Genomic DNA, 72,089 nt, shown 5'->3' with positions numbered 1-72,089 from the left:
AACTTTATTGCTGTCATCACCTAGGAAATCCCAAGGATTTTATAAGCTCCGTACCAGAAATGGGTATGAAGACCAAATATATATTTCTTGTTATAAACCACTATATCCCAATTGATGAAGAAGGTAGGGAAGAGTCTGGGCCTCACTTTCCTCATCTAGAAAAATTACAAGTTGTTGGAAGTTTTTCAAATCTTCAAAAACCGCTGAAAAGTCAATGTTAATCTTGTGTATATCTTTTAATTCAACAAAGATTTCCAACATTTCAGGATGGGGCCACAGAAAGCCACAAAAGATGTATGAGCTCCTTTAGGCAACATACCAAAGATGGTGAAAATGTTGCTATTTCCTGATTATGTTCACCCTGGTAAATCTGTGTCATCCAGCTGTACACAAATATTTGGAAGATGTTCCACTGATGTGGTGAGGACCTTGGGTTTATCCATCACAATCATTTGGTCATTTGGTATAACTCAAGTAATCAAACAAACAGGAGGTTCGTATTCATTGGCCTCTTTAACTCTCCTTCAAGTGCCATCACACCTTCACTGACACCCTCTATGTATATACATACAGCCACTTTTGGCCAGTGTAACAGAAGGACAATTCTTCTCTATCGTCTTTGGTCTCTGACTGGGCCTAAGATTAAACTGACATAAAAGTGATCAACAGGAGAAAAGCATATAAATTTTATTGAATTTTTACTGTATATGTGAGTCTTCACAAGAGAATGAAGACCCAAAAAAGTGACCAAAGCAGGAAGCTTTTATGCCCTTTAGATAAAGAAATAAATTTGTGAAGAATTGACAAGACAAAGGAGTTTGGGTTATGCATAAGAAATGGTAAGAAAGTAACTAGGTTTGTCTATACAGCTTTTTCAGCCCTAAATTCCCTGTCTTTGATGATAAGGATGTCTTCTGTCCTCCTTAATCAGTGAGGGTACTTCTTGCATGAGAGAGGACAAAGGAAGGCCAGTGTGTCTCTTCTACCTGCTGTTTCTTAAGTACCTTTAATTAAAAATAATCAATATTTTTGCCAAAATGGCATATTTGGGGATGATATATTTTTCTAGCCTTTACCAAAATGGGGAATGTCTTCCAGTCACTTGTGATGGAGCATGTTTTTGCAAAAGAGTGAGGAAAAAAATAGTTTTGGTTGGGCGAGCAGAACTGAGGGAGATAGAGTGAAGGCCCAAGGGGATGGAATGAGCTCCATCTACACTAAATCTCTGGACTGGCTTGGGTGCATCTATATAAAGAATAGATTAGAGGGAGAAACTGAGAAACAAAACACAATCCTGCTACCCAGAAACAACATCTTTGACATAGACAATGGTCTTACCACTTTAGGGGAGTTAAAATAATTTTCCCTCTACCCCCTTGGTTTTTGATTGAGACCCCTCTCCCCCACAATAAAAGACAAAGTAACAAGAGAAAAACAAACGAGCTTCTTAACATGTTTTCCTCATTTGTACATGGGAGATACCAGGAAAATTGAGTAAACTTCTGGAGATGGCCTAAGCCACCACCTTAAATACAACCTTTAGCTAAGGACAAAAGAAACATGTTGGGGGTTGGGGAGGTCAGTTATGGGAGTTACCATGGAAAAGCACAATAAACAAGGGTAAAGTTTGTTATGCAAATTTAAGTTGGTGCCTTCCCCATTGATAAAATCCTCTTGTGATTTAAATTCAACCTTCTTTTCGGGGTACAAAGAGGGAGACACAGATTTCCTTTATAATTGTTAATTCCCTGTACAAAAAAAGTAACTTCTACTGTTTTCAGAGATTTTTGTGTATCTGCTGTTTCTCAAAAATAATCAGCTCTGAAAAATTCTCATGCCAAAAGGCATATTTTGGGGTGGTATATTTTGCTACTCTTCACTGTTATGATCTATAAGAGCACAGAGATCTTGCCAGGATATTTTAAAGGCAGTGGATACAAACAAATGTGAGTTGGAGAGGAAGAATACAGAAAACCCCACTCATGAAAGTAACTGAGAGGCTGGTTTGTATGCTCATGTAAAGCACTCCTCTGGAGACTCTCAGAGATAACAGGGGAACATGTGCAAGCTATAAGTTTGTGGCCCTGCTTCTATACAGTTGGAATTTAGCAAGTCAATGAACATTTGGGATGCAGTTGGTAACCCTTTGCCTTGTTCTAGCATACAAAACACAAAGGTACAGAGAGCTACAGCTCAACACTGTGATGCTCTGGACTCAAAAAGAATTTAGGCTACCAACTAACCACATCCCCAAAAATGGGAAACTCTCTACCCACTTGGTAATGAACCCAGACCCCATCCCCATGCTCACCTCAACACATATTCACACGCATCTAATCTTGTTTAATTTAAAAGCAGTTCCCAAGCCTGCATGGACAGTCTGTATCATCCCCCTCCTACAGACACACACACACACACACACACACACACACACACACACACACACACACAAGTTAGACCTTTTCTTCATAGTGTTTCACTACCTGCAGGAAGAAAAATCTTTCTCTGTCCAATTTCAGAGTTTTTTTTAGCACCCTACATAGCCCTCATTTCATCCCTTATAATTACCAATTCCTCCTTCCTTTGTGTCTTTCCATCTTCCTTTTATACTCCAGCCATCGTTTTGCTAGGAAGTGCCTCATAACCTAATTTCTCTAGGAACAAAAGGCTTGAGTTTAATCCCCCAGGGGAATTACATTTGAATAAGGGACAATCCTCCAACCAAAAGAAATGAATTACACCTGAGGAAACATGGCATTTCAGCAAAAGGTTCAGAAAAATTTGTATGGAGAATGGCAACTTGCTGCAAAACCGACCACTTCACAGTTGCATACTAAGAAGTGGAGTAGGTGCCTTCATTTTGGTAAAACCTTGGGACTTCAAATCCACCCCCCCCATTCTTGCTCTACATATTTTCTTGAATTCAATTTTCTTACACATCTCTTCCAAGTTCATCAGGGAGATAAGCATTTTCCAATGGTCACAATAAAATCTAGATTTTGCTGATCTTATTTGTTTTCTAGGCAAAGGGAGTAAAAACATACCTCATATAAGATAAGAAACAACTGACCTGTTTGGTTAGGGAATTTTCCTTGTCACCTTCATGTACTACTAATTCATACCTTCAGTAGCTATACATTCTAGGGTTCCTTTCCTCTAAAGAGTTTGATACACTCTTTTTGGTCTAAAATTTGAAATAATAATAAAGGTTCTTTTGGTAATTAGTGAAAAATTTTCTTAATAATCTCTTGAAACAATACCAAAATGGCCAGGAAAAGGCCATCATTGGGAAAGGAATTGTTCTTGCTCTAGTTTGCAATAATGAGGACAGGACCTTATTGGGTGCACCTAAATTATACTGTTTTGTTATTCAGAAGCAGTGGGGTTGAGAGCGATCCACAGGAATTGTACATTTGTAAATAGAAGTAGGTTAAAGTAATTAATCCTGTGTCTTGTAGCTCTGACGTTCTCTCCCTTAAGAGAAATTACCCACGGTCCAAGGCAGCTAACAGCAAGGTGCAGTGATAAAGTGGTTGAGTTCTCTCTGATTTGGGACCTGCTATTTGTTTCTATGTATGTCTGCTGTGTGCAAAGCACATGCTTTAAGCAAAAAGCAAGTATAAATTTGGTATAACCTTACATCCTTCACAGTCACAGATATGGAAAATTTCTTTGGAAAGATAAAGTCACATTTTTAAAAGCAATTCACTGGAGCTATTCAAGAAACAATTAGAGGCCATCCTGGATGGGGGGATGTTTCAATAAAATGAGTGGGTGATTTCTCTTAGCATTTCCTATATTTCTAGTTTCATGCTTAATGAAACAAAAGCATGAGAAAGAAGCTCTGACCATTACTGTTTTTTTCCCCTTAGGGTAACTTTGAAGTCATTTTTGAAAATTACATTGTTTAGGCTCCTGGAATAATAACTGCATTTAGGAATTTTACTCCTCCCATGTTAATCCTGGAATTAAGTTCCTCATCAATTCATATGATAGAAAACACTAAAACAACCTTCATAAATTGATCACAGAACAAAAAAAAAGATGGATCTGCACTCTAAAGCATTGTCAGCACAGTAGTATGCATATTACTTTAGAGCAAACACAAAGGGCTTGTTATGTGTCGGGCATGGTGCTAAGTGTCATAAAGAAGTTAACTTATTAAATACTACAAAATAGTCAGACATTGGAACTTAGACATCCTCATTTTAAATATGAGGCAACTAAGGCTCAAAGAGGTTAAGTGATTTACCCCATTAAGTGGTATAGCTATTCCAGTGTGGTTCCAAAGCCCATGGAGTCCCATATATTCATCCCAGTATACAGCTTCCCTGTATGTAACATGCTTCTGGGTCACATAAGTAAAAACATATGCCAGTCTGTGGGAGTTAGCGTTAAAACTCCCAGTCTGACACTGAGTAGAAAAAGCCCCAGGCAGGTGTGGAAGAACAGAGTTAAAATATAATGTGTCTGGGAAAAGACAGAGTTATTCATTGTCTCAGCAACAGTTTGGGAACTCAGGAGCTGTGAGTTGTCCTCAAAGCTTTGTTTGACCACAGATGTGAACTTGATCTCACTTGATGAACCATGTTGGCCTCAGTTTTCTTATCTGTGACTTAGAAATGGAGACTTGTTATACTGCAAAACATACCCAGGTGTCAGGAAATTTTAAGAATCTAGATTCTCATACTTGATGTACAACACATAGTTCTATATGGAGTTAAATATATACTCTATGCAGAAACATGGACAAAAACCTAGAAATGCTATTCCCCTTCAGAAAAAAGAAAAGCCATGAACCAGATTTTTCTTCTGCTAATCAATGTCACCTTGATGGATAGAGCAAAATAAAGAATTGGAGGAATGAAAAGGTCTGTCATTTCCAGGAGTAAACTTTTTGAATTTTCTCTTTTCATGCTTAGTTATATAGTTTTAATAAATATAGAGCTAATAAAATAGTATTATTTTGAGCTTATGAATTGTTAAGCCTATTTTTAGTAATGATTAATGATAAATCATTTTATAAAGCTTTGGTGATTCATCATCAGAGTAGCATGCCTTTAAAACAGGTGTTCTGGGAATTCAGAATCTCTGTAATACAAAGTTTTTATTCTCTAATTTGGAGAGTTCTAAGTCACCTGCAAATAAGAATAAAGACAAGGAAAGTAGGAGATATCTATTGTTAGCTCCCCACGTTACTCCCATCTTCATGAGATCTTAATTAATTCAGCTATAACAAAATGTAAACCACAAGTGGAGTCCAATTTCAAAAGAGATCTAGAGCATAATCTAAAAAAGATTGTGTAGCTTTTATACCAGTATTTTTATTTCAAGTGTTTTGTCCCTGCTGTGTTATCTTAAAGGATTTAAAAAAAAGAAAGGGAGAGAGTAGCAAAACCATCTTCTCCTGAGATCAGATGTTGTAAAAAATGTTGACTGCTTCCCTGGAATTTTTTTTTAAAAGAAAGGGCATAAGCTTTATATTAGATAGAAGATAAAAGGTAATGTGACAAAGATCAAGAAGTAAAAATAGGGGCACCTGGGTGGCTCAGTTGTTAAGTGTCTGCCTTCAGCTCAGGTCATGATCCCAGAGTTCCGGCACAGAGCCCCTCATCAGGCTCCCTGCTCAGTGGGTATTCTGCTTCTTTCTCCCTCTCCTGCTCCCCCTGCTTGTGTTCCCTCTCTCGTTGTCTCTCTCTGTCAAATAAATAATAAAATAAAATAAAATAAAATAAAATAAAATAAAATAAAATAAAATAAAATAAAATAAAATAAAATAAAATAAATAAAAAAGGAGTAAAAATAAAGCTGATAACTGACCACCAAATTCTATTCCTCTGAATGAAATTTGATAGAAAGATGAAGATTATAACTGTACTTATTTTTATTGGTATATAACATTATGTAAGTTTCAGATGTATGACTTTATAATTTGACATCTGCATGCACTACAAAGTAATCACCCATCACCATAGAATTGATTTCCTTCACCCATTTTGCCTACTCGCCAGTCCCAATCCCCTCTGGTAACCACCAATCTGTTCTTTGTATCTATGAGTTTGTTTGTTTTTGTTGCTTATTTATTTGTTTTGTTTTGGGTGTCTTTATTTGTTCTTCTTTTCCTAGTTCCCTTATAGTTCAAGTTAGATTGTGTATTTGAGATTTTTTTCTTATTTGTTGAAGTAGGCCTGTATTGCTAGATCATCCTTCTTAGAACCACTTTTGCTACATCCCAAAGATTTTAGCATGTCATAGTTCTGTTTTCATTTGTCTCTGGGTATTTTTTTATTTTGTCTTTGATTAATGACCCACTGATTGTTCAGTGTTATGAACATGTCATGTTATTTAATCTTCACATTTTTGTGTTTTTTCCAGTTTTCTTCTTGTAATTGATTTCTAGTTCATACCATTTTGGTCAGAAAAGATGTTTTATGTGATTTCAACTTTATGGAATTCATCAAGACTTGTTTTGTGACCCAACATGTGATCTATTTTATAGAATTTTCCATGTGCCCTTAAGAAGAAAGTATATTCTGTTGCTTTTGGATCAAATGTTCTATATAATGTATTAAGTCCATCTGGTCTAATGTGTCATTTATATCAGGCTGTTTCCTTATTAATTTTCTGTTTGGATGATCTATTCACTGATATGATTGGTGTCTTAATATCCCCTACTATTGTATTGCTTTCAATTTCTCCCTTTAGGTCTATTGATATTAGCTTTATATATCTAGGTGATCCTATGTTGGCTGTATATATATTTATAAATTTTATGTCTTCTTGTTGGATTAACTCCTTTATCATTATGTAATGCCCCTCTTTGTCTATTATTACAGTCTTTGTTTTAACGTTTATTTTTTTCTGTTAATAGTATAGCTACATCAGCTTTTTTTCATTCCCATTTGCATGGAATACCTTTCTTCTGTCTTTCACTTTCAGTTTGTGTTTGTCCTTACTTCTAAAGTGAATCTCTTGTAGGCAGCGTATAGATGGATTTTGAAATTCATTCAGCCATTTTATGTCTTTTAATTGAAAAGTTTAGTCCTTTTACATTTAAAGTAATTATTGATAGGTATGTACTTATAGCCATCTTGTTCATTGTTTTCTGGCTGTGTTTGTAGTTCCTCTGTGTTCCTTTCTTCTTCTCTTGCTCTCTTCCCTTGTGGTTTGATGGCTTTCTTTATTGTGTTTAGATTTCTTTCTCACTTTCTTTTGCGTATTAACAATAAGTTTTTTGCTTTGTAGTTACTGTGAAGTTCACATATAACTTCCCTGTATATAATGGTCTGTTTTGAGTTGATAGTTTAAATTTGAACACATTCCAAAAATTTACATTTTTCTCCACCCCAACATTTATATTTTTGATGTTATATTTTACATCTTTTTATGTTATGCACCCCTTAAATAATTATTGTAAGTTTAGTGAATTTTACTATTTTTGCCTTTTAACCTTTATACTTGCTTTATAAGTAATTGACCCGCTACTTTTACTATATATTTACCTTTTCAGTGAGATTTTTCTATTGTATGTTTTCTTGTTATTAATTAGTGCTATTTCTTTTGAGTTTATAGAATTCCCTTTAATATTTCCAGTAAGGCCAGTTTAGTGGAGATGAACTCCTTTAGCTTTTGCTTATCTGGAACATTCTTATTTTCCTCTTCAATTCTGAATAATAACCTGGTGGGGTAGAGAATTCTTGCTTGGAAGTTTTTTTGTTGTTTTCTTTTTTTTTTCCTTTCATCACTTGAATATATCATGCCTCTCTCTTCTGGCTTGCAAAGTTTTTGCTATAAAATCTGGTGATAGCCTTATGGGGTTTCCCTTATATGTAATAATTTGTTTTTCTCTTGCTTTTTAAAAAATTCTCTCTTCATAACTTTTCCCATTTTAATTATAATGTGTCTTGGTTTGGTTCCTTGGGTTCATCTTATTTTGAACTCTCTGGGCTTCCTGGATTTGTATGTCTGTTTCCTTCCTCAAATTAGGGAAATTTTCAGTCATTATCTCTTCAAGTAACTTTTCTGGCCCTTCTACTCTTCCTCTCCTTCTGGGACCTCTATAATGTAAATGAATATTCTGTTTGATGTCCTAAAGTTCTCTTAAGTTGTCTTCTTTTTTTTTTAATTGTTTTTTTTTTCTTTTTGCTGCTCTGTCTGGGTGAGTTCTATTGCTTTGTTTTCCAAATCAGTGACCTGATCTTCAGCTTTATTCAGTCTGCCATTGAGCCCCTATGGTATACTTCTTTCAGTTTAGTTATTGTATTCTTCAGCTCTGTAACTTCTGTTTGGAACTTTCCCATATTTTCTATCTCTTTGTTGAGGATCTCTCTGTATTTATCCATTTCTTCTCCCAAGTTTGATAAGCATCTTTATGACCATTACTTTGACCATTTTGACCGTTACTCTTTATTAAGTAGATTGCTTATCTCCATTTCATTAATGTCTTTTTTTCTGATATTTTGTCTTGTTCTTTAATTTGAAATATATTCCTCTGTCTCCTCATATTCCCTGACTCTCTGTATTTGTTTCTATGTATTAAGCAAATTAATGACCTCCCCAGTCTTCAAGGTATGGTCTTGTGTAGGAGATGTCATTTGGAGCCCAGAAGTGCAATCCCTTCTGACCACCAGAGTTAGGGGCACAAAGAACATCCCTTGTGTGGATTGTGGCAGAGCTGCATCTGTAACATTTAGTTGGGTAGGACTGGCACCTGACTCAGCTACATAGTGTAGCTACAATATGTGGGTGGATGGGGTTGGAATCCAGCCTGGATGCAACATGTAGCTGTGATGGGGCATGGGGATTGGTGGGGCTGTTGCCTGGACAACTGCAACATTTGGCTCCACTGGGCTATAACCTGGCCTGGCTGTGATGCATGGTTGTGCTGTGGGGGCAGATGACATTTTTGGGTGTGTGTGCCCACCCCAGCTCTAGTAGGTTGGAGGGATAGTTCTAAATGGTACCCACCAGTGTCAATATTAGCAAGGTAGAATGAGGTTGCAAATATTTTGCCCTCCTTGGAGAAAAGCCCAATGGTTTCCTGCCTCTCTAATAGGCACTTTAATATTAGTAAGTGGGTCTCCTTCACATATGGTTTAGGTGCTTCTCAAGGTGGTGTTTTTGCAGTGGGTCCTAGGGTAGGTGAGTCGGTGTTCAAGCCCTTTAAGAGGAGGTTCTCTATTCCTTACTCTCCTTTGGGTTTTCTACATAATTTTGTTGGTTTTCAAAGCCTGGCATTTAGGGGGTTGGCTCATTCCTCTCATGCAGGATCCATGAGTTGGGTGCCTGATGTGGAGCACAAACTCCTCACTCCTCAGGGAAAAGTTCCATATTTTGGGGATCCTTCTTAATTATGGCTTGCTATACCTGGAGTGGGTTTGTTTGTTTGTTTGGCAAGATGATGTCTCTGCCTATCCTACCCATCTTGATGCTGCCCCTTTTGTCCTTTGTTATAGAGGTTATGTTCATCTGGTTTTCTAGTCTTTTTCAGGAGGAATTATTCCATATGTAGTTGTATAGTTGTTATATTTATGGGAAGGAGTGAGTTCAGGATCTTCCTATGACACAATTTTGAACACATCTCATGAATGCATTTTTGTCTCATGATATTTTTAGCTTATCCAAAAAGAAAGATTTAGTAGGGGTGCCTGGGTGGCTCATTTGGTTAAGTGTTTGCCTTTGGCTCAGGTCATGATCTCAAGGTCTTGGGATCAAGCCCCACATTGGGCTCCCTGCTCAGTGGGGAGTCTGCTTCTCCCTCTCCCTCTGCCCGTTCCCCCACTCATGCACTCTCTCTCCCTCAAATAAATAAATAAAATCTTTTAAAAAAAGATTTAACATAAATGACCAACATTAAAGAAATGCTTAAATTATGATATACCCATATGATAGAACATGATGTGGCCGTTATAACAAGTGCTTTTAAATAATATTTAATAACAGAGAAACTGTTTATAAAATAACCAAATAAAAAATGGCAATATAAAAGTATGAAGAATATTAATTCAAATTAAAATACATAACTAAAAATGATAAACATTAATGTTAACAAGTATCTCTGGTGGTGGTTTTATTTTATCCTTTATACATTTCTGTATTTCTCAAGTATTCTACAATAAACATATATTTGTTTTGCTATTAGAAAATAAATAACAAGGGTGCCTGGGTGACTCAGTTGGTTAAGCATCCATCTCTTGATCTCAGCTCAGGTCTTGATCTCAGGGTCCTGAGTTCAAGCCCCATGTCAAGCCCAGCATGGAGCATACTTAAATTAAGTAAAATTGAAAAAAAAAACAACAAATAAACTTTTTTTAACATCTTAAAGTTAAAAACTTCTGCTTATTTTCAGATGAGGAACATATGCTGACTTATTTTTAAAAATTATTTTTATTTTTTTAAAGACCAACAAAAATTACATTGTAATAAGGCCAAGAGTGACAAAATTTTACTTTTTATACTCTTTTTATCTCTCTCTCAAGGTATATGACCCTTATTCTTGAGAGTTCTGTAAACCCAAGCTTGAGATTTCCCATTTCACATTGTTTGCCTTTTCTCTGTAAAGAAATCCATTGTGTGTATAATTGTCAAATGATAATGTTTGTTAACTATTTATTTATTCTTTCAACATTAGCTTATTGAGGAACATAAGCATAATAATATCTCATTATGGGAGATAATTATTTGGAGGAGGGAAAACTAAAGATTGGAGAATAGTTAGGCAAGGAAAGATGCATGCCTAAAACAGGGTAGTTCACATGAGAATGGGAAGAAAGGAACAGAGTCAAGAGAGAGCCTAAGAGTACAAAGAACAGAATTTGATGACTTCTTATGTGTAGTTATGGCTAATAAGTACCAGATAGTGTACTAATGTAGATTGTAAAACCTTTAAAAAATACAACTTCTCCTCATTCTTCAAACCTCCAACACCTCACTCTTCTTAACTGATGGTCTGGGAAAACAGAAACAATCCAAAGAGAACTTAATCACAATTCCACTTCCAAATTTACCAGTCTCTCTACACACTATACTATATATTCTGTTTTTCCTCCTGTTAAGATGGAAGACCTGTCCACCTCTTCATGTGTGTCCTGAATCTTATCCTCTTTCACCTCAAGGACACCACTCTAATAATTGTCCAGCTATTCCAGATCATCAAAATTTACCCCTCTAATGGATCATTCTAATTATTCTCTCATCTTAAACATTTCCTTGAGCTCAACATAGTCTCCAGCGACCATCCCATTTCTCTACTAAAATTTCAAAAAGAAAGAAAAGAAAAAGACAGAAAAAAATCCAGAGAGTTATCTACCTTGATATGTAGATTCTCTCTTCTTCAGTTCTCTATAGAAACCAATCCAGTTAAGCTTTTGTTCCGACAACTTTATCAAAACTGCTCTAGCAACTGTCATCAATAACCCCCAGCTATAAGGTCCTAAGGTAGGGCTGGTTTTATGGCATGCAACCTGCATAGTCACACAGTCACACTAAGCCCACATACTTAGAGGAACCAAAGGCTTGGCTTAATGCTCTGTTGTTGCCATCCCAAAATTCTTTTAACTTTTGAACAAAAGACCTCACATTTTTTTTTCACTAGACTCAGAAAATTATATAGCTGGTTCTATCCAAGGATCATGTTAAGTTCTCATTTTTCTACTTATCAATAACATTTGGTTCAATTGATCACATACTTCCTGAAACCCCTTCTTCACATGGCTTCATAAACACCATGCTGCTGGTTCTCCTCCTATATCTCTGGCTCTCCTTACCTGGTTTGTCCTTGTCTTCTTCACTTCTAAAATGTTGAGTATCACAGAGCTCAGATCTCAGTTTTCTTCTCCATCTACATTCCTTCTTTGAGTGGCTTTATTTAGTTCCATAGTATTAAGTATCATTTAAATACTAATGCCCTTCATTCAAATTTATATCTGCAGGTTAGAACCTTCTCCTGAACTTTAACTTATAAGCATATTGTCCACTCACTATCTCTACTTGAATGTTCAATAGGTAATGTGACTGTTTGGGACAATCTTGATTTATATCTATTTTTATAAATAGGTCTCTCTTTCACACTCAGACTATAATGGTTTGGATATAAAATTTTGTGGCTGCCTTACCTTTAGACATCTCAAATTTAGCATGTCCAAAAAATGAAATCCTGAAACTCTTCTCCATGCCTCCCACACTACTCTTCATCTCAGTAAAGGACATCACTGTGCATAGTTTCTCAGCAGCAGAGGTGGACTAACTGTGTAGTTGATAAAGACTTCATGGTTCCTTCCTTTTATGGGTCCTCCTAAGACCTTAACAGCAGGTCTTAGCAATGTATTCACACAATCATATGGTTTTGTGAAATATATTAAGACACAGATTATTCTGATGTTGAGAAGCAAATTTGAAAAGATGCCTTGGAACATTTCTGTAAAACAAGTAAAAATTTACAGACTTCTGGTTTGGCCAAATATGAAAGGTACTCCTTTTGTCATCTTTAAATTTATTTATTAAAGCACAGAGAGAAAATTCAGATAAAACATTAATAAAATATGAAGCAAAATTGATAAAGATGAGTGATAAAATCAATAAAAACTATTCTGACATTGAGAAGTGAATCAAAACATTTTTTCCAGATTATTTCCAAACCAGTACTTAATTAAGGGGAAGAGATACATGTTGAATAGAAGTAATGAATAGGCTATTGGATTGTTTAAGAATCCAAATAGGGAAGATAAGTACTCATATGAGTAGATCAGGAAAAGATTTAAATTTCTTGCTGATTTGATACAAAATACTGACATTGGTAAAGATAACATAAGATCATCATAATAATGCCATTACAATGAGTACATCAATGCAAAACTGGTTAATGAGTATCATCAATTCAAACAGTATTTAATATTAGTCACCGTACAAGAAAATTTGAAATACTCTGAAATCTTACAGCTCAATACATTAAATAAACTTGATAGATGTTTCCAATTTTACAAAAATCTTAAAACTGTACATGACATTACCAATAACATGTTGGGAAGATGAAAGAAATGTGTAAAAATTATCAGTCATTTAAAAATTGATCAATCATGCTAAAGAAGATTGACTCCTCAAAGAATTTACAGACAAAAACTCTAGAAAAAACATAGTATAGCAGTGTGCCATGCAGTTAATTGAGTGTTGTGTTATTTTCCTGGTTTTTTGTCATGTTTGTGATATTTGTTAGCTTTTTGTAAAATAATAAGTGATTTATTGTATCTTTTCTTATTCTGCAACAGTTCTCTATTGTTGCATAACTAATTACCCTCAAATTTAGTGGCTTAAATAATAAAACGTGTATTTTACAATATCTGTGGTTTAAAAATTCAGAAGTGCCTTAGCTTATAATTTTTGTTTGGGTCTTTTATGAGGCTGAAAGTAAGATGTCAGCTAGGGCTATCGTCGTGTGAAGGCTTGACTGAGGCTGGAAGATCCACTTCCAAGATGGTATGCTCACATGGCTGGCAAATTATGCTGGCTGTGGGTGGAAGCCTCAGTTTCTCCCCATGTGGACCTCTCAATAGGATTTCTCATAAAATGACAGCTGATTTCCTCTAGAATGAGTTATCCAAGAAAGAACAAGGTAAAGCCACAATGACTTTTATAATTTAACCTCAGAAATCACATACCACCATTTCTGCACTCTTTTACTGGTTACATAGGTCAGCCCTGTCTAATATGTAAAGGGACTATACAAAAGCATAAATATTAAGAAGCAAGAATCATTAAAGATCTTCTTGGAAGCTTGCTAACACAGTCTTCCCTCCAGCCACCGAAGATTCATGCCCTTCCTTTACAAAAAATATACTCCCTCTTTCCCAGGTCCTCAAAAGTTTGATAGCATTCCAGCATTAGTTCAGAGTTTAGAATTGCCTCCTCTGTCATGTTCTACCATGGATAAGCCTCCTTTATTATAGTTTCAGGAGCAGACCTCTCAAGAACAGTTCCTCTTGGTCCAAAGACTTGTTAACTAAAGACATTCTACTTGCTCTCCAGACACCTAATATACAACAGTAGGAGACACATAGCTATGATAACCACTACAGACCCTCTCATTCAAGAGGGGAGAAAATGGGAGGCAAAAGTTGTCCAATAAATCTTGAAATTCAACTAGGCAAATGTTGGAAGTTTCCTGATTAGGCCTAAGTCCTACTCCTGCCCAGCAATTATTTTGCATGGCTTTAACTCTGTATCCTGTCTTCTTAGTGCTACCCTGTGAGTCCATGTGTGGAGCTGCATAGTATACTCAATGTGCTTCTTGCTTGTAAATGTTTTGGGGTCCAAAGTATTCATTTTCTACTTTTCTGTCCTTTTCAATACGAGCTAGCAGTATTTCTTCCAATATAATTCTTGTTAAAATTTTGTGTATATACTGTGAATCTTATTGGGGGTTCACACCATTAAAATCTTGACATAAGCTTTTTTCAAACTTAGACTTCTGCTAAGACTGCTGAGAGACAACACTCATGCTTCTTACAAGCCTTACTGTTTAACTAAATGGATCTGTGAAACACTTTTATATTTTCCTGAGGTGTTAACAAAGAATTTCAGTTACACTCTGGTCTTCATCTTTATATCCTGTTTTTCTAACAATGACCTGGATTTGATCCTTGCTCCTGAGGATTCCTTAATTTTAGCAATATCTGCCATCTGGAGAGGGAAAATTTTCAGAACCTGCAAGACTGGCTCCTTTATTTCACCAGTTTTATTGAGATGTAATTGACATGTATTAATCCAGTGTATACAACATAATGGTTTGATATATGTATATATTGTGAAATGATTACCACAATAAGTTTAGTTAACATCAATCACCTCACATAGTTACAAATGTTTTTCTTATGGTGAGAACTTTTAAAATTTACTCTTAGCAACGTTTAAGCTGCAAAACTGTTTCCTTTTTCTCTTTTTTTTTTAACCTTTAGGTATGCAAAGATTTCTTTTTTTTTAAGATTTTATTTATTTATTTGAGAGAGAGAATGAGATAGAGAGAGAGAGCATGAGAGGGGGGAGGGTCAGAGGGAGAAGCAGACTCCCCGCTGAGCAGGGAGCCTGATGCGGGACTCGATCCTGGGACTCCAGGATCATGACCTGACCAAAGGCAGTCGCTTAACCAACTGAGCCACCCAGGCGCCCCAAAACTGTTTCCTTTTTAACAGTCCTTCCTTAAGCTCACCAATGTCTTGTTGCATTTTATTATCAACAGTAAGAAGAAACCAGGAGGCACTCTCAACATTCTGCCTAGAAATCTCCATAGCTAGATAACATGGTTTATCTGGTATATTTCCTACTTTCCCCATTAACACAGGTGACAGTGTGGCTAAACATTCAGCCCCTATACAATAAGGATCCCTTTCCTCCGGTTTTCAATAACATTTTCCCACGTTCCTTTAAGCCTTCATCTGCAGCTTCTTTAAAGTCCAGCAGGATTCTACTAACAGTTTTGCCAATGTTCTTTAAGGTTTTTCTAACATCTCCTCAAAATCCTTCTAGTTTCTGCTAACTACCAGGTTTCTGAGCTCCTCCACATTTCAGAGTTTTATTATGGTAGCACTACATCCTTAACACCAAAATCTGTATTACATACCTTTTCCTAGAAAACAAATTAGTCCAAAATTTAGCATCATAAAATAATAAACATTTATTACCTCACACAGTTTCTGTGGGTTAGAAATTCAGGAATGGCTTAGCTGGGTGGTCTAGCTTAAGATCTCTCATGACATTGCAGTTAAGAAATTGACAGATGCAGTCAAGACTCATGGGGATCATCTTGGAAGCAGGCTACAACATATTCAAATAAATATTTACTTTCATACTTTACTTTCATTTATGATTTTATATTCATTATATGTATAATTTTCTGTTTCCACAACACCTGTATCTCCAGTAACTCAGACCAAAACTCTTGATTCATTTCCTTGTCTCATACCCATAGTTGGTCTGTTAGTATATTGTGTCAGGTTTACCTTAAAAATGTATCCCCACTTCAGTCATAATCAAAACTTCCACTGTTACCACACTTCCTAAAATCAATAGTCACTGAGATTATTGCAATAATCTTTTAATTGGTCTTCCTGCTTCTATGTTTGTCCTCCTATAGTCTATTGGCAACATAGAAAATGATTATTTAAAATAAAAGCCATATTATGTTACTCTTTTGCTCAAATTCTTCAATGACTTCCTATCTTACCCCAAGCACAAGCCAATGTCCTTACATGTTCTATAAGGCCCTATATGACTTGTCCCCAAGCTCTCTGACAGCATATCTATCTCTCTCCTCCTGCTCCCTGTGCTCCAGGTATAATGGTTTCCATGCTATTTCTACTTCAAAACCTTTCTTTTTGCCATTTCTCTGCTTAAATGCTCTTCCCCTCAGGTATACCTCTTTTTTTTTAATAACATGTTCTATATATTACTCTTTTAAAAACTTTTATTGCCTCTTATTGGGTTATTCACCAAAATGTTAAGCTCTCTGAAGGCAGCAGCTTTGTTTTTTTTTTTCAGATGATATTCTCAGCACATAGAATGAGGCATAACACATAATAGATATTCAACAAATATTTCTTGAATGAATCAGTAGATAAAGGAATAAAATAACAAATTTTTGGAGAGATCACATTTAGGACTAGGATTGTGCAGTGTTACTGTGTCAAGAGGAAAAGGGTTACAAAAAACCATGTTATGATTATCTGTGTTAAATACTGTAGAAAGGTAAAGGATGAGACTGGAAAAATTACAGAGAAAAGGAAAGGTCAAGTTTAGTGACAAGACATTTTTTTGATAGAGTAGTTATAATGCAGTTGTGAGAGCAAAAATCATTGCTAAAAGGTAATGAGTGAGGTAGGGAAGAATAGAGGCTGTGAATATCCTTTTGAGAAAGAGAATAATGAAAGAAAGGGAGGGAGAGGAAGAAGAAAGGAAGGACAGAGGAAGGGAATAAAGAGGGGTTGGAGAGAGAAAGAGAGAGAGAGAGAGAAGGAGAGAGAAATAGGAGAGAAAACCCAGTGTCAGTGTAGTGGTTAAAATCTTAGGCTTTGGCGTCAGATCATTATGCATTCAAGTCCCAGCTCCACCACTAAGTACTTACATGTTTTGGGGAAAGTTGCTTAAATTCTGGAGCCTCAGTTTTCTCTGTCTATTGGAGATAATAATATTACCTACTTCATAGGGTAGATGTGAGGATTAAATTAAATAACTCATGCAGAGTTGAGTTTGGTAAATTTTCTGGAATACAGTAAGAGCATAGCAAGTGTCAGTTTAAGAATAAGTGTCTTTAAAAATGTCACAGGGTTGAGAAGGGAAGTTTTGATATGTCAGTGTTTTTTGAGATATGGGAAAACTTGACCATGCTTAAAAGCTAAGGGAAATAAGCTGGTGGAGGGAAGAGATTAAAGATGTAAGAAGTGTGCAGGTGAAACAGAAGTGGACAATTATTGAAAGTCCTAAAAAGAGTGGAATTTAATGAAAAGGGCTTCCTTCTAACATTGAAGTATAGAAGGACGAATGGGTGACAGGGAAAAATTTGAGAAGAAGTAGAGCTGTCTTGTATTTCATAAAATAGAAGGGATCAGGGCATCTGCTGAGAAAATGAAGATAAGGGGTTCAAAGTTGCACCTTCCAAATTTGTCTTTGCTTTAAAGACTCAGACATTATTTCTGCTAAAATGTACTCACTTATTCAGTGCTTCTCAAAGTCTCCAACACAACTGGATACTGTCTTATACCTGTCTTTGCAGGAGAGAAAACATTGTAATTTCCTTTTTAAAAGATGATGCTTATAATCTGGTAGGTATATATGTACAAAGTGTGAATTGCTCAGAATGCATCTTAAAAATAATTTTAAGAAGTTTTTGTATCTTTCATATTGGGATGTTGATAAATATATCACAAATGGTTAGGTAGATTATTGGGCGTTGTACTGCATCAATCAATGTGGTGATTGTATGGCAAACATTTTCTATTTTGGTTTGCTAAAGCAAGTTTATCTACCACTTTTTTGTTGTTTGTTTGCTGTTAGGGAAAGGGGTTTCTCCTGAATTGAGATTGAAAAAGAATTAAGAACAGAGAGTACTGGGTAGGCTGCTCAAATCTACAGTAGAGTAGTCACAATGAAATAAAGACATTGAATACAGCTCCCACTCTACCATGTGGCAATGAAGGTTGGTAAAAAAAAATAATAATAATAACATTTAGAGCTTCCTGGTGATAATATTTCACTCCAAAATTAAGTAGCTCTATTTGTAGCTTTGAATAAACTCAGGGAGGTAGGAGAGTGTGAAGAGGAGAAATGGTGGGTCAGTCTTTAGATTTGAAAATATTTTTTGGCCTAAAAATATCATCACATCAACAATAACAAACATTTGCTGAGTACTTAGTACTTTGAGAGTAGTTCTAGGATCAGCAGAAGGATTTTGAATGTCACTGCTTATCGTTGGGAGATTTATCAAGAGAAAAAGAAGACACCACTTGAATATTATTTGAATGGCTTTTTAAAGACAACTGGTTTGTCTAAGTCATTCCCTCATGTCTCTTCTAAATTCTAAGAAGCCAAGAAAATATCATTAATTTAATGTGTAATATGTATTGTATGTTTTCACACCTTTGATTTCGATAGGCTAGTGGTACCTGCATTTTTTACATGTTAAATACATGTTTCCAAAAACATTTAGAAGACATAAATATTAATTATGTATTATTGCTTAAAGTAATCACTTTCTTGCTATTGAACCATTAGTGAAGTTACTGAACCCTAATAATAATTGTTCCTGTAGAAAATTTAATTAATTTTATGATAGTTTTAAGGAACACAATGCAACAAATGATAAGGATAGCATATATTGTGTTTCTATTTCAAAATTTATCTGTCCTAAAATCCACACCTTAAAGTTATTTACCATACCAAATGTCTTGATTGGAATCAGGTGAAGAATGGTACCGTCCATGCAGGCAGAGAAGAGTCAAATCCTAGACAAGTATAGGCTTGTTATAAGCTCAGGTACTTAAGAGATTTGCTTTGGAAACATGCTGCAAAAAGAATCTCAAAATGAAGCACAATCCTGGGGGGAAAAAAGGCTAGAAAGGAGGTCATATTAAAAAAATGGCTTCTTAAAGGACAGGCACTTCAGAATGTTCCAGGAATGATTATCTGAAACCTTGAGGAAGCTGCTGACCCTTCTGAATGAATCTCAACAGAGTGGTGAGCAAGTAAGTAGTATTAAACTTGAGTCATAAGAGAAATTTGAGTGGCTAAACCACCCAAAGCATACTGTGTATGGTGAAGTGGTCCCAAGTATGTATAATACATAGTATTTGACTTATATTTCAGTTTTTTTTCCTGTTTCTTGGCTCTGTATTTTAGTGTTGTTTAGATTATTTACTCAGGGTTCATAAAGCAAGTGGAAGAGAATTAGTATAACTAATTTACTAAAAATTTCAGCAAGGAGAAATATTGGGTTGGAGTAGAAATTGATAACCCTTTCTGCAGGGAATTTGCACTGATTTTCAATGACTTTAAAAACATTTGGGGGCACCTGGGTGGCTCAGTCATTAAGCATCTGCCTTCGGCTCAGCTCATGATCCCAGGGTCCTGGGATTGAGCCCCATATCGGGCTCCCTGCTCAGTGGGAAGCCTGCCTCTCCCTCTCCCACTCCCCTTGCTTGTGTTCCTTCTCTCACTGTGTCTCTCTCTGTCAAATAAATAAATAAAATCTTAAAAAAAATTTGTAGGCTTTGATTCAATAATTCCAGTTCAAGGAATCTTAAAGAAGAACACCCTAGAAGTGGATAAATTCCTAGAAACATGTAACCTACCAAAACTGAAGCAAAAAGAAATAGAAAATTTGAACAGACTGATTACAGCAATGATACTGAATCAGTAATCAAAAGACTCCCAAAACACAAAAGTCCAGGACCACATGGCTTCAAAGATGAATTCTGCCAAATACTTAAAGAAGATTTAATACCTATTTTTCTCAAACTATTCCAAAAAATAGGAGGGAGGAAAACCCAAATTCATTCTATGAGGCCAGTATTACTCTGATACCAAAGCCAGATAAAGATGCCACACACACAAAAAAGAGAAATAAAGGTCAATATCCCTGATGAACATAAATGCAAAAATCCTCAAAAAATACCAGCAAACCAAATCCAACAATACATTAAAAAAATCATTCACCACAATCAAGTGGAATTTACTGCCAAGATACAAAGGTGATTCAATATTTGCAAAGCAATGAATGTGATATATCACATCAATAAGAGAAAGGACAAAAACCATATGATTATTTCAATAGATGTAGAAAAAGTATTTGACAAAGTACAACATCCATTCATGATAAAAATAACAGCAAAGTAGATCTAGAGGGAACATACCTCAACATGATAAAGGCCTCATATGAAAAACCCACGGCAAACATCATCCTCAATGGGGAAAACTGTGAGTTTTACCCCTAAGGTTAGGAACAAGACAAAGATGTCCACTTCTGCCGCTTTTATTCAATATCAATCAAACAAAAAGAAATTAAAGCAATCACTATTTTTGATGACATGATACTCTATATAAAAAACCCTAAAGACTCCACCAAAAAACTGCTAGAACTGATAAATAAATTCAGCAAAGTCTCAGGATATAAAATCAATATATAGAAATCTGTTGCATTTCTAAACAGTAATAATGAAGCAACAGAAAGAGAAATTAAGAAAACAATCTGATTTAAAATTGCACCAAAAATAATAAAATACCTAGGAATACATCTAACCAAAGAGGTGAAAGACTTGTACTCTGAAAACTATAAAATACTGACAAAAGAAATTCAAGACAACATAAAGAAATGGAAAGACATTCTATGCTTGTAGGTTGATAGAACTAATATAGTTAAAATGTCTATATTACCCAAAGCAATCTACAGATTTAAGGCAATCCCTATCAAAATACCAATAGCATTTTTCACAGAAACAGAACACACAATCTTTTTTTCTCCAATATTTTTATTTATTTATTTATAATTTATCAGTTGCATATAACACCCAGTGCTCATCACATCATGTGCCCTCCTTAATGCCCATCCCCCAATTATCCTATCCCCCCACCCACCTCCCCTCCAGCAATTCTGTTTGTTTCCCATAGTTGAGTCTCTCATGGTTTTTCTCCCTCTCTGATTTCTTTCCATTCTGTTTTCCCTCCCTTCCCCTATGGTCCTCTGTCCTGTTTCTTATATTCCACATATGAGTGAAACCAAATGATAATAGTCTTTCTCTGACTGATTATTTCACTCAGCATAATACCCACCAGTTCCATCCATGTCAATGTAAATGGTAAGTATTCATCTTTTCTGATGGCTGAGTAATATTCCATTGTATTTATATACCACATCCTCTTTATCCATTCATCTGCTGATGGATGTCTCAGCTTTTTCCACAGTTTGGTTATTATGGACATTGCTGCTATGAACATTGGGGTGCAGGTGCTCCTTTAGATCAATCTGTATCTTTGGGGTAGATACCTTGTAGTGCAATTGCTGGGTTGTAGGGTAGCTTTATTTTTAACTTCTTGAGGAACCTCCATATCATTTTCCAGAGTGGCTGTACCAGCTTGCAATAAGAGGGTTCCCCTTTCTTCACATCCTCACCAACATTTGTTTCCTGTCTTGTTAATTTTAGCCATTCTGACTGGTGGTATCTCATTGTGGTTTTGATTTTTATTTCCCTAATGCCAAATGATGTGGAGCACTTTATCATGTGTCTGTTGGCCATTTGTATGTCTTCTCTGGAGAAATGTCTCAGAACATACAATCTTAAAATTTGTATGGAACCACAAAAGACTCTGAGTAGCCAAAGCAATCTTGAAAAAGAAAAGCAATCACAATTCCAACTTCAAGTTATATTACAAACCTGTAGTAATCAAAACAGTGTGGTACTGGCACAAAAATAGACACATAGATCAATGGAACAGAATAGAAAACCCAGAACAAACCCACAATTATATGTCAACCCACAAATATATGTCTTCGGATAATATAGATATTTTAACTATATAGTTTGACAAACTAGGAAGGAATATCCAATGGGAAAAAGAGTCTCTTCTACAAATGGTGTTGGGAAAACTGGACAGCAACTTGCAAAAGAAAGTAAATGGACCATTTTCTTAAACCCACAATTATATGGTCAATTAATCTTTGACAAATTAGGAAGGAATTTCCAATGGGAAAAAGACGGTCTCTTCAACAAATGGTATTGGGAAAACTGAACAGCTACATGCAAAAGAATGAAACTGGACCACTTTCTTATACCATACACAAAATAAATTTAAAATGTATTAAAGATCTAGATGTGAGACCTGAAACCATAAAAATCCTAGAAGAGAGCACAGGCAACAATTTCTCTGACATTAGCCATAGCAAAATGTTTCTAGATATGTCTCCTGATCCAGGGAAATAAAAGCAAAAATAAACTATTGTGACTACATCAGAATGAAAAGCTTCTGCACAGTCAAGGAAATAATCAACAAAACTAAAAGGCAGCCTACTGAAATGGGAGAAAATATTTGCAAATGATAAATCTGATAAAGAGTTAGTATCCAAAATAGATAAAGAACTCATGCAAGTCAACACCCCAAAACCAAATAATCCAATTAAAAATGGGCAGAAGACCTGAACAGACATTTCTCCAGAGAAGACATCCAGATGGCCAAAAGACACATGAAAAGATGCTCGACATCACTCATCATCAGGGCAATTCAAATCAAAACCACAGTAAGATATCACCTCACATTGTCAGAATAGTTACAGTTAAAAACACAAGAAACAAGTGTTGGATGAGGATATGGACAAAAAGAGTCCCTAATGCACTGTTGGTGGGAATGCAAACTCATAGCCACTGGAAAAGAATATGGAGGCTCCTCAAAAAGTTAAATTAGAACTACCCTAATATCTAGTAATCTCACTACTGGTATTTTCCCAATAATACAAAAACACTAATTCAAACGGATACACGCACCCCTATATTTATAGCAGCATTATTTACAGTAGCCAAATTAGGGAAGCCACCCAAGTATCCATCAATAGGTGAATAAAGAAGAAGTGGTATATATATATGCAATGGAATATTATTCCACCATAGAAAGGAATTAAATCTTGTCATTAGCAATAACATGAATGGAGCTAGGGTGTAAAATGCTAAGTGACTTAAGTCAGTCAGAGAAAGATCAATACCATATGATTTCACTCATGTATGGAATTTAAGAAACAAAACAAATGAACAAAGGAAAGAGTGAGAGAGAGAAACCAAGAAATAGACTTAACTATAGAAAACAAACTGAGGGTTACCAGAGGGGAGGTGGGTGGGAGGATGGATGAAATAGGTGATGGGGGTTAGAGTGCACTTACCATGATGAGCACTGAGTAACATACAGAATTATTTAATCACTGTATTGCATACCTGAAACTAATAGAACACTGTATGTTAAGTATATTGGAATTAAAATTTTAAAAAACTTAATAAAAAATCATCCATACAAATTTAGAGAAAGTGAAAATTATAGTCAAACTGATAGATTAATTTTGAATGTTTTTTCATTATGCAAATAAATTATACAGAATGTATGCATTTGTATCTGGTTTCTCTCATGCAACATTATAAGATTCATATAGCTGTAGATTTTTCTTTTTCCCACTATATGGTATTCAATTGTGTGACTATACCACAATTTATACATTCTACAGTGGGTATTTAGGAACTTTTCATCTGGGGGCAGACAAAATACAGTTTGTTTGTTATAAAACTCAGAGGGGAATTTCTATGTCATAGAGCATGCATATAATTTGCTTAAGTTGATACTGCCAAACCATTTTCTGAGATGATTGTAACTATTTCAGTCCCACAAGCAATAAGTTAGAGTTTCACTTGCTCTATATCTTTGTTGCTCTATATCTTTATCAACAGTTATTTTCTATCTTTCTCATTTTAAAAATTTTGGCGGGTGGACTAATAATATTTTATATTTTTTTAATTGAAGTATAGTTGACATACAATATATTAGTTTCAAGTATATGACATAGTGATTCAACAATTATATACATTACAAAATGCTCACTGTGAGAAGTGTAGATATCATCTGTCACTATACAAATTTATTATAATATTATTGATTATATTCCATATGCTGTACCTTCATATCTATGACTTATCTGTTTTACAACTTGAAGTTTGTACCTGTTAATTCATTCACATATTTCTCCTATCTCCCCACCCTTCTCCCCTCTGGCAATCACTAGTTTGTTCTCTGTATTTATGAATTTGCTTTTATTTTTTTGTTTCATTTTGTTTAGATCCCACATATAAGTGAAATTACATGGTATTTGTCTTTCTCTGACTTATTTCACTTAGCATAATACCCACTAGGTCCATCCATGTTGTTGTGAATGGTAAGATTTCATTCTTTTTTATGGCTGAGTAATATTCCATTATATATATATATATATATATATATATATATATATATATGTGTGTATATATATATACACACACACCACTTCTTTATCCATTCATCTATCCATGGACATGTGCTGCTTCCATATCTTAGTTATTGTAAATTATGCTGCAACAAACATAAGGATGCCTATAACTTTTCAAATTAGTGTTTTCATTTTGGGGTAAATATTCAGAAGTAGAATAACTGGATCATACAATATTTCCACTTTTAATTCTTTGAGAAACCTCCACACTGTTTTCCACAGTGGTTGCACCAATTTACATTCCCACCAACAGCACACAAGGGTTCCCCTTTTTCATGTGTCTGTTTGCCATCTGTGTGTCTTCTTTGGAAAAATGGCTATTTAAGTCCCCCACACATATATAAATCAGATTGTTTTTCTGGTGTTGAGTTGTATGAGTTCTTTATATATTTTGCATATTAACCTCTTATCAGATTTATCATTTGCAAATATCTTCTCTCATTCTGTATGTTGCCTTTTTGTTTTATTGATGGTTTCTTTAATTATGCAAAAGCTTTTTAGTTTAATGTAGTCCCAATTGTTTATTTTTGCTTTTGTGTCCCTTGCCTATGGAGACAGATAAAGAAAAATATTGCTAAAGCTGATGAGGAAGAGCTTAGTGGCTGTTTTCTTTTAGGAGTTTTATGATTTTGCATATCACATTTAGGTCTTTAATCACTTTTGAGTTTATTTTTGTGTATGGTTTAAGAAAATGGTCCAGTTTCATTCTTCTGCATGTAGCTGCCAGTATTTCCCAACTTTATTAAAAAGACTTTCTTTTCCTCAGTGTATATTCCTGTTTCCTTTCTCATACACTAATTGGCCATATAAGCATAGTTTATTTCTGGGCTCTCTATCCTGTTCCATTGATCTAATGTGTCTATTTTTGTGCCAATAGCATACCCTTTTGATTGGTGTAACTTTGTAGTATAGTTTTAAAACTGGGATTCTGATTCCTCCAGCTTTGGTTTTCTTTCTCAAAATTGCTTTGGCTATTTGGGGTCTTATGGGATTCCACAGAAATTTTACAATTACTTGTTCTAGTTCTGTGAAAAACATTATTGGTGTTTGATAGGGATTGCATTAAATCTGTATATTGCTATGGGTTGATTGACATTTTAACAATATTAATTCTTCCAATCCATGAGCATGATATATCTTCCTATTTATTTGTGTCATCTTCAACTTCTTTCATCAATGTCATAGTTTTCAAAATATAGGCCTTTTACTTCTTTGATTAAATTTATTCCTAGATATTTTATTCTTTTTGATGCAATTGTAAATGAGATTGTTTTCTTAATTTCTGTTTCTGCTACTTTTTAAATTAGTGTGTAGCAATGTTACAGATTTCTGTATATTGATTTTGTATCCTGCAATTTTATTTATTAGTATTTATTAGAACTTATTTATTAGTTCTAATAGATTTTCTTCGTGGAATTTTTAGAGTTTTCTACATAGAGTATTGTGTCATCTGAAAATAACAGTTTTACTTCTTCCTTACCAGTGTGGATGCTTTTTATTTCTTTTTCTTGTCTAATCGCTATGGCTAGGACTTCCAGGACTATGTTGAATAATTGTGGGAAGAGCTGGTATATTTTTCTTATCCCTGATCTTGGAGGAAAAGCTTTCAGCTTTTCACCATTAAGTATGTTAGTTGTGGGTTTGTCACATATGGTCTTTATTAAGTTGAGGTATCTTCCCTCTATACCCACTTTGTTGAGATCTTTTATCATGAATAGATGTTGAATTTTTTCAAATGTTTTTTCTGCATCCATTGAGGTGATTATATTATTTTTATCCTTCATTTTGTTAATGTGATTAATTGATTTGTGACTATTGAAACATCCTTAAAACATCCTCATATCCCTGGAATAAATCCCACTTGATAGGTGTAAATGATCCTTTTGGGGTATTGTTAAATTCATTTGGCTAAAATTTTGTTGAAAATTTTATGTTTATGAAGGATATTTTTCTGTAATTTTCTTTTCTTGTGGCATCCTTTTCTGGTTTTGGTATCAGGGTAATGTTGGCTGCATATTTAAAGGCATTTCTTCCTCTTTCAATTTTTTTAATCATTTGAGGATATGTATTAACTCTTCTTCAAATGTTTGGTTGAATTCACCTTTAAGCCATCTGGTCCTGGAGTTTTGTTTGTTGGGACTTTTTTGATTACTGATTCAACTTCATTACAAGTAATTGATCAGTTCAGGAATTCAGTTTGTTCCTGATTCAGTCCTGGAAAACTGTATGTTTCTAGGAATTTATCTAGTTCTTCTGGGTTGTTCAATTTGCTGGCTTATATTTTTTTGTAGTAGTCTCCTATAATGTTTTGTATTTCTGTAGTGTCAGCTGTAACTTCTCTTTTTTCTTGGTAAGTCTGGCCAAAGGTTTATCAATTTTTTTTTTATCTTTCCAAAGCTTTTAGTTTCATTGATTTTTTTTAGTCACTATTTCTTATACTTCTACTCTGATCTTTATAATAATAGCTATAATAATAGTTACTTAAGAATGGTTTTAAAAATTATTCCTAGCTGTGTCTTTCTCCTTAAATTTTTATTAAATCCTAGTTTTAGCACATTGTGATTAATTAATATGGTCTTTATTACCTTTGCTTTTTGGAATTAGTTTTCTTTTAGAATCTAATGCATGATCAATTTTGTAAAAGTAAAAGGATGGTTGAAAATAATATATATTTTCTGTAGTGTTTTGTTTGTTATAATAGTCTGTTTAATATTAAATTATATATTATTTTTTCCTACTTAATCTAGCTACAATAGAAAGGGTGGATTAACACTTCCACTTCAATTATGTTTCTTGGAGGTAGTACATGTAACGCAGTGGTCCTCAAATGTTAGCATGTATAAGAGTCAAGTGGAATACTTATTAAAATGCAAACTTCAGAGCTCTAGACTATTTCAGAGATGATGTCAGGAGCTTATATTTTTAATAAGCATTCTGATGCAGGTAATGCTAGGACTAACCTTTCAGATACACTAATGTATCTTTGAGGTTCTCAAGTTATGATGACCTGCGCCCAAATCTCAGTTATGCCTTTACCAGTGGGAATCTTGAACAAGTTATTAAACCTCTCTATGTTCAGTTGTTTCATATCTAAAATAAGAATAATCATGTCTGCCACATAGTGTTATTCTGAACATTAAATTAGCTAACACATGTGAAAATGGTAGTGCAGTACCTGGTCACATTGTTCATTATTATAAAGGCCCATGCCTTTTATTTTCATTGACCACATACTACTTCATCAATGTAAAATAAACTCTGCCTCACTTATTGAATTCTATTTTGATTATTATTAACGACCATCTATACTTTCTTATTTGCATTTTTCTGTTATGAAATGTTTTTACTTTTTTAAGATTTTATTTATTTATTTGTAAGAGAGAGAGAGAGACAGAGCACAAGCAGAGGGAGTGGCAGGCAGAGGGAGAAGCAGACTCCCCACTGAGAAAGGAGTGTGATGCCGGACTTAATCCCAGGACCCTGGGATCACGACCTGAGCTGAAAGCAGATGCTTAACTGACTGAGCCACCCAGGCTCCTGAAATATTTTTACTTTTTAAGGGACTTTATTTTAGATATCCCTTATAAGTTGCAGATAGTTGTATTTTTCTTTTGTCACTTGAGTTTGAAACTTTGTTGTTGTCTAGTTTTTATTTCATAATCACAAATTTAACTGTAATCCATCTAGACTTGGAGAGGAGTAAGGAAAATATGGATCCCATAGAGCTGCAATGAGAGCCCAAAGATTGTTGGATATTTTGAGCAGATGGGGTGAAGGGTGCTCTCCTGAGCTACAGAATGAATGATCTGGTAGTTAAGATAAAACACAAGTCAGATTTATTAGATTTGTCCACAGTCAGCAATGGGTACTTCTTGCTGGTCTTGCCATTTCTGGATCCAAAGTATTCCATGGCTTACATAATATTCATGCCCTCTTTCATCTTGCCAAAGACCACATGCTTACCATCCAACCACAAAGTCTTGGCTGTGCAGATGAAAAACTACCATTTGTATTGGGCCCAGCATTTGACACGGACAAGATGCCAGGAACCATATGCTTCAGGAAGAAATTCTCATCATCAAATTTCTCCCCATAGATAGACTTGCTGCCAGGGTTATTATGGCATGTGAAATCACCATCCTGGCACATAAATCCCAGAATAATCCTGTGAAAGCAGGAAACTTTATAACCAAATCCTTTCTCCTGAGTGCTCAGAGTATCCAAGTTTTCTGCTTATCTTTGGAAATTTATCTGCAAAAAGCTTGAAGGAAACATGGCCCAAGGGCTCACGTCCATGGCGATGTCACAGAACACAGTGGGGTTGACCATGGCTGGGTGCTGGTGTCTGTAAGGCCAAGTCTGAAACTTTTATTAGAGGACTTAACTCATTTACATTGGCTTTATCTTCTATAAATTCTTTTGCTTTAATATTTTCATGCTGTTTACTTTGTTTTATTTCATATACAATATTTTTCTTTACTTTTTTGTTTAGATATTTGGAAGAAATTAACCACCTTTTAAATTTACCTTTGTGTTTTAAAAGTTGTACCTACATTTTTCTTATTAATGTTAAGTAAAAAATGGTATTTCTTGATTTCGCCCATTCTTCTGAAACTATCTCTACTATAAATAATGTTTTACATAGCTAGATATTCATAAGACCTATTTTTCAACTTTGAATTTTTAAGTTTCAACCAGGATATATCGTGTCCTGCTTACCTCATTTATTTTATATTATATTGACCCTTTCCAGCTCAATGTTTTCTACTAAATTTGGGGATTTTTTTTATTTTACTTGGGTCTGTTCTTCATGTGATTGGAAAGCTTGGATTTCCTAGATCCATTTTCCATATTGTATTACATTTTTTCCATTTTGTAATAATTTTTTTTAGTTTTAATGTAGTGTTCAGTGATTCATTAGTTGCTTATAACACCCAGTGCTCATCACATTGTGTGCCCTCCTTAATGCCCATCACCCAGTTACCCCATCCCCCAACTCACCTCCCTCTCCATAAGCCTCAGTTTGTTTCTGCAAGTCAAGAATCTTTCATGGTTTGTTTCCCTCTCTGATTTCTTCCCATTCAGTTTTCCCTCCCTTCCCCTATGATCATCTGTGCTATATGAATGAAACCATATGATACTTGTCTTTCTCTGATTGACTTATTTTGCTTAGCATAATACCCTCCAGTTCCATCCATGTCAATGTAAATGGTAAATATTCATCCTTTCTGTTGGTGGAATAATATTCTATTGTAAATATGAACCATATTTTCTTCATCCATTCATCTGTTGAAGGACATCTTGGCTCCTTCCACAGTTTGGCTATTGTGGACATTGTTGCTATGAACATTGGGCTGCATGTGCCCCCTTCTTTTCACTACATCAGTATCTTTGGGGTAAATACCTGGTAGTGCAATTGCTGGGTCATAGGGTAGCTCTATTTCTAATGTCTTGAGTAATCGCCATACTATTTTCCAGAGTGGCTGTACCAGCTTGCATTCCCACCAACAGTGTAAGAAGGTTGCCCTTTATCTACATCTTCACCAACATTTGCTGTTCCCTGTCTTGTTAATTTTAGCCACTCTAACTGGTGTAAGGTGATATCTCATTGTGGTTTTGATTTGTATTTCCCTGATGGCAAGTGATATGGAACATTCTTTCATGTGTCTGATGGCTATTTGTATGTCTTCTTTGGAGAAGTGTCTGTTCATGTCTTCTGTCCATTTCTTGACCAGATTATTTATTTTTTGGGTTTTGAGTTTGATAACTTCTTTATGGATCCTAGATACCAGCCCTTTCTTTATCTGTTATGTCATTTGTAAATATCTTCTCCCGTTCTGTAGGTTGCCTTTTAATTTTGTTGACTGTTTCCTTTGCTGTGCAGAAGCTTTTTATCTTGATTAAGTCCCAATAGTTCATTTTTGCATTTGTTTCCTTTGCCTTTAGGGACATGTTGTGCAAGAAGTTTCTGCAGCTGAGGTCAAAGAGGTTACTACCTGTGTTCTCCTCTCAGATTTTGATGGATTATTGTGTCACATTTAGGTCATACATTAATTTTGAGTTTATCTTTGTGTATGTTGTAAGAGAATGATCCAGTTTCATTCTTCTGCAGGTGGCTGTCCAATTTTCCAAGCACCATTTATTGAAGAGACTGTCTTTTTTCCATTGGATAGTCTTTCCTGCTTTGTTGAAAATTAGTTGACCATAGAGTTGAGGGTCCATTTCTGTGGTTTCTATTCTGTTCCATTGACTGATGTGTCTGTTTTTGTGCAAGTACCTTGCTCTTGATGATCACAGCTTTATTATATACTTGAAGTGAGGCATTGTGATGCCCCCAGCTTTGGTTTGGTCCTTTTTCAACACTCCTTTGGCAATTCAGGGTCTTTTCTGGTTCCATACGAATTTTAGGATTGTTTGCTCCAGCTCTGTGAAAAATGTTGATGGTATTTTGACAGGGATTGCACTGAAAGTGTAGACTGCTCTGGGCAGTATAGATATTTTCACAATGTTTATTCTTCTAATCCATGAGCATGGAATGTTTTTCTATTTCTTTGTGTCTTCCTCCATTTCTTTCATAAGTGTTCTGTAGTTTCTAGAGTACAGATCCTTTATCTCTTTGGTTAGGTTTATTCCTAGGCATCTTATGGTTTTTGGTGCAATTGTAAATGGGATTGATTCCTTAATTTCTCTTTCTTCAGTTACATTGTTTGTATATAGAAATAAAACTGATTTTTGTGCATTGATTTTGTATCCTGTCACATTACTGAATTGCTGTATGAGTTCTAGCAGTTTGAAGGTGGAGTATTTTGGGTTTTCCACATAAAGTATCATATCATCTATGAAGAGAGAGTCTGAGTTCTTCTTTGCCAATTTGAATGCCTTTTATTTCTTTTTGTTTTTTGATTGTTGAGGTGAGGACTTCTAGTACTATGTTGAACAAAAGTGGTGAAAGTGGGTATCCTTGTCATGTTCCTGACCTTAAGGGAGAAGGTCTCAGTTTTCTCCCATTGAGAATGATATTTGCAGTGGGCTTTTTATAGATAGTTTTTATGATATTGAGGTATGTTCCCTCTATCCCTACACTTTGAAGAGTTTTAATCAAGAAAGGTTGCTTTATTTTGTCAAATGCTTATTCTGCATCAATTAAGAGGCTCATATGGTTCTTGTCTCTTCTTTTGTTAATGAGACCTATCTTGTTGATTGATTTCTGAATGTTGAACCACACTTGCATCCCAGGAACACACCCCACCTAGTCATGGGGAATAATCCTTTTAATGTACTGTTGTATCCTATTGGCTAGTATCTTGGTGAGTATTTTGGCATCCTTGTTCATCAGGGATATTGGTCTCTAATTTTCCTTTTTGATGAGGTCTTTGTGTGGTTTTGGAATCAAGGTAATGCTGGCCTCAAAGAACGAGTTTGGAAGCTTTCCTTCCATTTCTATTTTTTGAAACAACTTCAGTAGAATAGATACTATTTTTTCTTTCAGTGTTTGGTAGAATTCCCCTGGGAAGCCAACTGGACCTGGACTCTTGTTTTTTTGTTTGTTTGTTTGTTTTGTTTTTTTGGTAGGTTTTTGAATACTGCCTCAATTTCCTTGGTGGTTATTGGTCTGTTCAGATTTTCTACCTCTTCCTGTTTCAGTTTTGGTAGTTTATAAGTGTCCAGGAATGCATCCATTTCTTCCAGATCACTTTATTTGTTGGCATATAGTTGCTCATAACATGTTCTTAAAATTGTATTTCCTTGGTGTTGGTCGTGATGTCTCCCCTTTCATTCATGATTTTATTAATTTGGGTCCTTTTTCTTTTCTTTTGTATAAATCTGGCCAAAGGTTTATCAATTTTATTAATTCTTTCAAAGAACCAGCTTCTAGTTTCGTTGATTTGTTCTACTGTTCTTCTGGTTTCCTTTTCATTGATTTCTGCTCTAATCTTTATTATTTCTCTTCTCCTACTTGGCTTAGGCTTTATGTGCTGTTCTTTCTCCAGGTCCTTTAGGTGTAAGGTTATCTTCTGTATTTAGGATTTTTTAAATTTTTTGAGGGTTGTGTTGCTATGTACTTCCCCCTTAGGACGACCTTTGCTGTATTCCAGAGGTTTTGAACTGATGTGTTTTCGGTCTCATTAGTTTCCATGAATTTTTTAAGTTCTTCTTTAATTTCCTGGTTGACTCATTCATTCTTTAGCAGGACGCTCTTTAATCTCCAAGAGTTTTAAGTTCTTTCAAATTTCTTCTTGTGATTGAGTTCAAGTTTCAAAGCATGTGGTCTGAAAATATGCAGGGCATAATCTCAATCTTTTCATATCAGTTGAGGCCTGATTTGTGACCCAGTATGATCTCTTCTGGGAAAAGTTCCATGTACACTCGAGATGAGTATTCTGTTGTTTTAGGATGGAATGTTCTGTATATATCTGTAAAATCCATCTGTTCCAGTGTGTTATTCAAAGGTCTTGTTTCTTCATTGGTCTTCACTTAGATGATCTGTCCATTTTTGTGAGTGGGGTGTTGAAATCCATTACTATTAATGTATTATTATCAATATGTTTCTTTACTTTGGTCATTAATTGCTTTATATCATTGGCTGCTCCCATGTTGAGTGCATAAATTTTTACAGTTGTTAGATCTTCTTGTTGGATTAACCCTTTAAGTATGATATAGTGTCCCTCTACATCTTTTACTACAGTCTTCAGTTTAACATCTAAATTGTCTGATATGAGGATTACTACCCAGCTTCCTTTTGAGGTCCATTAGCATGGTAAATGTTTCTCCACCCCCTCATTTTCAGTCTGGAGGTGTCTTTAGGACTAAAATGAGTCTCTTGTCAACAGCATATGGATGGATCATGCTTTTTTATCCAATTTGATACCTTGTGTCTTTTGGTTGGAGCATTTAGGCCATTTACATTCAGAGTAATTATTGAAAGATATGAATTTAGTGCCATTGTATGGTCCATAAAGTCCCTGTTTCTGTAGATTGTCTCTGTTTCTTTCTGGTTTCTGTCTGTCCTGGAAGCTCTTTAGCTCTCCTTCCATTCTGAATGACATCCTTGATGGATAAAGTGTTCTTGGCTGCATGTTCTTCTCATTTATTACCCTGAATATGTCTTGCCAGCCCATTCTGGCTTGCCAGGTTTCTGTGAATAGGTCTGATGTTATTGTGATGTTCCTCCCTCTGTACATAAGGAATCTCCTCTCCCTAGCTGCTCTCAGGATAGCTTCATTTTCTCTACAATTTGCAAGCTTCACTATTATATGTCGGGGTGTTGATCTATTTTTGTTGATTTGGGGAGGGGTCCTCTCTGCCTCTTGGACATGAATGCTTGTTTCCTTCCCCAGAGTAGGGACGTTCTCAGCTATGATTTGCTCAAATATACCTTCTGGCCCTCTCTCTCTCCCCACCTCCTTGGGGACCCCAATAATTCTGACATTTATTCATTTCAGGGCATCATTAATCTCTTGAAGCCTTTCTTCATGGGATATTAGTTGTCTTTCTCTCTTTTCCTCAACTTCTTTTCCATCAGCCTGTCTTCTAGATCACTTATTCTCTCTTCTGCCTCATTTATCCTGGGTGTTAGAGTATCCAAATTTAGACTGCATCTCATTCATATCATTTTTAAGTTCGGCCTGATTAGATCTCGTTTCCACCCTTAGAGAGTCTGTACTGTCATTTACATTTTTGTTCAAGCCTACCTATTAATTTTATAATTGCTATCCTGAATTCCATCTCTGACACCTTACTTATATCCATATCAGTGCCTCTGGTTCTTTCTTTCTTTGTTGTTGTTTTTTTTAAGATTTTATTTATTTATTTGACAGAGAGACAGAGAGAAAGGTAACACAAGCAGGGGGAGTGGGAGAGGGAGAAGCAGGCTTCCTGCTGAGCAGGGAGCCCAATGCAGGGCTTAATCCCAGGATGCTGGGATCATGAGCTGAGCTAAAGGCAGCCACCTAATGACTGAGCCACCCAGGCGCCCCTGATTCTTTCTTTTGTTGTGATTTCCTCCTGCTTGTCATTTTGTCCAGGAAAGGATGGGTGAACAAATGAGCAGAGTCCAAAATATCAACCCTAATCAAAGCAAAATACACCCTAGACAAATCCAAAGCTGTTTGAAGCCACAACAGAAAAGTAAATGAAACAATACAAAAAAAGGGTGGGGAGAGACCATAAACTCACAGAGTGGACAAAGCAGGGTGATCTACTTGTTCCTGATTGGATTTTGGTGTCTGTGTTGTAAGATACTACATCCCAAAATTGCAAAGAAAGCAATTTATATTTCATATTATATATTTATATATATGTGCTTATAAATATATAATATAAAATATATAATATAAATATTATATATTAATATAGTTTATATACAATATAAATAAGATATATAATATAAATATTATATATTTATTTAAAAATATATATATAAGCAAAATACATATAAGCAAAACAAATATATATATTTAAATAGAGTGAAAAAAGGACTAAAATGAAGCCTATATCTATAAAATGTAGATGTAAAAAATAAAAGTTAAGAAGCAACTTAAGATCATAAGTTGGTAAAATAAGAATCTAGTTGAAATGGGGAAAAGGCAAAAAAAGAAATGAAAAATTTTTGACTGAAAGATAGACTAGTCATGAGAAAACACTTGGAGCTCAATAGACTATTTTCTCTGGTGCTGGAGTTTTACAGTCTTATGGTTGTAGTCCACCTGTTCTTCCAGTCTGTCTTCTGGGCGAGGTGCCTGCTGTGTGCTACTTCTCAGGTGTCTTGCCCTGGGTGAAGTTGCCCCACCCCTTATCAGGGGGCTGGGCTCAGTGTTGCTTTTTTTCCCTGGAGGCTGTCTGTGTCTCTTCAGAGGATCAGAGCAAAAATGGCCATGCCCAGATCTCCTGCCCAGAGCCAAAAGATCATGGTTCCCCTTCTTTAAAAAATCCTTTGGGACAAACAGTTTTCACTTTTTTGTGTGCCAAACTCTGCAGACTCTTGCAGTGCGTGTCCACTGCAATCCTTTCGGGGATGGTAAAAGGCCCACATGTTCCAGTCATTTTCAGGGTGCTCAGGCAAAGAGCAGTCACCCCACCAGCCCACCTCATGGTTTATGGCAACTGCAGCTGAGAGTCCTTCCTGGCCTTACTGACCATAACCAGTTTCCCCACTCTACTGCTTGGGTACTCTACCAGTTCAGGCACCCCCATTCATTGTGTTTCCTAGGATCCTGAGACCACAATGACCCACCTAGAATTCTGCCCTTTTCATCCCCTGAGCTACTTTCAGGAATGAATGTCTCTCACTGGAGCAGATTTCTAAAGGTTCTGACTTTGTGCTCTGGTGTTACATCACTTTCCAGTAGCCAGCTCATGGAGGCTCCCTCCCCCCTCTGTTTATCGTCTGGTATTTCCCCGCAGATTCATGACTCCACACCTCCTACCTTGCAAAAAGCAGTGACTTTTCTACTTGTAGAGTTCCAGATATATTTTCATACATCTCAGGCTGAATTCATGGGTGTTCCGAATGGTTTGCTAGATATCCAGCTAAATTCAAAGGACTCTACTCTTCCACCATCTTGCCTCTTCAACCCTTTTTGTAATAATTTTTTAAAAAGTCTTCTTGGACATGACTCTGACCTCTAAACAGCATCAACCCCTCCAAAATTATTTTCTACATCCCTTACTGTAGTCAGAAGGCATTTTCTCAACCTTCACAAAATATATAACTTATCTCTGGTGTGGGATGTATGTGTATAAAATGGAGCTAATTAAACCACAATAAACACTGACCAATATGTAGTTCATAAAGGACTGAGCTATGGTGTTTATAAGAATGAAGTTTTAGATGTCATAAGCATGCCTTGTCTTTCTATCCTTTAGTATCTGCCTCCTTGGTGGAAGAATTTCTGTATGGATGCCCTGAACTTGGTGTGTTGCTAGCAAAAATAAGGTCCACAAGATTTTGCCTACTTCAGCTTCATCCTGTTCCACTCCATAATTTTGTTATACTGGATTTCTTTCACTTTATCAAATACTCTATCAGTTACAATAATTTTGATTTTAGGTAACAGAAAACACTGACTCGAACTAGTTCAAGTAATGAGGAAACTTATTAACTCGAAACTGGAAGGCTAAAAGTATGGCGATCTGTAGCTATGATAGAAATCAATAGCTATTCAATTATTGTTAGGAAACCCTTCAATTCATTTCAGTTCTGTGTTAAGCTCTCTGCAGTTTGGCTTCATTCTAAGGCTGGTTATCTTCTGTGTAGCAAGATTACTGCCAATGGAAATAAGGATTACAAGCTTTTTTTTTTTTTTATCACCATCAGCAGGAAAGAAGAGGAAAATCTCTCCTTGAAGTGTGGGGTAGGTCTTTTTCTTTAAGTTTTAATGGGCTAATTTAGGCCAGGTGTCAACTGCTGGAAAAATAACAGTTACCAAGGGAATGCTACACACTGATTAGCTTAAATTAATCAGATTCTTCTGAACATACAGAGATAGGATTGAATATCTGACAAAATTGAAATTATATTCAGAGTAAGAAAGGGGGAAGTGGATGTAGAGGAGGCAATGAACAGTTATCTACTATGAATGCTACCTTCTTTCTCACATCCTGATCTTTGCACACACTGTTCCTTTTGCCTGACATACTCTTTGCCCCCTCTTTACCTAACTTTTGCTTTCCTTTCAGCTCTCATCTTTTTAACCCAGCTTTATTGAGATATAATTGATATTCAGCACTGTATAAGTTTAATGTATACAACATAATGATTTGACTTACATATATTGTGAATTTATTGCCACAAGTTAACATTCATCATCTCATAGAGATATAAAATTTTGAAAAAGAAAAAAAATGAGTTTTTTCCTTGTGATGAGGACCCTTAGGATTTACTCTTAACAATTTTCATATACAACATAGAGCAGTGTTAATGAGTCATTACAGTGCATATTAAAATGCCAGGGCTTTTATTTATGTTACAACTGGAAGTTTGTACCTTTAGAACACCTTCATTGATTCCTCTAACTTCCACTTCTGATAATCACAAGTCTGATCTCTTTTTCTATAAGTTTATTTTTTCTTCTTTTTTTTCACATTCCACATATAAGTGAGATCATACAGTATTTGTCTTTTGCTGTCTGACTTATTTCACTTAGCATAGTGTCCTCAAGGTCCATCCACATTGTCACATATAATAGAATTTCCTTCTTTTTAAAGGATGAATAATATAGGGGAAGAGAGGAAAAAATGAAACAAGATGAAACCAGAGAGGGAGACAAACCATAAGAGACTCTTAATCAAGGGGCGGAGCAAGATGGCGGAGGAGTAGGAGACCTGGATTTCTTCTGGTCTAAGGAATTCAGCTGAATAGGGATCAAACCATTCTGAACACCTACGAACTCAACAGGAGATCCAAGAGGAGAGTAGCAACAACTCTCTGAACAGAAAAGCGACCACTCTCTGGAAGGTAGGACGTGCGGAGAAGTGAATCCAAGGCGATATTCGGGAGGATAGACGGCGGGGGAGGGGGCCTCTGGCAAGTCATAGAGCCACGGAGCACAAAATCGGAACTTTTAGAAGTCGGCTCCACGGAGGGACATCGCTCCAGTGGCTAAGCAGGAGGTGGAACCCTCGCGGGACAGTGTGGTCTCAGGACCCTCGGGGTCACAGAAAGATCGGGGGTGCCTGAGTGCGGCAGAGCTCCCAGGTGTCAGAGCGGGGAAGCCGGCTGCCAAGACGGAGCTGAGGCGCGGGCTCTCAGCTCGGGGTGGCCATAAACTGTGATCCGCGGCCCAGTCCGGCCACTGCTCCTCCAGTAGGGACCCAACAAGCGGCAGATCCGGGGAGACTCCCCTTCCTCCCCTGGGAGGAGCGATGCGGGAGCGCACCGCAGGGATCTGCTGGGTTTGGAGACTCCAAACGGGGTCGGGTGCCAGAGATAGAAATGCTCGATCACAGGCTGGGTGAGCACGGAGTGCGGCCAGAGACCGGGGACACGGAAGTGACTGGGTGCTTTTCTCTGGGGCACACTGAGGAGCGGAGCCCCAAGTTCTTGCCTCCTCTGGGGCAGAGATTGGGAGGCCACCATTTTCACTGTCATCCTCCAAAGCCGTACGGAAAGCTTGCCGGGAACAAAAGCTCCTGAGAACAAACCTGAGCAGCTTGCTTAGCTGGGACCGACAAGGGTGGGACAATTCCACTTCCGGCAAAGACATTTGGGAGCCACGGCAACAGGCCCCTCCCCCAGAAGATCAGCACGAACAGCCAGCAAGCCAAGACCAAGTTTACCGATCAGGGAGAACGGGAAAACTCCAGCACTAGGGGAATACTGCACATCGAATTCATGGCTTCTTTTACCATGATTCATTAGTTATTCAAAGTTAATTTTCTTAACTGTTTTTTTAATTTCTCTTTTTCCCTTTTTCAACCAACATCTTATCAATCCCTTTTTTTCAAAAAAAAATATTTTTCATTTTTAGAGTCATATTTTATCCCTTCATAGTAGTTAACCTTATTTTTGGCATATATATATAAGTTGTTCTCTCTAAAATTTTGAGATAAAGTTTCTTCTAACAGATCAAAATATGCCTTAAATCAGTAGTGTATGGCTTTGTTCTAGTCTCCTGCCTGATCACATTCTCTCCCTTTTTTTTTTAATCTTCTTTCTTTTTTCAAACAACTTCTTATCGTATCAATTCCTTTTATAAAATCTTTTATAATTTTCATCTTTACAGTCATCTTCCATCCCTTCATTGTATCAACCCTTATTTTGTACATATATAAGTCTTTCTTCCTTTAAAATTTTAGGAGGCACTTTTTTCTAACAGACCAAAATATGCCCAAAATCTAGTCTGTGGCACTGATCGATGCACTAGCATGATCATATTTGATCATATTCGGGTTTTTTTTGTATTGTTCTGTTTTTGTTTTTAATCTTTTTCTTTTTGTTTTTTTTTTCTTTCTTTCTTTTCTCTTTCTTTTTTCTTTCCCTTTCTTTTCCCCTGGTTTCAGGTCTTTTCTGATTTGTATAGAGTAAAGTTGCTGGGGACGTTGTTAACCTGTTGGCATTTTGTTCTCTCATACATCTATTCTCCTCTGGACAAAATGACAAGACGAAAGAAATCACCTCAGCAAAAAGAACAAGAGATAGTACCGTCAGCCAGGGACCTACTCAATAGGGACATTAGTATGATGTCGGACCTAGAGTTCAGAATCATGACTTTAAAGATACTAGCTGGGCTTGAAAAAAGCGTGGAAGTTATTAGAGAAACCCTTTCTGGAGAAATAAAAGAACTAAAATCTAACCAAGTCAAAATCAAAAAGGCTATTAATGAGGTACAATAAAAAATGGGGGCACTAACTGCTAGGATAAATGAGGCAGAAGAGAGAATCAGCGATATAGAAGACCAAATGATGGAAAATAAAGAGGCTGAGAAAAAGAGAGAGAAACAACTACAGGATCACGAGGGCAGAATTCCAGAGATAAAACATACAATAAGATGAAACAACATTAGAATAATTGGGATCCTAGAAGAAGAAGAAAGAGAGAGAGGGGCAGAAGGTATATTGGAGCAAATAATAGCAGAGAACTTCCCTAATGTGAGGAAGGATACAGGCATCAAAATCCAGGAGGCACAGAGAACCCCTCTCAAAATCAATAAAAATAGGTCAACACCCCGACATCTAATAGTAAAACTTACGAGTCTCAGAGACAAAGAGAAAATCCTGAAAGCAGCTTAGGAGAAGAGATATGTAACCTACAATGGTAGAAACATTAGATGGGCAACAGACCTAGCCACAGAGACCTGGCAGGCCAGAAAAGACTGGCATGATATCTTCAGAGCACTAAACGAGAAAAATATGCAGCCAAGAATACTATATCCAGCTAGGCTGTCACTGAAAATAGAAGGAGAGATAAAAAGCTTCCAGGACAAACAAAAACTAAAGGAATTTGCAAACACGAAACCAGCCCTCCAAGAAATATTGAAAGGGGTCCTCTAAGCAAAGAGAGAGCCTAAAAGAAGCAGAGATCAGAAAGGAACAGAGACAATTTACAGTAACAGTCACCTTACAGACAATACAATGGCACTAAATTCATACCTTTCAATAGTTACCCTGAATGTAAATGGGCTCAATGCCCCTATCAAAAGACACAGGCTATCAGATTGGATTAAAAAACAAGATCCATCAATATGCTGTCTACAAGAGACTCATTTTAGATGCAAAGACGCCCCCAGATTGAAAGTGAGGGAGTGGAAAACCATTTACCATGCTAATGGACACCAAAAGAAAGCTGGGGTGGCAATCCTTATATCAGACAAATTAGATTTTAAACCAAAGACTGTAACAAGAGATGAGGAAGGACACTATATCCTACTTAAAGGGTCTATCCAACAAGAAGATCTAACAATTGTAAATATCTATGCCCTGAACATGGGAGCAGCCAATTATATAAAGCAATTAATAACAAAAGCGAAAAAACACATTGACAGCAATACAATAATAGTGGGGGATTTTAACACCCCCCTGACTGAAATGGACAGATCATCTAAGCAAAAGATCAACAAGGAAATAAAGACTTTAAACAACACACTGGACCAAATGGACTTCACAGACATATTCAGAACATTCTATCCCAAAGCAACGGAATACACATTCTTCTCTAGTGCCCATGGAACATTCTCCAGAATTGATCACATCCTAGGTCACAAATCAGGTCTCAACCAGTGCCAAAAGATTGGGATTATTCCCTGCATATTTTCAGACCACAATGCTTTGAAACTACAACTCAATCAATCACAAGGAGAAAGTTGGAAAGAACTCAAATGCGTGGAGGCTAAAGAGCATCCTACTAAGGAATGAATGGGTCAACCAAGAAATTAAAGAAAAATTTAAAAAATTCATGGAAACCAATGAAAATGAAAACACAACTGTACAAAATCTTTGGGATACAGCAATGGCAGTCCTGAGAGGAAACTATATAGCAATACAAGTCTTTCTCAAGAAACAAGAAAGGTCTCAAATACACAACCTAACCCTACACCTAAAGGAGCTGGAGAAAGAAGAGCAAAGAAAGCCTAAACCCAGCAGGAGAAGAGAAATAATAAAGATCAGAGCAGAAATCAATGAAATAGAAACCAAAAGAACAGTAGAACAGATCAACGAAACTAGGAGCTGGTTCTTTGAAAGAATTAACAAGATTGATAAACCCCTGGCCAGACTGATCAAAAAGAAAAGAGAAATGACCCAAATCAACAAAATCATGAATGAAAGAGGAGAGATCACAACCAACACCAAAGAAATACAAACAATTATAAGGACATATTATGAGCAACTCTATGCCAGCAAATTAGATAACCTGGAAGAAATGGGTGCATTCCTAGAGATGTATCAACTACCAAAACTGAACCAGGAAGAAATAGAAAACCTGAACAGACCTATAACCACTAAGGAAATTGAAGCAGTCATCAAAAATCCCCCAAGAAACAAAAGCCCAGGGCCAGATGGCTTCCCAGGGGAATTCTATCAGACATTTAAAGAAGAATTAATACCTATTCTGAAACTGTTCCAAAAAGAGAAATGGAAGGAAAACTTCCAAACTCATTTTATGAGGCCACCGTTACCTTGATCCCAAAACCAGACAAAGACCCCATCAAAAAGGAGAACTACAGACCAATATCCTTGATGAACATAGATGCAAAAATTCTCACCAAAATACTAGCCAATAAGATCCAACAGTACATTAAAAGGATTATTCACCATGACCAAGGGGGATTTATCCCTGGGCTGCAAGGCTGGTTCAACATCCGCAAATCAATCAACGTGTACAATACATTAACAAAAGAAAGAACAAGAATCATATGATCCTCTCAATAGATGCAGAAAAAGCATTTGACAAAGTACAGCATCCTTTCTTGATCAAAACTCTTCAGAGTAGAGGGATAGAGGGTACATACCTCAATATGATAAAAGCCATCTTTGAAAAACCTACAGTGAATATCATTCTCAATGGGGAAAAGCTGAGAGCTTTTCCCCTAAGGTCAGGAACGCGGCAGGGATGTCCACTCTCACCACTGCTATTCAACATAGTATTAGAAGTCCTAGCCAGAGCAATCAGAGAACAAAAAGAAATCAAGGCATCCAAATCGGCAAAGAGGAAGTCAAACTCTCACTCTTTGCAGATGATATGATATTGTATGTGGAAAACCCAATAGACTCCACCCCAAAACTGCTAGAACTCGTACAGGAATTCAGTAAAGTAGCAGGATATAAAATCAATGCACAGAAATCAGTGGCATTCCTATACACCAACAACAAGACAGAAGAGAGACAAATCAAGGAGTTGATCCCATTCACAATTGCACCCAAAACCATAAGATACCTAGGAATAAATTTAACCAAAGAGGCAAAGGATCTGTACTCAGAAAACTATAAAATACTCAGGAAAGAAATTGAAGAAGACACAAAGAAATGGCAAAACGTTCCATGCTCATGGATTGGAAGAACAAACATTGTGAAGATGTCAATTCTACCTAGAGCAATCTACACATTCAATGCAATCCCCATCAAAATATCATCCACTTTTTTCAAAGAAATGGAACAAATAATCCTAAAATTTGTATGGAAACAGAAGAGACCCCGAATAGCCAGAGGAATATTGAAAAAGAAAAGCAAAGCTGGTGGCATCACAATTCCAGACTTCCAGCTCTATTACAAAGCTGTCATCATCAAGACAGTATGGTACTGGCACAAAAACAGACACATAGATCAATGGAACAGAATCGAGAGCCCAGAAATGGACCCTCAACTCTATGGTCAAGTCATCTTTGACAAAGCAGGAAAGAATGTCCAATGAAAAAAGGACAGTCTCTTCAACAAATGGTGTTGGGAAAATTGGACAGCCACATGCAGAAGAATGAATCTGGACTATTTCCTTACACCACACACAAAAATAGACTCCAAATGGTTGAAAGACCTAAACGTGAGACAGGAGTCCATCAAAATCCTAAAGGAGAACACAGGCAGCCCTCTTTGACCTCAGTCGCAGCAACTTCTTCCTAGAAACATCGCCAAAAGCAAGGGAAGCAAGGGCAGCAAGGGCAAAAATGAACTATTGGGATTTCATCAAGATAAAAAGCTTTTGTACAGCAAAAGAAACAGTCCACAAAACCAAAAGACAACCGACAGAATGGGAGAAAATATTTGCAAATGACATATCAGATAAAGGGCTAGTATCCAAAATCTATAAAGAACTTATCAAACTCAACCCCAAAGAACAAATAATCCAATTATCAAACTCAGCACCCAAAGAACAAAGAATCCAATCAAGAAATGGGCAGAAGACATGAACAGACATTTCTCCAAAGAAGACATCCAAATGGCCAACAGGCACATGAAAAAGTGCTCAACATCGCTCGGCATCAGGGAAATCCAAATCAAAACCTCAATGAGATACTACCTCACACCCGTCAGAATGGCTAAAATTAACAAGTCAGGGAACGACAGATGTTGGCGGGGATGTGGAGAAAGGGGAACCCTCCTACACTGTTGGTGGGAATGCAAGCTGGTGCAACCACTCTGGAAAACAGTATGGAGGTTCCTCAAACAGTTGAAATTAGAGCTACCGTTCGATCCAGCAATTGCACTACTGGGTATTTACCACAAAGATACAAATGTAGGTACCCGAAGGGGTACGTGCACCCCAATGTTTATAGCAGCAATGTCCACAATAGCCAAACTGTGGAAAGAGCCAAGATGCCCATCGACAGATGAATGGATAAAGAAGAAGTGGTATATATACACAATGGAATATTATGCAGCCATCAAAAAGAATGAGATCTTGCCATTTGCAACGATGTGGATGGAACTGGAGGGTGTTATGCTGAGCGAAATAAGTCAATCAGAGAAAGACATGTATCACATGACCTCACTGATATGAGGAATTCTTAATCTCAGGAAACAAACTGAGTGTTACTGGAGTGGTTGGGGGTAGGAGGGATGGGGTGGCTGGGTGATAGACATTGGGGAGGGTATGTGCTACGGTGAGCGCTGTGAATTGTGCAAGACTGTTGAATCACAGATCTGTACTTCTGAAACAAATAATGCAACATATTTTAAGAAAAAAGAAAAAGAAGAAGATAACAGGAGAGGAAGAAAAGGGGAGTATGTCAGAGGGGGAGACGAACCATGAGAGATGATGGACTCTGAAAAACAAACTGAGGGTTCTAGAGGGGAGGGGGGTAGGGAGATGGGTTAGCCTGGTGATGGGTATTGAGGAGGGCACGTTCTGCATGGAGCACTGGGTGTTATGAACAAACAATGAATCATGGAACACTGCATCAAAAACTAATGATGTAATATATGGTGATTTACATAACAATAAAAAAATAAAAAAATATATACATTGTTAGTGATTTTACAGGGGAACTCTTTAATGTGTATGTTAACGTGTGGAAAGTTGAGATCTTTGGATGTTGTGTATCTTTCAGATATGAGGCAGAATTAAAGGAGGCAACCCCTGGCAAAAAAAAAAAAAAAAAGAAATGGGCAGAAAACATGAACAGACATTTTTCCAAAGAAGACATCCAAATGGCCAACAGACACATGAAAAAGTGCTCAACATCGCTCGGCATCAGGGAATCCAATTCAAAACCTCCATGAGATACCACCTCACACCAGTCAGAATGGCTAAAATTAACAAGTCAGGAAACGATAGATGCTGGCGGGGATGTGGAGAAAGGGGAACCCTCCTACACTGTTGGTGGGAATGCAAGCTGGTGTCACCACTCTGGAAAACAGTATGGAGGTTCCTAAACAGTTGAAAATAGAGCTACCATATGATCCAGCAATTGCACTACTGGGTATTTACCACAAAGATACAAATGTAGGGATCCGAAGGCATATGTGCACCCCAATGTTTATAGCAGCAATGTCCACAATAGCCAAACTGTGGAAAGAGCCAAGATGTCCATCGACAGATGAATGGATAAAGAAGGTGTGGTATATATACACAATGGAATATTATGCAGCCATCAAAAGGAATGAGATCTTGCCATTTGCAACGACGTGGATGGAACTGGAGGGTGTTATGCTGAGTGAAATAAGTCAATCAGAGAAAGACATGTATCATATGACCTCACTGATATGAGGAATTCTTAATCTCAGGAAACAAACTGAGGGTTGCTGAGTGGTGGGGGGTGGGAGGGATGGGGTGGCTGGGTGATAGACATTGGGTAGGGTATGTGCTATGGTGAGCGCTGTGAATTGTGCAAGACTGTTGAATCACAGATCTGTACTTCTGAAACAAATAATGCAAGATATGTTAAGAAAAAAGAAAAAGAAGATAGCAGGAGGGGAAGAATGAAGGGGAATAAGTCGGAGGGGGAGACGAACCATGAGAGACAATGGACTCTGAAAAATAAACTAAGGGTTCTAGAGGGGAGGGGGGTGGGGGGATGGGTTAGCCTGGTGATGGGTATTTAAGGAGGGCACGTTCTGCGTGGAGCACTGGGTGTTATGCACAAACAATGAATCATGGAACACTACATCAAGAACTAATGATGTAATATATGGTGATTAACATAACAATAAAAAAATTAAAAAAATATTCAGAGAAAATGCTTCTTCTTGGTTATTGATGGTAAAACAGATGTAGCCCATCAATGAGGAAAAGCTTCAATTAAAAAAAAAAGAGACTCTTAATCATAGGAAACAAACTGAAGGTTGCTGCAGGGGAAGGGGGTGGAGGAATGGGGTAACCGAGTCATGGACATTGGGGAGGGTATGTGTTGTAATGAGCACTGGGTGTTATATTAGACTGATGAATCACAGACATGTACTCCTGAAACAAATAATACATTATGTTAATCAATCGAATTTAAATTAAAAAAAAAGGATTAATAATATTGCTTTGTGTATGTGGACCACAACTTATTTATCTATTCATCCACTGGTAGACACTTAGGTTGTTTTCATGTCTTGGCTATTGTAAATAATGCTGCTATGAACATGGGGGTGCAGATATCTCTTTGACAGAGTGTTTTCATTTCCTTTGGACAAATTCCCAGAAGTGAAATTGCTGGAATATATGGTAGTTCTATTTTTAATTCTTTAATTTAATTTAATTTTATTATGTTATGTTATGTTAGTTACCATACAGTACATCATTAGTTTTTGATATAGAGTTCCATGATTCATTCTTTTCTTATAACACCCAGGGCTCCATGCAATATGTGCCCTGCTTAATACCCATCACCAGGCTAACCCATCCCCCCACTCTGCCCCTCTAAAACCATCAGTTTGTTTCTTGGAGTCCATAGTCTTTCATGGTTCATCTCCCCCTCTGATTCCCCCCTTCATGTTTCCATTCCTTCTCCTAATGTCCTCCATGCTATTCCTTATGTTCCACAAATAAGTGAATCCATATGATAATTGACTTTCTCTGCTTCACTTATTTCACTTAACATAATCTCCTCCAGTCCCATCCACGTTGATGTAAAAGTGGGGTATTCATCCTTTCTGATGGCTGAGTAATATTCCATTGTATATATGGACCACATCCTCTTTATCCATTCTTCTGTTGAAGGGCATCTCGGCTCTTTCCACAGTTTGGCTATTGCGGACATTGCTGCTATGAACATTGGGGGGCATATGGCCCTTCTTTTCACTCCATCTGTGTCTTTGGGGTAAATACCCAGGAGTGCAATTGCTGGGTCATAAGGTAGCTCTATTTTTAATTTTTTGAGGTACCTCCACACTGTTTTCCAAAGTGGCTGTACCAACTTGCATTCCCATCAACAGTGTAGGAGGGTTCCCCTTTCTCCACAACCTCTCCAACATTTGTTGTTTCTTGCCTTGTCAATTTTTTCCACTCTAACTGCTATAAGGTGGTATCTCAATGTGGTTTTGATTTGAATTTCCCTGATGGGTAATGATGATGAACATTTTTCCATGTGTCTGTTAGCCATTTGTATGTCTTCTTCAGAAAAGTGTCTGTTCATGTCTTCTGCCCATTTTTTGACTTGATTATTTGGTTTTTGGGTGTTGAGTTTGAGAAGTTCTTTATAGATCTTGGATACCAGCCCTTTGTCTGTAGTGTCATTTGCAAATATCTTCTCCCATTCTGTGGGTTGCCTCTTTGTTTTGTTGACTATTTCCTTTGCTGCTCAGAAGCTTTTTATCTTGATGAAGTCCCAAAAGTTCACTTTCGCTTTTGTTTCACTTGCCTTTGGAGATGTATCTTGAAAGAAGTTGCTGTGGCTGATGTCAAAGAAGTTATTGTCTATGTTCTCCTCTAGGATTTTGATGGATTCCTGTCTCACACTGATGTCTTTCATCCATTTTGAGTTTATCTTTCTGTATGGTGTTAGAGAATGTCGAGTTTCATTCTTCTGCATGTGGCTGCCCAATTTTCCCAGCACCATTTATTGAAGAGACTGTCTTTTTTCCATTGCATATTTTTTCCTGCTTTGTCGAAGACTATTTGACCATAGAGTTGAGGGTCCATATCTGGGCTCTCTATTCTGTTCCATGGATCTATATGTCTGTTTTTGTGCCAGTACCATGCTGTCTTGGTGATCACAGTTTTGTAATATAGCTTGAAATCAGGCAACGTGATGCCCCCAGCTTTGTTTTTCTTTTTCAACATTTCCTTGGCGATTTGGGGTCTTTTTTGATTCCATACAAATTTTAGGATTGTTTGTTCCAGCACAGCAAAAGAATTCTGTTACATTTCCATTGTTTATAGTTAATAGTAATAGTAGGTAATCTCAATTCAGTTCCCTGGGTGTAACATCTCTCGGGAAGATAAGGCCTAGAGACAGGGCCTCTGTGTTGTCCAAGTCAGAGGATAGCATTTTTTCCTATAAAGTGACACATAGTAAATATTTTTAGCTTTGTAAGCCCTACATAAATAAATATGCTTGTATTCAAATTAAACTGTACTTACAAAATGAGGTAAATGGGCTGGATTTAGCCCATTGGCCAAAGTTTGCTGAGCTGCTGGTCCTAGTCAGGGGGGTATCATTCAATTGTACTACACAGCCTGTGAGACCACATAGTACAGTGTTGCCTCTACTATGAGATACGTTCTAGGAACAACTATTTATAAAGCTGTGGAGCTATATTAATCATACCCCATCCACAAAATTACATTTAATCTACAAAATCTATATAGACCAACATCTCTAATACAGTTCACCTGGGTCAGAGAATTATGTATAAGATGAAAACTCAGTTAACTAATATTTGACAGGGGGGTCAAGAATAGTTAATGCACAAAAATCAATCTATTCAACAGATGGTGCTGCAAAGGATACAAAATTAATGCACAGAAATCAGTTGCTTTCTTATATACTAACAATGCAACTGTAGAAAGAGAAATTAGAGAAATGATTCCATTTACCATAGCACCAAAAACCATAAGATACCTCAGAATAAACCTAACTGAAGAGGTAAAGGATCTATACTCTAGGAACTACAGAACACTCATGAAAGAAATTGAAGAAGACACAAAAGGATGGAAAAATATTCCATGCTCATGGATTGTAAGAATAAACATTGTTAAAATGTCTATGCTGCCCAGAGCAATCTATACCTTCAACGCCATCCTGATCAAAATTCCAATGACATTTTTCAAAGCACTGGAACAAACAATCCTAAAATTTGTATGGAATCAGAAAAGACCCCAAATCGCCAAGGAAATGTTGAAAAAGAAAAACAAAGCTGGGGGCATCACGTTGCCTGATTTCAAGCTATATTACAAAACTGTGATCACCAAGACAGCATGGTACTGGCACAAAAACAGACATATAGACCCATGGAACAGAATAGAGAGCCCAGATATGGACCCTCAACTCTATGGTCAAATAGTCTTTGACAAAGCAGGAAAAAATATGCAATGGAAAAAAGACAGTCTCTTCAATAAATGGTGCTGGGAAAATTGGGCAGCCACATGCAGAAGAATGAAACTCGACATTCTCTAACACCATGTACACATGTACTTGGTGAGCATGCAGACAAGTTAGTATTCATAATAATTGTGGGGAAGAGTAAGTGGGACAGGAACACACAGAAACAACCATGAGATTGACAAAGGTGAGTAGTTCACACTTGTTAGATTCCTCATACATGCTGTCATCAGCAGTTGTAAGTCACTGTGGAAAACTGGGAGAACTGGGCCTATATATCCATCTAGGTTCATGCTGCTTTATCTTCTGTTCCATATAGTAGTTTCTGAATAGATAGGTTTCTATATCTGTTGTCTTTAAATAAATTTAACATCCTTTAACTATATATGTGTATCCATCAATCACATTACTGGACTAGAGTGTAGCAGCAGATTTGTCAATCTATATTCATGGCTAACGGTCTTTTGGGGATGTAAGGTATGAAAGCATTACTTAGAAACTTTTACCTGATTTCTTTTTCTAAATGGTGAACTTACTGAAATCAGGGACCATACTGTATACTACTTTCAGCTAGAAGAGGAGTAAGTGCTAGGTTGCTTAATTAAGTGCTTGTGAATGTGAAATAAAAAAAGTAACATAATCTAGATGGGCAATCAAGCAAGATTGAATGCTTTGGTTATTTTGGTTAAATGTTTTAAGGAGGGAGAAATTTAAAACACTTTCTACTTCCTAGAATTTTCTGTTCTCTTGTAAAAAGATGTAAGTGAAATAGTGATAAATCTAAAATAACTGAGGGGCGCCTGGGTGGCTCAGTCGTTAAGCATCTGCCTTTGGCTCGGGTCATGATCCCAGGATCCTGGGATCGAGCCCCACATCAGGCTCCCTGCTCAGTGGGAAGCCTGCTTCTCCCTCTCCCACTCCCCCTGCTTGTGTTCCCTCTCTCGCTGTCTCTCTCGGTCAAATAAATGGATAAAATCTTCTTTAAAATCTAAAATAACTGAAACTAGAATGGTATATTTGTTGTTAAAAACCACACATAAGGACTATTAGGGTAGACTGTATCCTTGATCTGTAGTCATAACCTTATTCATAAAAGGCTCAGGGACTTCAGCATGCTTAATAAATTTAATAAATTCAAAAATGCTTAGAATCAAAGGTAAATTGTGATTCCAGTCTACAAGTTTGGCTCATAAAAGGTAGTAAAACTAGGATAATATCAACTATATAACTGAATATGGAACCTTAGCTCTACTTTGGTTCCTGACTCATTTGCAAAATATATAAAACTAAAAAGTGAATGCAAACATAATTTCTTCCTACCATGTGCCAAACACCACTCAAGGCACTACAAGTACAGTGTTCAATAATGCAAGCAAGGTCTATGCCCTCAGTGAGTTTTTATTCCACTGGGACAACACATATAAGTAATCAGATGTACTGCAATATAGAGATCATATAATAAGTAATAAGCTAGGTAAGCACTGGGTGCTCTAAGAGCACAGATGAAAAATATTGAAACCAGAATGAGGAATCAAATATCTCCTTGAGAAACTACACTAATATTTATACAGTGGGTTGAAGTGAAATCAACAGAGAGGGAGTTGGAGAGTTGGTGAAAGTAGTGGTGAAGAACATCCCAAGGAAAATAAACAAGAAATGCAAAAGTCCTATGGTAGAAACAATTAAGGGGGATTGGAATTTTAGATGGAATGGATGATTTTCTAGAGAAGTGTGTTTACCAAAAATAATTCAAGAATAGCATGACTGACATGAGATTAGGCTTAAGGGGTAAGCAGGGGTGACCTTATGAACAGCTTTGTTGATTGTGCTAAATATTTTGAACCATGTTAACAATTTTAGAGCAATGAGAAGTCACAAAAGGAATTTGAGAAAGATAATATCAGATTTATGTTTTCCTAAGAAAATATTACCAATTGTTGTATAGATACCTAGGAGTAGAGATAGAGTAAAGGCAGGTTGCCCAGTTGGGATACAAATCATTTCTTTCCTTCCCCATGTTTTCATTTGTAGGGAGCATTGTGCAGTGTAATAACTACTACCTATAAGCCAGTTAGTAATTTATTTGATCCTTCCAATTCGTCAGGAAAGCCTGGTATGCTTCAGTAACAACAAGAACAACAACAAAAACTCAAAGCTCCATGACTTAAAACAACAAAAGTTTGGTTTTTGCTTATGATACATATTCATCTTGGGGCACCTGATAGACTCTGCCTCATGTTGTCCTCATTCCAGGACTCAAGCTGACAGAGAAGTCATACTTTAGTGTGTTACCCATTGCTGGGGAATTCATTTGGGATTACCTAAGTCAAATAGCACATTAGCTCCTAGAGCTTCTACCTCGAAGTGATGATTATCACATCTAACATCAAGAAGTGATGGAGAAATGTAACCCTATAATATGATTGAAAAGAGAGTGAAATTATGACCAAAGACAACCTATGTAATGAGAAAAAAAAATTTGCAAATCATATATCTGATGAGTTTAGTGTCCAGAATATATAAAGAACTCTTAAAACTCAAAAACAAAAAACTCAATTTTTTAAAGTGGGCATAGGATTTCAATAGATATTTGTCTAAAAATATCTAGAAATAAAATTCACCAAAGAGATGAAAAAACTGTACCCTGAGAAGTATAAAACACTGATGAAAGAAATTCAAGATGACACAAAGAAATGGAAAGACATTCCATGCTCATGTGTTGGAAGAGTAATGTTGTTAAAATGTCTATACTACTCAAAGCAATCTACATATTTAATTCAATGCCTATCAAAATACCAACATTATTTTTCACAGAACTAGACCAAATAATCCTAAAATTTGTATGGAGCCACAAAAGACCCCAAATAGTCAAGGCAATCTTGAAAAAGAAAAACAAAACTGGAGGTAACACAATTCCAGACTTCAAATTATATTACAAAGCTGTACTAATCAAAACAGTATACTGCTGGCATAAAAATAGACACATAGGTCAAAGGAACAGAATACAAAACCCAGAAATAAACCCATAATTATATGGTCAATTAATCTTTGACAAAATAGGAAAGAATATCCAGGGAGAAAAAGACAATCTCTTTAACAAATTTTGTTCAGAAAACTAGAGAGCTACATGCAAAAGAATGAAACTGGACCACTTTCTTACACCACACACAAAAATAAATTCAAAATGGATGAAAGACCAATATATGAGCTCTGAAACCATAAAACCCTAGAAGAGAACACAGGAAGTAATTTATCTGACATTGGCCATAACATTTTTCTAGATGCCTCCTGAGCCAAAGGAAATAAAAGCAAAAATAAACTATGTGGACTACATCAAAATAAAAAGCTTCTGTACAGTGAAGAAAACAATCAACAAAGCTAAAAGTCAACCTACTGAAATAGAAGATATTTGCAAATGAAATATCTGATAAAGGGTTAGTATCTAAAATACAGAACTCAACAAGCAAAAAACAAATAATCCAATTAAAAATCGGCAAAAGAAATGAACAGACATTTCTCCAAAGAAGATATCCAGATGGCCAGCAAACACATGAAAAGATGTTTAATGTCACTCATCATCAGCGAAATGCAAATCTTAACCATAATGAGATATCACCTCACCCCTGTCAGAATGGCTAAAATAAAAAACATAAGAAACAAGTGTTGGTGAGGATGTGAAGAAAAAGGAACCCTTGTGCACTGTGGGTGGGAATGCAAACTGGTGCAGCCACTCTGGAAACAGTATGGAGGAGCCTCAAAAAGTTAAAAATAGAACTACCCTATGATCCAACAATTATGCTACTGGGTATTTACCAAAAAATACATAAACACTAATGCAAAGGGATACACACACCCTGATGTTTATAGCAGCATTATTTACAATAGCCAATTTATGGAAGCAACCCAAGTATCTATCAATAGGTGAATAGATAAAGAAGAAGTGGTATATATATATGCAATGGAATATTATTCCACCACAGAAAGGAATGAAATCTTGTCATTTGCAATAACATGAATGGAGCTAGGGTGTATAATGCTAAGTGAAATAAGTCACTCAGAGAAAGACTGATACCATATGATTTCACTCATGTGTAGAATTTAAGAAACAAAACAAACTAGCAAAGGAAAAAAAAGAGAGAGAGAGCAAGACAAAGTAGGAAACAGACTCTCAAATATAGAGAACAAATCTGATGGTTACCAGAGGGGAGGTGGTGGAGGATGGGTGAAATAGGTGATGGGAATTAAAGAGTACATTTATCATGATGAGCCCTGACGAATGTATAGAGTTGTTGAATCACTAAATTGTACACCTGAAACTAATATAACACTGTATGTTAACTATACTGGAATTAAAATTAAAAACTAAATTTAAAAAATAGATATTTATTCAAAGAGGCTATACAATGGCCAACATAAACATGAAAAGATGCTCAATGTCATAAGTCATTAGGAAATCCAAATCAAAAACACAATGAGATAGCAGTTCAGGGACGCCTGGGTGGCTCAGTTGGTTAGGCATCTGCCTTTGGTTCAGGTCATGATTCCAGGGTCCTGGAATCGAGTCCTGCATCGGGCTTCTTGCTTAATGGGAAGCCTGCTTCTCCCTCTGCCTGATCTTCCCTCTGCTTGTATTCTCTCTCTCTCCAACAAATAAATAAATAAAATCTTTTTTTAAAAAGCATCTTTAAAAAAAAGTTCACAGCCACTAAGATGACTAGAATTTATTTATTTATTTATTGAAGATTTTATTTATTTATTTGAGAGAGAGGGTGAGAGAGAGAAAGCATGAGGGGGGGAGGTTGAGAGGGAGAAGCAGGCTCCCTGGTGAGCAGAGAGCCTGATGTGGGACTTGATCCTGGGACTTCCAGATCATGACCTGAGCCAAAGGTAGAAGCTTAACCGACTGAGCCACCCAGGTGCCTAAGATGGCTAGAATTTAAAAACAAAAACAAAAATGGAAAATAATCAGTGTTAATGAGGATATGGATAAATTGGAAACCTTATAAAATGGTTCAGCTACTGTAGTTCCTCAAAAATCTAAACATAGAATTACCTCACCCATCAATTCCACTATTAGGTTTATATCCCAAGGAATTGAAAACAAGTACTCAAATACATGTACACGTACATTCATAGGAATACCCATGATAAACATATTCTGGTATATACGTATAATGGAATATTATTTAGCCATAAAAGAAATGAAATACTGATTAATGCTATAATGTAGATGAATCTTAAAAACTTGTTATTGAAAGAAGCCAGACACAAAAGGACACATACTGTATTATTCCAATTATATGAGATATCCAGAACAAGTAAATCCATAAGAGAGAAAAAGCAATTTGTTGTTGCCAGGGACTAAGAGATGGGGAATGGGGAATAATAGTTTAATGGGTATGGGGTTTTTTTTGAGGTGATGAAAATATTTTCAAACTAGATAGAGGTTGTGGTTGCACAACACTGGAATGTACTAAATGCCACTGAATTATTCACTTTAAAATGATTATTTTTATGTGAGTTTCAGTTTAATGAAAAAATATTTATCATAAGAAATAATGACTACCACAACTCACTCTAACAACCTGTCATGAGGGAGCTTGTAGAATATTTTTTTGGGCAGAGGCAAGCAAAGGGGAGGGGCAGAGGGAGAGGGAGAGAGAGAATCTCAAGCAGGCTCCCCACCCAGCGTGGAGCCCCACACGAGGCTTGATCTCACAACCCTGAGATCATGACCTGAGCCAAAATGAAGAGTTGGATGCTTAACTGACTGAGCCACCCAGGTGCTCCACTTGTAGAATATTTTTAGATATTTATTTAATGTACAAATAAATTTTAGAATATGATGTGACTTTTAGGAAACTGTTTTTTCATTTTTATTTTTTTAAATTTTTATTTAAATTCCAGTTAGTTAACATATAGTGTAATATTAGTTTCAGATGTACAATTTAGTGATTCAGTATTTACAATACCTGGCCGTCATCCCAAGTATACCCCTTAAACCCCATCACCTATTTAACCCATCCCCCCACCCAACTCCCCTCCGGTAACCATCAGTTTGTTTTCTATAGTTAAAAGTCCATTTCTTGGTTTGCCTCTCTCTCTTTTTAACCTTTGCTTGTTTGTTTTGTGTCTTAAATTCCACATATGAATGAAATCATATGGTATTTGTCTTTCTCTGACTTAGTTCAGTAACTTTTTTTATAACTGTAATCCCTATCTTCCTTTATAGTTCTTTTGCCTCCTATAACAATATCAGATATCTTTCTACACAATTGTATATTTAAAGTTTTTCTCCATAAAATTCATAACCAGCAAGAAACTTTGACCAAATATCCACTCCCTGAAGATCATTAGGTTTTCTCTTGTCTCTATGTATAGGGATCAGTCATGTTGCAATCTGAGTATTTAAATGCCAAAGTCAGTGGAATATCTGCTATAATTCATCAGGAGAACCTAGCTTTTAGTAGGTGTCAAAACTACCAGAATTCTCAGATCTGTCTCAAAGGGCTTGTTCAGGATTTTTTAATGATATGTTGGCCAGACATTAAAAGAATCCATCAAAATAGCTAAGAAATAACAAGGTTAGGATGTTTACTAAGGGAAGGAAAGAGGCACCATTACCATTTCAGACTACAGAGTTCAGGCTATTCAGACTTTAGTTATTTGCTGATTAAGAGCATATTGATAAAAGTCTAATTATGTAAGGTCACTTAGGATTACATTTTCTACACAGAGATGGTTTGGTTGGTGTGGTTGAATCATGAAATTCATTTTTTTTAATTTGCAAAATAAAATGAAAGATATTTAAATTGTTAGAGCGGGTCAAAAAAATTTGTCCAGTGGTTCCCCAAACAGTCACTGTCTTTGTAATCTAAGTTGGCACTGTTGACAATGGTGTTTTCTATATCAGAGTTCTCCATCTCAGCAAACAATACACAGAGAATCATTCAAGTGATATGGCCGATACGATACCTGCCCTTTCATCTCTGACCAGCTTCATGCAAAGCATTATGGATGCTCAGAGTAACGGGTCCAAAAGTTGTAGATAAAGCAATAGGTGGTAATTTCTTTTTGGTTCAGGACACTAAAGACATGAAGATAGATGGGGATAGGTTATGATATCAGAAAAGGGAAGGAAGTGAAAAGAGAGAAAGGCTGGTCCTAAGAAATTTTTGAAATTTAAAAAATTTTAAAATGGGGTTCAAAATCTGTTTTCATTCATTACTAGGTGTATGAACTGATATAGTTACTTTACCTTTCTGTACTTTAGTTTATCTATAAACTAGAGATAATAATAGTACCTACCTCATCAGTTTGTTATGTAAAATAAATGAAGTCCATTCATGCAAAATGCTTAAAATAGTGGTTTTCAAACTTTTGTGTACATCAGAATCACCTGGAGGGGCTTGCTAAAACAGAGTGCTGGCTCCCACCTCCCAAGTTTCTGATTCAGTAGGTCTGGGATGGGGCTCGAGACCTGTGCATTTTTAACAAGTTCCCAGATGATTCTTATGCTACTGGTATGGGGAACCACACTTTGCAAACCACTGCATTAGAGTAAGTTAGGAATTACTGTTTTATAAAATTATAACTACAATTTATTAAGCATTTACTGTATGCCAGGCACTATGGAAATCACTTTATGTGTATTGCCTCACTTAAGCATCACCACACCTGTCTGAAGAAGGTGCTGTGACCAGTAACTGATCACAGAGGAAGAAAGAATACCCATAAGGGTTGGGGAAATTGACTAAAGCCTCATAGCTTGTAAGTGGCAAAAATGCAATTTAATTGTCTGACTGCAGAGGTTATGTAGGTGACTGCTTGAATCTGTTCCTGCCTTCCATCTCAGTAGCATCTTGACCTTGCCTCAGGTATTTTTGTGCTGTTCTCTTTGGCGCCAACAAACCACTTTCCTTGTCAGTCTGTACTAAACCTTTAAAAATGTCTTTATTTTTCCCCATATCCCCACCCTTATCTTCTCCACCTGCTAACCCCAATCAGGGAGCAATTGCCCAGTGATCATAGCCTACATCTGGAATGCCCCCAACACAAACGTTTCCTAATTTTTATTTTTCATCAATACCTAACTCTGATATCATCTTTAGAAATCGTTCCCTGATCACCTCTTTCTCTTCCTTGCTCTTTCTCTTTCTCGGTCCTGCTCTCTCTCAACCCAAAGGAACTGATCACACTCTTCTAAGAATGTAGTACAGTGGCTAAGAGCACAGGACTGGACTTAAATTCTAAACCTACCTTGCACCTTGTTATCCATATGGCCTTGAACAAGTTATTTAACCTCCCTGGGCCTCAGTTTCCTCATCTCTAAAATGGCAATAATAATAGTGCCTACCTCAGGATTGTTCTGAGAAGTGAATGAGTTTATCCATATAAAATACTTAGCACAGTTGAGAGGATATATACTGCAATATTTCAAAAACACTGATAACATTAGCTATTATTTTTTCAGGCTATCTTTATAATATTGTCCATACCTAAAGTCTATAGACCTAAAGTCTATACCCAACATATCACATTATCACACTGTATTTTAAGTGTCTGTTTCCTTATCCATGTCTTTTGCTAGTTTAGGAGCTCCCTGAGGAGCTCTTTGCCTCTGCAGTCTATCGGTTGTTCTCAAAGCATGATTCCTGCTCATAACCCACTGCTTGAGTTTGTAGTCTAGGTCATGGACCTTGGGTTCACTGCACACTGAGACTCCATTCCTTTGACTCCAGGCCATATACTTCAGTCAGCTCTCTCAGCACAGTGTGATTCTCTAGGGACTCTGTAAAGGGGAAGTATTTTTTTTTCCTTTTAAATTATTTATGCTAGTGACTCTCAGAGTGTGGTCCTGGGAACATAGATCAGAAACTCTGTGAGAGGGGCCCAGTAATCTGTATTTTCCAAAAGCTCTGGGCTAAAATTTGAGAACCACTGCTCTCCTATGCCTGGCTTAAGAAATGTCTGATTTCCTAAGGGCCTATTTACTCTCTATTTGCTTTCCTTTTTTTTTTCACAAGACATTGTTTTTTATTTTTCTAGGGTCATGGTCTAGTAAAATCAGTGAAATAGACATTTACTGGACTTGGAGGTCATATCAAAGTTATGAGGAGAAGAAAATATGGACCTCAATATTGTATTAATATTCTTAAACTCTCAACACCAAGTATTGATTAAGCTGAAATTTTCTAAGACTATGCCATTTCTAGGAGGAAAATATCATTTTAACCATCATTCTTGGAATTAATAAAGCATTAAAACAAAAACAAGCCTCTTTCAACAACAACAACAAAAAACCCTTCTTTATGCTAAGACAATTTCCCATTGATTTCAGGATATCTCTTAATCACATATTCAACTCCTCTATTGAATTGTACTGCCTATTTATGCATACACACAATTACTGACAACTGTAGAGAATTTAAACTCCTTGAGAGGGTTCCAGAGGCAAATCCTTAGTGCAAAAACAAAAGTGGCAACTTTATCAAAATACAGTAGACTTCATTTCCACACTGCAATGTGTTCAGTACTCTCTATAACTCCTCAAAACCATTAAAACATGCTTTGTTTGCATTGATCTAAGCAGGAGTCTGGACTGGTAAGGCTACAGAACCTCACTTTTTGGGGTACTTTAGAAAAAATTGAATGAGGAATTAAGGAACTGGATTAAGGTCTGGATTCTAGCCCAGACCTCTCTGTGGACTAGCTACGTGACCTTGAACAAATCATTCCCTCTCTCCCCCTTCTGCATTTCCCAGTCTATAAAATACAGAAGTTTGGACTGGATGATATTTAAAACATATTGCTTCTCTGAAGTTTCTAAGTGGCCTGTAGGTCAAGATTTAGAATTAAAGTGATAGTGAAAACCAAGTTCACCTTCTTGTAAATGGAACTATAGTAATATGATTCTAAACAGGTCTTCCTAAGGGCTGTATAGAAGACACTGTAGATCAGCATAGACATTATCAGATTGATGGTAGAAGTGGATTGTCTCTGAGCTTAGCCTACTTCCTGAGAGCAGGATAGACAAACACTAGGCCCAGGCCTCTTAGTTCACCTTCTCTGTTAAGGACCATCCAGGTTCATTGTTTTTGTTGTTGTTGTTGTTGTTTTTCTCTTTTTCATACTTTTTGTGGTGAACAGCAAAACATTCTTTGGAGCCTCTTAGGTATCTAAGAATAATCTAGAAAATTTCTTTGAATCTGGAAAACTTTTAGATCATTGAGTATTTGAAGTGAAGCCTTCATGTATTTCACCCACTTATCTTGATGAACACTGAGTAACATATAGAATCATTGAATCACTATATTATACACCTGAAACTAACATAACATTGTATGTTAACTACATTGAAATTAAAATAATAAAAAATAATTAAAAAATAAAGTGAAGCCTTACATTGTTAATGTATTAATCTATTTGTCTTGTAACATCCATTCTTAGTAAGTTTTTCAGAAACAATGGCCAAAATAAGAGAAAGCTTGGGTTTCATTCCTAAGAAAGGAAGTGATGATACATTAACCCATTCTTCACAAGAGTCAGCATTTAAAACCATTGTATTGATAGTACTGATAAAACTATGCTACGGACATGTAAGAAATTACACTTTGCTGCCCATGGCAATGCTAATTGGCTTATTCTGTAGAATTTTCTATTGCTACCTTAACTTTTAAATATTTGGGTACACCGTTACAAGTTTGATGCTTCCTGAATTTTGCATGGCTGATTTGGATCATTACCCTTGTTTTACTGTTGGTTTTCATATTTAAATTCCAAGGATTTTTTTTAAAGCTAGTAAATACTAAAACACCTTCAAGATGAACATAAGCATCTGAGTGCCTCGGGATCTGGCAGTTAGACAAACAAATACAGTCTAAGCAGATGCTTGAACAGCCAGGGGAGGCCTTGGGCAGAACAGGAGATACTGGCAGAGCCAAGAGACCATCATTTCCTAGCTTGTAAGCAGCCTAATCCCTCAATGTTATGCCTCCAGCTTGGGGGGTTTATTTCAGGCCTCAGAGTAGGTTCCAGTAGCTTTGCCTCACTTCTCCCAAACCTCTGCCTGAAATGCCCTATCCCCCAGAGACCTATACCAAGAAAACCAAATGGGAAATACAAACTTGAAGCAACAGAAAAGAAATCCCAGAAGTCCTAAAAACACTTCCATAAATTTTAAAATAAGAGTTTACATTTGTAGAGCACTTCTTATTTACTAGCCACCATGCCAAGTGTTTTACCTGGATTATCTAATTTAATCCCCACAACGGTTGAAGAGGGTAGACATCGTTATTTCCCCGCATGATATCAACAAGGAAACTCAGACTGAGGGAAGTTAAGTGACTTGCCAAGGTATCAGAGGTAATAGGGGACGGAACTAGAATTTGAAGTCAGTCTGACACTAGAGCCCATGCTCCTAACACCTACACTACATTGTCTGTGTGTAGCATATGGGAGATGTAGTTGAGGGGGCCACTTGTGCAGGACAACTAATGCTGAAGACTGTCAGCAGATAGGTGACAGGTGTGCCCTGCAACAGATAAACTGCATGTGAGCAGTGACTGTGCATGGCACTCAAACCCAGGGCTATGGTCCTGCTGTCCATTGCCCAAATGTTTATGTCATTATCTCTAAGCATAACTGTGCTGGGAGAGGTAATTCTGCCAGGCACATCTCTGCAGATAAAAACCATTGCAATAAAAAATTGGCCTTACAGGACACCAGGTGGCAAGAAATAAGAATGGGAACAGGAAAGGTATGGATGCTTTGAGGGAAGCCTGAGGGTCCATGGGAGGCAGAGAATGAATAGCTTCTACATATTGTTTGCCAAATACACTTAGGGAAAGTCTCATTTTAAAAAATCCAGCCAACATACCAATGAACAGGTGAATAAGTAGTTGCTGGCAGGTGCACAAAACCATAACAAAAATCCAGCTTTTCCTGCACAGTCTCATCCTTGATGGCTGTTCTCACTGATTCTATCCTAGCATGCCAAGATTTCTTCCATGACTGCCCTTTTAAATACAATTATCCTCCTCTGAGGAGTTCAGAGATTCTGGATCAGGGAGAGTTCCACATGTCACCAAGTTACTCTCCTCATGGCCAAGGAAGAAGTGCAAACAGTAGTGCCTTCCACAGACTGGAAGAAAATGCACCAAGAGGGAAGAGTGGGTCAAATGGAAAAAGAATGCATCAGGAAACCTAAGGTGACAGTGGCTCCCCAAGAAGTCCAATGCTTTTCCTCACATTCCATATAGCACACTGAACTTTGTCCTAGGAGCATTAAATCCAGTTTATATTAGTCATGAACACATATATTAGTAGTCAGTGGCATCGTGGAACTGCATTTTTATCTCCAGATTTATCCTGTTTTGACCTCCCGAAGTATTTTCTCACCATCACTCTGCCCACACCCCTCAGTTGTTATGTCTGGAGGACATAGGTTACATAGACCAATTCTCTCTCCTGGAACATCCAGCTCTCTGCCCTGTATGCTATACTCTATTCATTTACTTGTTGAGTGACCACTCTGAGCCAAGCTCTGTAGTAAGGCACCACAAAGGCTATAAAAGATACTTAGACACAGTCCCTGCCCTCAAATCGGAGAGAAAGCTGTAAAGAAATGTTTCCCAACTTTGAATTTTCTCCAGCCTTAGGAGCTACAAGTACAGATAAGGCCACTTAATGGCAATGACCTGGTTCTCTGCTGTTTACTCCCACCTGCTAAATTAGGAATTTTAAGCTCTTTGTCAATAATGTTTGTATTTTCAGCAAAAAAAAAAAAAAAAAAGGTGTTTGCAGGGACACCTGGGTGTCTCAGTTGGTTAAGCATCTGCCTTTGGCTCTGGTCATGATCCCGGGATCCTGAAATTAAGTCCTGCATCAGGCTCCCTGTCTGCTTCTCCCTCTCCCTCTGCTCCATCCCCCACTCATGCTCTCTCTCTTTCTCTCTCTCTCACTCACTCACTAACTCCATCTCAAATAAATAAATACAATCTTTAAAAAAAAAAAAAACCGCTTGCGGTTTTTACTTAAAGCCCGGCTCCTGAGACTTAGACATGAACTAAGTGGGGAGCTGAACTTGGAACTAACTCCAAGCAGCATACAGTAGATGGGTGATATAAACTCAGGTCTGTTTAATTTCAGAACCTGAAATCTTAATGCCTATACTGTTATTATCTCCATACATTTAGAGTTTACCTTATTTGTGAATGCAAATTTTCCAGTGGAAATCATTTTGTCCTTTCATTTACACATTCCAAACTTGAGTTAGGAGTGTGGGCATAGGGAATACTGGAGAATGCAGTAAAAAAAAAAAAAGCCCTATGCCCCCATAAAGCAAAGTTTACAATCTCTCTCAGCTGTAGAAACAGAATTAGACTTTTTACAAAGCACTTCCCAATTCTGAGGGTAGAGAATTTCCAGAATTTGTCAATAGAAACACTAGACTGACAAGACAGGCTATAAGCTACTGAATACAAAGTACTCTACAGACTGTTCTCCACTTTTATTTTTAGATTATTTTCTGTGTAATAGTGGTAGCGGAAGCTGCCTACAATCCCTCCCATTCTGCCCCACTTTTCTCCTCAAGACTATGGTTTCAAATGCATCTAATTACTTCCCCATGCAGCATTAAATCAAGGTGCCTTCAAAATGGAGATGACCCAGTGAGTTTAATTATTCTCTAATGTGCCTCCCTGTGGCAAAGGTGGGTTTACTAAATAACTAACCATTCTAGAAGACAGCAAGGGGTTTTGTTTATTTTTGTTTCATAAAGATGGAATATAAGATTTATCTGGGTTTTAAACCTTGAGTGCCATCTTTTTCAAATAATGGTACACTATAGCAAAACTGTTAACATCAACTCACTGAGAATCTCCTTCCCTATAACAATGCATGTGTTAAAATGAAAGCAAGACAAATTGAAGTGTAAGAAAAGAAGGTTTGTGGGCCTTTTATCCTTTGACTCGAGTCTATTTGGAAAATAACAATTTTATTTCTCTTTGAGTCCCTCTGCTTAATTTCCCTTTTATTTTTCCTTGCTAAAACACAATGTACCATGGCTTCAAAAAAAACGATTCTCAGTTCTCTCTAAAACAAGATGGCCATCTCTTGTCAGGTATTATTTTTACTCCACATGTGGAAATGAATTCACATCTAGAAAGGTTTTGTTGTTGTTTGTTTGTTTTTCTGTTAACAACACATAAATTTTCTTGAAGGGTTTTGCTTACCTGCTTCATGAGGAAGTGAAACAGTTGCTCTAAGACTGCTTTGAGTCATGATGTAGTATCAAGCTTTAAGGAACCATTTTTGTTAGCACCTACTTTACACTGTAAAGAGCATGCTAAAGAGACTCTAGGAGTCCCTGGAAGGAGGGCTGTACTATTAAGAGGTATTTGCTCATTGCATTCTTCATTCATCCAGTCTTTCATCCTTGAGAAAATCTGTAATCTACTCATACGAAAATAAAGCATAGCAAAGGAGTTTTGTTGAATTAACTCATTTAAAGTCATGGCTGTTCTGGGGACCAAAGAGAACTGGAGTCAGAAGGGAGGGCAGTATACAATAGACTACATTCATTTGTGCTATACTCCCTGCTTCACACAGAAGAGGGCCTGGGTATTTCTGGCTTTTCTATTAAAATGCCAGAACTTCCCTGCTCCACACAGCAGGAGGCCTGTGCTATTTTGTGGCTTTTCCACTAAAATATCAGAATTTCCCAGCCCTGACAAAGGCAACAAATGATAGTATGAGACTGAGGGTTCCTATATAGATTAAGAGTTGTTACCAGAATAATTAGTGCCATAGAACAGCACTGTCCTATGATTTGAGACCTGAGTTCTAGGTCAAGATTTGTTCATCTCTAACCTAGAGAATTTTGAGCCTCAACATCCTCATTCTTAAAATGAGAAGGTTGGATAGAAGATGGTCTCTGTGGTAGCTTTCAGCTCTAGTATTCTATGATATTTCCCTTCTCCACCTCCTCTTCTTCCCTTGGCTTGAAGCAGACCACTGAACTTGTTTTGTTCTGTTTTGTTTTGTTTTGTTTTGTTTTGTTTTGTTTTGTTTTGTTTTGTTTTGTTTTGTTTTGTTTTTACACATAATGTATTATTTGTTTCAGGGGTACAGGTCTGTGATTCATCAGTCTTACACAATTCACAGCTTTACCATAGCACATACCCTCCCCAATGTCTATCACCCAACTATGCCATCTCTCCCACCCCCCTCTACTCCAGCAACCCTCAATTGGTTTCCTGAGATTAAAGTCTCTTATGGTTTGTCTCTCTCTCAGGTTTCATCTTGTTTCATTTTTCCCTCCCTTCCCCTATGATTGTCTGTCTTGTTTCTCAAATTCCACATATCAGTGAGATCATATGCTACTTGCCTTTCTCTGACTGGCTTATTTTGCTTACCATAATACCCTCTAGTTCCATCCACGTCATTGCAAATGGCGAGATTTCATTTTTTGATGGCTGCATAATATTCCATTGTATATATATATATATACCACATCTTCTTTATCCATTCATCTGTTGATGGACATCTAGGCTCTTTCCATAGTTTGGCTATTGTGGACATTGCTGCTATAAACATTGGGGTGCATATGCCCCTTTGGATCACTACATTTGTATCTTTGTGGTAAATACCCAGTAGTGCAATTGCTAGGTTATAGGATAGCTCTATTTTCAACTTTTTGAGGACCCTCCATATTGTTTTCCAGAGTGGCTGTACCAGCTTGCATTCCCACCAACAGTGTAGGAGGGTTCCCCTTTCTCCACATCCCCACCAACATCTGTCGTTTCCTGACTTGTTAATTTTAGCCATTCTGACTAGTGTGAGGTGGTATCTCATTGAGGTTTTGATTTGGATTTCCTTGATGCTGAGTGATGTTGAGCACTTTTTCATGTGTCTGTTGGCCATTTGGATGTCTTCTTTGCAGAAATGTCTGTTCATGTATTCTGCCCATTTCTTGATTGGATCATTTGTTCTTTGGGTGTTGAGTTTGATAAGTTCTTTATAGATTTTGGATACTAGCCCTTTATCTGATATGTCATTTGCAAATATCTTCCCCATTCTGTCAGTTGTCTTTTGGTTTTGTTGATTGTTTCCTTTGCTGTGCAAAAGCTTTTTATCTTGATGAAGTCCCAATAGTTCATTTTTGCCCTTGCTTCCCTTGCTTTTGGCGATGTGTCTAGGAAGAAGTTGCTGCGGCTGAGGTCAAAGAGGTTGCTGCGTGTGTTCTGCTTTAGGATTTTGATGGATTCTTGTCTCACATTTAGGTCTTTCATTCCTTTTGAGTCTCTTTTTGTGTGTTGTGTAAGGAAATGGTCCAGTTTCATTTCTGCATGTGGCTGTCCAGTTTTCCCAACACCGTTTGTTGAAGAGACTGTCTTTTTTCCATTGGACATTCTTTCCTGCTTTGTCAAAGATTAGTTGACCATAGAGTTGAGGCTCCATATCAGGGCTCTCTATTCTGTTCCATTGATCTATGTGTCTGTTTTTGTGCCAGTACCATACTGTCTTGATAATCACAGCTTTGTAATAGAGCTTGAAGTCCGGAATTGTTATGCCACCAGCTTTGCTTTTCTTTTTCAACATTCCTCTGGCTATTCAGGGTCTTTTTTGGTTCCATACAAATTTTAGGATAATTTGTTCCATTTCCTTGAAAAAAGTGAATGGTATTTTGATAGGGATTGCATTAAATGTGTAGATTGCTCTAGGTAGCCTAGACATTTTCACAATATTTGTTCTTCCAATCTATGAGCATGGAACGTTTTTCCATTTCTTTGTGTCTTCCTCCATTTCTTTCATGAGTATTCTATAGTTTTCTGAGTACAGATTCTTTGCCTCTTTGGTTAGATTTCTTCCTAGGTATTTTATGGTTTGGGGTGCAATTGTAAATGGGATCAACTCCTTAATTTCTCTTTCTTCTGTCTTGTTGGCATATAGAAATGCAACTGATTTCTGTGCATTGATTTTATATCCTGCCACTTTACTGAATTCCTGTATGAGTTCTAGCAGTTTTGGGGTAGAGTCTTTTGGGTTTTCCACATAAAGTATCATATCATCTGCAAAAAGTGGGAGTTTCACTTCTTCATTGCCAATTAAGTTGCCTTTTATTTCTTTTTGTTGTCTGATTGCTGAGGCTAGGACTTTTAGTACTATGTTGAATAGTAGTGGTGATAGTGGACATCCCTGCCATGTTCCTGACCTTAGGGGAAAAGCTCTCAGTTTTTCCTCTTTGAGAATGATATTCACTGTGGGTTTTCCATAGATGGATTTTATGATATTGGGGTATGTACACTCTATCCCTATGCTGTGAAGAGTTTTAATCAAGAAAGGTTGCTGTACTTTTTGTATTTAATTTTAACATTGGGATCACTTGGGGAACTTTAAAAAAATACGGGGTCTCTCTCCCATTGACTTGAAGCTAGCTTAAATAGTGGGCACTGAAGGGGTGTGCTTACTGAAATGTCACTAAAATATTTCTTAGAATTACTGAAGAACCAACTCAAGGAGGCCAGAAACAAAGGTAGCTGCAGAGAAATATCAGGTGCATTTCATGAATCTTCTTTCTAGGGCAGTGCTTTTTAATTTTAATGTCTACCCCTAAATCAGTCAGCTTTGGACAGAAGAAGATAGGAATGACTACTTTATATACAGCGTCATTTTCAGAAAAGGGAAAATTCTGAGCTAGGCAGCTGCCCTTCAAAGTGTTTACTATAACCATCAGGGTGAAAATGAGCATGGAACTTGCAATAGAAGAATATAGAGCAGGAGTCGTGCCTCCTTTCAATTGAAAGCTTGTTAGTTTAGATAACTATAATCATGCTAATATATAATCTTATTGCTTCTTTGTTTCATGTGTTTCCTTTCAGATATTTTTAAGTGCTTAATTTAAAAAAATCTAACAGTACAAAACAGTGTACAATGAAAAGTAAATCTGCCTTCCACCCTGGATTAACCACTTTGCAGTCTTCTCAGGTTCTCTGCACAGAGATTCTACAGTTAAGTCTCTCACACTTGGATCTTTGCAAAGACCAAAGTTTCTAGATCTGAGTTTGATGCAACAAGACAATGTCATTTGGAGAGTTTTCATAATCATATTATTATGGAAAGACTTTCCAGGAAATAAATTGTACACTATCCATTTGAAATGGAAACTTAAGTAGATCAAATGAACATCATAATACCACCTTACACTTGTATTACAGGACTTGAAATTTTGCAGAGCACTTTTATATGCATTATTTCATTTGATCTTCCTTTTGATTCTGTGAACTTCTGCAGGCCAGATATTTTCCCCTAATTAAGTGATTTCTGAGGTTCAAAGAAGTTGATTTGTCCCATAATCATGTTTCTCACCAAAATAAAAGGACTTCTCGGGGTGCTTTGAATATATCATAGGTAAAATTGAAATATAATGAAATATTCATTTTCAATACTTCTCAGGAGCCCTCTTGTCCCTGACTGCAAAATCCTACTTGGATTACTCCTAAGGCAGGGTGTACAACCCCTTTCACCAATTAAAATATTCCCTGGGTTTTCCCAGGCCCAGCTACTATGATTAACTTACCAAGCTCGGGTAATGATGACAATAACTTGCAATTAACTAAAATTTTCCAGTTTACCATGGAGCTTCATGCCCAGGCAAGTATCAATTCATTCAACAAATATTCCTGCTCTGTGCCAGGCACTGTTCTAGACACTGGAGACACAGTGGTACACAAGACAGGCAAGCTCCCTAATCTCAAAGAGTTTACATTCCATTGGAGGAAGAGAAACAAAGAAGAAAACAAATGAATATGAATTTTGGATGATGATGAGCACTATAAAGAAAATAAAACAAAATGATGAGTGATATGACAGAGAATGACCTTTGCAGGGTACTCGCTACTTTAGATTAGAGATGTCCAGAAGACTCTGAGGAGTCGGTCTTTGAGCTGAGAATTGAATTCTAGTCCTGGAGCTATGTATGCTCTTTGCTAGCTGTGTGAACTTCAGGCAAATTAGTTAACTTATTTAAGTTTCAGTTTATTCCTCTGTAAAACATGGGTTATAGAAAGTAGTATAATAATGGTATCTACCTCATGGTATTATTTTGAGGATTTAAGTGAGGTAATATAGAAAATTACAAAGTTTAATACTTAAGTGCCCAACAAAGATTAGTGCATAGTTATCCGTGATTTCACTTTGTCCTCATAACAATCCGTTAAATTGGTGTGGGGATTATTAAGTTTTTTAGTTAGGAAAATTGATATTTAGGGAGATGAAATGATAATGGGTCACTCAAGGAAAACTTTTCCAGATTATCTATTTGCAGTTAGAGAGTTCTAGCAATCCTATCTTTGAGATACTTTGATGGACTAAAGACCGGGGAGGTTTGGGGACAGGCAACCATTTTATGTTGTTCACATCAAAACAGGCCTTGCTATCTCATTCTCAGACTTCTAGAAAGATATGAAGCAATCATTTTAATGGTCTCTAAAAAGAAAGCATTAGTATAGGGGGTCAGTGATACTAAATATTATAGGTATAAATCATCTTCATTAGGTTAATTGAAAGTGTGCTCCATCACCAGCTCCTGAATAATAAGTAATACTCATTCATTAAAATGGATACTCTCCTGTAAAACTCCACCCTATTTTTTGCTTAGCCTAGTACATTTCCAATCTAATAGAGTTAGAAAAAATTAATTTGCATATGCTCAAATCATTACATTTTTATATTCAACAGTGTCTGATATATAGAATCTACAAAACTTGCGTTATTACAAACTGATAGGTTGTGATGGTGCATAATAAAGTCAACCCAATGTTCACAGGAATGATTCATAATCCTAGAATAAAAAAACCAAACTCCTTAGTGAAATAACCTCTCTAAAGGGGAACGTCGAACATGTCTTCCTATGCCTACCAGAGAGCCAGTCACAACATTCCTATCAGGGCCCCTAGAATATGAAACCCTCTTCAGGACATAATCTGAGGTCTACCTTCATCCATATCTTTAGCAAAATGAACAGGAGTAGGCCAGATGCCCTGTCCCGAGTAAGGTCAGGGGCCAATGGACTGATGGTTTTAAATTACACTATATATTGCAAAGATTGTCCCTTTTGTTGTCATTCCACTTAATAGATAACATGCAGTGTTATTATGTGCCAGCTTTCATTTGGGGCATTTTATGTGGATTAACTAATTAAATTCTCACAGCAATCTTATAAAGATAAGTACTATGTATTAGTTTGTTAGGATTGCCATAAGAAGGGGTGCCTGGGTGGCTCAGTCATTAAGCGTCTGCCTTCAGCTCAGGTCATGATCCCAGGGTCCTGAGATTGAGCCCCACATGGGGCTCCCGGCTCCGCGGGAAGCCTGCTTCTCCCTCTCCCACTCTCCCTGCTTGTGTTCCCTCTCTCGCTGTCTGTCTCTCTATCAAATATATAAATAAAATATTTAAAAAAAAAAAGGATTGCCATAAGAAAATGTCACAGAGTGGGTAGCTTAAATGACAGAAATTAATTTTCTCAAAGTTCTGGAGACTAAAATTTCAAGTTCAAGGTATTGGCAGGGTTAGTTTCCTCTGAAGCCTCTCTACTTGGCTTACAAGTGACTGCCTTCTTACTGCCTGTTTACATGGTCTCTCCTCTGCACATGTGCACCCCTGGTGTTTCTTCCTCTTCTACACTGTCATATTGGATTAAGACCCCACCCTAATGGCCCCATTTTAACTTAATCACTTCTTTAAAGGTCTTTTGTCCAGATGAAGCTACATTCTGAAGTACTGGGTGTTAGAACTTCAATATATGAATACAGGGGCAGGGAATAGGCACAATTTAGCTCATAACATAAGATTATTATCTTTGCTTTAAAAATGAGGAAAATGAGGGGCGCCTGGGTGGCTCAGTCGTTAAGCGTCTGCCTTCAGCTCAGGTCATGATCCCATGGTTCTGGAATCGAGCCCCGCATCAGGCTCCCTGCTCTGTGGGAAGCCTGCTGCTCCTTCTCCCACTCCTCCTGTTTGTGTTCCTGCTCTGGCTGTCTCTCTCTCTGTCAAATAAATAAATAAAATCTTTTTAAAAAATGAGGAACTAGGAGATGAGGTATCTTGTCCCAGGCAACACAATAGTAAGTGACAGGGCTAAGAATTGAACCCAAGGAATTTGGCTCCTAAATGAATAGGCTTTTTACTCACTACCTTAGGGTACAGTGTGTGCCAGGATGGTGGGGTTCTCTGACCCCCTCCCTGAATACTTCCTAGTAAACTGGTTTCTCTGAAGTTTTTCATTCTATGTAGAATGGAGACAGCCTTTAATGGTTATTACTGTTTTTATTGTTATTTTGAAGTGGGAGAAGGGGAGGGCAGGATAACGTTTGTTTACCCAGAGAGTAGTTTATACTGAGTAGACATTCCCTGGAAGATGACATCTCTGAGGGACAACCCCATCTTTCTTGTATCATAATTGCCTCCATGTGGGATACAACAAATTCTGTGAAAAATAGAACCAGGGAACCTTGGCTTCTCTCCGAGGTCCCCAATGTCAAATCTCCTAAGACCTCTTAGTGGCTGGGTATGTTTCCACATTGGTCTTACTTCCTGTTTTCAGTGAGGGAAGAGAAGGGAAAAAGTGAGGACAAGCCTTATCAGAGCAGACCATAAAGGTGGCCTGAACCCCTGAAAATTCTGCTCTAGAGATGACATCATGGAAATCTGTCTGATATGATAGATCATATCCTGCCTTGCTTTTTAGAGTTATTTGAGCTGATTATTACCAATTTGGTCTACCTTCATCCTTTCTGAAGAACTGTTTTAAATAAAATGTTTTCTTTTTCAAAATGGAAGTAGGAGGTTGAAGAACAATATGATGAAATTTGCATATGCCATAACTCTAAGTCTGCTTTATGCAGGTATTCCAGCACTGATAAGATGATTCTGAGAAATATTTGTCAGTGGCTTCTAAGGGACACATACATTCTTCCAGGTTTGTAGGATAAATCCACGATTATTAAGTGTTTTCAAACCATTAAGTCCTTTTAGATTTCTAAATGTTACACCTGAAAAGATTTTAAAATGGCCAATTTTCCATTGACTTTTTTTACAAAGAAGTCAAGAAATTAAGACATTACAATTAATAAAACCTACCTATTTGTTAGCCTTAGAACTGGCTTTTTCTAAGTTATCCTCCCTTTGCCACTGATAAGAAATGACCAGGTCAATTTATTCTTGAATGTTCAAGCTGAAAGAATATTAGAGATTACTTAGCCCAGCTCCTTCATAAACCACTGGAAAACATTTAATAAGCCCCAGTAATGTGGGGATGTTTTTTCCTTGTTCTCCGCTGTCCTTCCAAAGCCTAGCAAAATGTTTGGCCTATGATAGGTATTCAATAAGTAGTTTCAAATGAGGAAATGATTAAATACTCTTATGGCTGAAAAAGACCTTTAAAAAGGCTATATAATTAATTTCCCTAAATTTTTAAAAGCCATATAAAATCCTCTACAAAATACACATTTATCCTGTTGCTGAAGGCTATCAAAAAAGGAAATTTTACAACCTCTGTAGTAGAGTATTCCAAATACTAACGACCTTCACTGATCAGAAATCTCTCTCTGATAGATTCTCTGTCCCTCATTTGCACTATTCCCAACTTGCTTATTTCCTTG

The sequence above is a fragment of the Callorhinus ursinus genome, unplaced genomic scaffold (genome assembly GCF_003265705.2).
Source record: "Callorhinus ursinus isolate GAN/ISIS: 27379988/994484 unplaced genomic scaffold, GSC_fseal_2.0 scaffold67, whole genome shotgun sequence".
Classification (NCBI taxonomy): Eukaryota; Metazoa; Chordata; class Mammalia; order Carnivora; family Otariidae; genus Callorhinus; species Callorhinus ursinus.
This window is presented reverse-complemented; position numbering follows the sequence as displayed.